The following is a 68,915-nucleotide window of genomic DNA, read 5'->3' as shown; positions in this document are numbered from 1 at the left end:
GTCAATTGAATTGGAAGTGTTCATTGTTTTGGCTAAAAATGCTGGTACAATGTAACATGTAGTTTTGTGATGAAACAATGTCGTAACATGCTCTGTGCTACACGAAGGCATTTGGCTCTCTTATCTTGAAACCCAGAATTTCTTCATATTTTTAATTTTTTAAGTATTACATTTACAGGTACCTCTAGCTCTATTCGGTGGTACTGGAAACTATGCTTCTGCTTTATACCTTTCAGCAGTCAAGGCCAATGCCTTGGACAAGGTTGAATCTGAGCTTCTTGACCTTGTTGAGGCTTCCAAGAGAAGTACTACCTTTGCACAATTTACTAAGGACTTGTCAGTGCCTAAAGATGTCAGAATGAAGGCCATCAATGCCATCTGCGATGAAGCTAAACTTTCGGACATCACAAGGAACTTCTTGGGTATGATACACTGCTTCGTTTTTATTGTTCAGCTTTTTGCTTGTCGATGACTATTGCTTGGGTGTTATTGTTGCATCTCAATTCTCAAATGCTAGCTGGTATATTCGCTTAGTTATCAGGCATACTCTTTTGATCCGCTTGATTTCTTTGTGAGCACAGAGCCAGAAAATATTTATGCTTAGTTTCTGATCTTTGTTTATCTTTCCAGTTGTATTGGCTGAGAATGGGAGGCTCAGAAACTTGGAGAGCATCGCCAAGAGGTTCATTGAGTTGACCATGGCACATAAAGGAGAAGTCAATGTCACCGTGACAAGTGTCATTGTGAGTTATTTCTCCTTGCTTGGGATGCTCCTGATTTTGGATGTAGAATAGCACATATGATTTTTACATTACTTATCCAAAATATATATATATATATATATATATATACATTTTATTCTAATGCTTCTAATAAAAAAATGACAAATAGATCGTGATTTGATGTATCCATGATATACTTGTTTGCATGTGAGTAGACCTTCATGGGTGTTCTGGTAGCTTTTTTTGGGTCCAAACAAGTTTTGATTTCTTGGTGTTTCTTTTTCTTTATAATAATAATAAATAAGACAAATTCATCAATATGGCACCAAGGACAAGACAAAAATTTACAAGTGAAGTTGAAGAGCATGACAGAGAATCTATCATGTCTAGGAAGGCACATGAGTTTCATCTATTACTATGCTGTACTAAAATTGTACATCGTTGATTCATCTTGATTTCTATAAAACTAGCATCATGAGATTCTACTCCCTTGAAAGAAATGTCTCTCAATGTTGCCCGAAACAAGTATATATTTCTTGTTTAGGAAGCACTGTAGTTTTTCTTTAATGACGGTCCTCTGAGGAAAGTCTTTGAACGAAGCCACTCATTCTTTTTCCGATTGTTCTTCTCTTTATAGCCCCTGCCACCTGAAGAGGAGAAAGAGCTGAAGGAGACACTCCAAGATATAATTGGAAAAGGGAAGAAAGTAAGGATCCAGCAGAAGGTATGCCCAACTAGCACTCGCTTTGTATCAGTTTCAGAAGATTCAGTTTTTCACCCTTTGTGAATGCCGGTTGATCTCTAATGGTCCCTATGTTTGACAGATTGATCCCAGCATCCTTGGTGGGCTTGTGGTAGAATTCTCGCAGAAGGTCTTTGATATGTCCATCAAGACACGGGCAAAGCAGATGGAGAGGTTCTTGAGGGAGCCCATCACCGATATCTTTTAATCTCGAGTTTGTCATTGTACTGAATCGACTCTCGCCAATCCTTTTTGAGAGGAACTCAGGCCTTGATTTCCTACGTTTGTTCGATCCCCACACCTGTTGTCGGGTGGAATATGTTCAATAAAAGGAGCTACTTTTTAATTGACATTTTTTGCTTCAAAAATAGATAGCTACTGTATTCAGGAGCTTTTGATCGATCCATGTGTTAACTCATGTCTGAAATTGATTTACATATTTGTCAAGTTCAATTCCCCCCCCCCTTCTTCTCGGGTAGGGCTGGCAATATTTCACACGACACGGAGTTAAACGGATTTGAGTTGTCCATTTTTATAATTAGTCTAAACTGGTCCAACCCGTTTAAACACAGTTAATAAGCGTGTATTATCGGATTGAATTCGTGTAATTCGATTATACACGATTAAACCTGTTTATTTAGACATGTTTAATCGTGTTACTATAATCATGTAACCCGTTAATCCGTTTATGTATTTGGATTTACCAAAATATCCTTATGTAATCATAACATTCTAAGTCCATAACTTAATTTCCTTTCTTTTCTTTCACCCAATCCAACACATGTCGTGTTAACTTGTAAACATGTCATGTTAACGTGTTCGGGTAAACGAGTTAATCGGATAAATATGTCGTGTTAATGTATCCAGGTAACTGAGTTGATCGGATAAACAAGTTGTGTTAACGTGTCCGGATAACGTTTATAATCGTGTCGTGCATACGTGTACCTATTATGATACGTTTCGATAAACGGGTTTAAACGTGTCTAAACGGATTGACACGGATATAAACGTGTCGTGTATGGGTTTCCAAAACCTGACCCGTTTAATAATCATGTCGTGTACGGATTATGACTTCGATAACACGAACCCGTTTAGACACGATACGTATAAACACGACACGACACGAATTGCCGCTCCTATTCTCGGGGCATTGGATTCTCACCAATGTTTGTGTTACTGAAGCCGACATTCTTGCTTCCACTTTCCACCACTGCTTTCGCGGGTGCGTCTCTCGGGAAATTAGAATAAAGGCATGGCCTAAGTAAATCAAGCAGTAGGCTTGGTCCTATTGAAAATAACAGTCAAGTGAAGATGCGGTTATAAATGATACGATTCATAGTTGAAATGCTGGTTCTAATTACAGTTGTTCTTTCTTTGATCTTCTCAAGAGCTTCACAAAGGTTATATAGAGGGTCATTTGGTATTTGGATATTCATTGTATCAATGATTGGTTATGAGATCGGGTAAGGGTAAATTATATGAAGAGATAACAAAAAAATTCATTCGAGCAAGAGCTTCACAAAGGTTATATAGAGGCAAATTTGGTATTTGGATATTCATTGTATCAATGATTGGTTATGAGATCGGGTAAGGGTAAAATATATGAAGAGATAACAAAAAAAATTCATTCGAGCAAGTCCTCCTCTCGTCGAAGGAATATCTGCGTATTTGCTCACACGTCAATAAATACTTTTCCAATTATTTATCAAACGGGGGTGATTTGTGAAAGGAACAGAAGTTTGAGGGTGAAAACAATTTATGAAAGAGTTGGAGATAATAAAATTGAAGACGGCAAAAATATGTATGGATAAGCAGCACGTGCGGTTTCGCGCCGGGAATATAAGACAAACAGAGCTCCCGGTCCCACAAGGGAAAAAAATTGTAAATGGACAATCCTGTCCTCAACAACTTCCTGATATGTTTTTTTAAGACTAAAATAAAGGGTATAATAGACTTCTCATGCAATTTATAACGATAAGGCGAAATCAAATTCTTCCTTTATATAGTAGTATAGATATGTATAGATATATATATATATATATATAGAGAGAGAGAGAGAGAGAGAGAGAGAGAGATGCACCTGCGCTATATACGCGGTATGACATTAAATTGTATTTGGAGATATCAAATAGGAGCTATGTGATATGATTTAGATCTTTTAAAATAACTACTACTACTACATTTGTATCTCCATGTTCTTACGCTACGTTTGAAAGTACGGTGACAGTTATATAAGTGTTTTTTTGAACTAATTTTTAACTGAAGTAGTGTTTGATGAATTATTTCAAAATCATGATCTATTCATAAAAATTAAGGATCATAAAAAAACAATATATAAGTTTGTAAAGATAAGATATTATTGGGTTCAAAGGAGGAGAGTTAAAGATTATACATGTGATAGAACATGCTTTAGTTGGTAAAATAAGAAAATAATTTTGTTGGTAAAGAGAATCATAAAATTAAGAATTAACTCAATATAGATTTGCTTAGAAAAGTGAATAGGAATATTTTAGTCAAGATATCAATAATATTTGTAGATAGCGTAAACAACTTTGATTGCCTCGTTTATATAGATTCCAAATATGTTCAGCATTTTCTATGATGGTATATCAACATCTTATATTTGCGCCTAATATATATATATATATAGCTAGATAGATAGATAGGCGTACGAAGAACAATTATCGATTGGTGCAGAATCATGGCTTTGAAGAGATCTCCTCTGCTGGCAATTCTGTGCTTTCTCTTCATTTGTGTCCTGAATATTCAAGCAAGGTCTCCCATCGAAGAAGATGAGGAAGTAAAAGTTTTGGAGCGACAACTTAGTTCTCTTAATAAACCTCCGATAATGAGTTTCAAGGTATTGTGTACGATGATAGCTACCAGTCGCTATGATACTAATTACTATGTACATCATTTATGTCTATTTGGAACTAATAACACATATACATGTCTTTCTAAGTTGATGGAAGAAATTTAATTTTCTGAAACTAATCAACCCTCGAGAGGATATATATATATCAGAGGGCTGGGCGTGTATAAGAGAGGTTGTTTTCCATTGCCATGCAATTCCAATATTAACTCATGCACTATCTGCTCTTGTAGACCGATTATGGGATGACTATCGACTGTATCGACATATACAAGCAGCCTGCGTTTGACAATCCTTTGCTGAAGAATCATACGATTCAGGTTTCATCTGATATCTTCCTAATAATTTTTAACCAGCTAGCTTTGAGACACGTTCATTTGATTTTGTTTAGTTATGTTCATGTGAAAATATTGATCATGGTAACATCGTGATGCAGTTGAGGCCGAGTCATTTACCAAGTGCTCTCAAGGAGAAAAAATCACCTGGCTTCGAGAAATTTATATATCCCAGTAGATCCAGATCAGCTGTCCTGATGGAACTGTCCCGATACGAAGGACAACAAAAGAAGATCTAGTTAGGTGGAAATCATCAGTACGACCTCAAGACTATGATCCTTTCCACCCTAAGGATCCAAAAACTCATGTAAGTAAATTTGTTTTATCCCATGAAAACAATGAAATGCGTAATTGTTTCTTTTCCATCTTCCTAATTTAATTATCATTAACTTATCAAAAGAGGATATAGCGTAAAGACACATACCCCGCCTCTTGACCTAAAGGTCGCGGGTTTGATATTTCGTAGGATTACACGTGCCCCTTTATTAGATATTTGTGATTTCTCTTTCATTAAACTAGGTATTGGGTCTCCTTTGTAACCAAAAAAGAAAAAAAATTAATTATCATTTGTGCTGCTGCCATAACTGAATATGTGATTATACAGTATGCAGTGGTGAAGTTCAAAAAACTGGACAAGCCGTATGTGTCCGCTCAAGGAACGTTTTCCACCCATCTACCGCCAGTAGATGCCGGTGAGATGAGCGGTGCTCGAGTTTGGATATACGGGGGAGGCGGCCCGGATGGCAATTCTATCAGTGCTGGGTGGACGGTAAAATCAATCAATTAATTAATCAACTCATAAGTTCTTGATATTAATTTCTACCTTGCTTATCATCTGAGAATTTTCTTTTTAGTTAAAAAAAATACAACATCTTTTGATATAATGGGTGAATTTTATCCTTCAATGAGCCAATACGGCCCGAGTTGGATTAGTCGTGGCCAATTGGACTTTTGGATATATGATTATTTATTTTTAATTAATAAACAAAGATAGAATATTTGGACTGATTATTCACACGGTACTTGACATATTACTTTTTTTTTTTTACATTTCATTAAAATTAATACACAGTGAGAAATTAATTAAATTCTATTGATGGTCTTGGTTATTAATTAATTAGGTGCATCCCGACTTGTATGGAGATTCTTTTTCACACCTAACTGCCTATTGGTCAGTACGTGCTTGCTTGCACCTCAATCAAAATTCACTTTAGTCGGTCGGGCCAAGCTAGGCCGCCATGCCGAGCTTTCGTTTAAGCCAGTATATATTAATAGATCCCTGAAATTTGATTTGTAATGACAGGGAGATGGCGGTGCTGGATGTGCTAATACGCAGTGTCCAGGTTTTGTGCAGACTAATCAGAATGATCTTCTTGGATATTTCATACGAAACATTTCGAGTCATCAGGAACTTTTCGCTATTAATGTGAAAAATTTTCAAGTAAGGGTTTGACCTTTGTTTATGATTTCATGATCGTCATTCATTCATCATGTTTTTTTGGTCATGACATAATATCGATCAAAATCATCAGGATGGTCAAACGGGGAATTGGTGGCTGGCGACAGAGCGTAACTTTGTGCCGATAGGATACTGGCCCAGGGAGTTGTTTCCCCAGCTCAGCGGGGGCGCGAGCAACATCGCCTATGGAGGCATCACAAAAGCCAGGCCAAACTATGAAAACCCTGCTATGGGTTCGGGATTAGCAGACTGCGACTTCTATCACACTGCTTATATCCACAACATAGGGCTCAAAGCCGGCTCGGATCAAGTTACGCCCAACTGGTCCCAGGCAGAAATCGACGTCGATTGTCCTAATGAATATACGGTGCAACATAATTGTGAGGAGCAACTGGATCCTCCGAATTTTTACTTCTTGTACGGAGGGGCCGCTGGAGTTTGTTAAATTATAATGAATCAAAGCCTCCCATTCTATGGTTGATTTCCAAGAATAAATAAAATTATTTGTAGATAAATACTATAAATATTTATCCATGATATATTTATAATCTCAAACAGGAAATTTTTGTTTGGTCTTCTTTCTTATGTATAATGCTGAATTGACGTTAATTTAAGGTTCGGCTTATAAGTACTCCGCCGAACCGAGCTGACTTTTATGTTTCGACTCATAATCGACCATAATTTAAGGTTCGACTCATAAGTATTCCGCCGAACCGAGCTGAACCCATTTACATTTATATTGGTTCTAATTTTGTTAAATATTGAGTTAACTGGATAATGGAAAAAAAAACTGGTTATATTTGTTTCTATTTTTTCTCATAAAGTGGCTATGTTTAGGATTTATACTCTCTAATCAAATTGAACAATACGGCCTTAGAAAGGTATACGGTTTTCCTAACCGAGCCGAACCATGCCCATCCCTTCCGCGATATTCTTTCTGGATGTCGAAGAAAAGATACTTCCCAAGAGAAACGAACTTGTTTTCTAATTCTCTGCCCCTTTTCTTTTTCTTTTTTCATTGAAAGTTATAATATAAGATGAATGCAGTAGCAATGGCTTAGCCGATTTTGCCGGCCGGTGCCCGAGTGATGATTAGTCGTCTTAGCTATATTTCTGTGCTAAATCTTACTGGAGTCTATTAATTAAGCCTCATCAGCTTGTACGTATAAAGCAATACTGCATGTGCTTGAGTTAATAAGTGAAGTGAAGCTGGAATTGATGCATTACAACGTAATCTCTTGGCTGTACTATATTATGTATTACAATGAAATTAAAATCCATGGCCGTTAATGAACTCTCTATAGTCGGGATTGACCCAGCTCGACTAGATTAGGAGTCCATTGGGCCTCCGAATAACCAAGGTTCCCGACGAAAAAAAAGAAGTACAAATTGCACCAAGTATTCCATGGTTTTGCAACTTTGTCAAATATATCCCATGATAAAACAAATTGCCTAAAAAAGAGTATGGTTCGCAAGTTGATTCAAATCTATCTTGCCCTAACTATTACCGTTAAATATCGATGGAAAAAGCCAATGTGGCCGTTTAAAGGGGTTAATTAATTTTAAAAACTACCCCAAATTTTTTCATATTTTGAAATTTGCCCCAAATCTCTCTCCCTCTCTTCTTCCTCCTCCCTTCTCTTCTTCTTCTTCAGCCGGACCCTAACTGTTGCCGCCTCCTCCTCCACCACATCATCCCCGATAGATGGCCTCCCAACAGTAAGATCACCACATGGCCGGGTTCCTCGACGAAGATGAGGACCTCGAAGTGTCTGACGATGACGTCCTCAACGAGGACGACGCCAACTCTGCCTCCACCTCCTTCTGCTCTACAATGGATAGAATCGGGGAGGAACTGAGGCTGGTTCGCTGCAAGAAAGAGGCTTGCACGAAGCTTTCGAGCTCCAATGGAAGGAAATGGAGGAGCATTTCGACTACATCACCAAAAACTTGGACGACAGGCTCGACATCCTCGAGGTGAAGGAGAAGGATATGGGTTCCATGGAGAGGAGGTTTGAGGAGTTGGGAATTGCATGCACGGAGAAGGAGAAGGAGTTGTCTTCGATGAAGACCTGACTCAAGGAGGTGGAGGCAATGTTGGCATCGTCATCGTTGTCTACTGGGGGCGATTTGGCAAAGGAGGAGGCAGCGACGATTAGGGTTAGGGTCCGACTGAAGAAGAAGAAGAAGAAGAAGAAGAAGAGAAGGGAGGAGGAAAGAGAGAGGGAGAGACATTTGGGGAAATTTTGAAATATGAAAAATTTTGGGGTACTTTTTAAATCAGTTAACCCCTTTAAACAACAACTTAAACTTTTCTTTCGATATTTAACGCAAATAGTAACGAAATGATAGATTTGAATCAATTTGCAAATTATAATCCTTTCAGTTAATTTTTTTACAATAGGATATATTTGACAAAGTTGCAAAATCATAAAATATATGGTACAATTTACCCACAAAAAAGAGTTCTTAGTCTTCCGTGGTCAAATCAAACCAGTAAATTAACCCGCTCTTTTCGCGCAATTGTTATTTGTGATAATTTTTAATTTATCATTTCATTTGATTAAAATTTATATTTTTTATTGATAACTTTTAAGTTAATATTGAATATAAAATTTGTTATATATAAACAGTAAACTAACTTCATTAAAATATTTAGATATCTAAATTTATATATTTTCTATATAAATTAATACAATCTAATTAATAACTTTATTTATATATAAATTAAGGTAAATAATTAGATTCGTACTTTCTAAAATAATTTTTAAAGTTTTAATATCAAAAATTTTAAAAGTCACTTTGATTTTTAGATCTCACATCTTCTAAATAATATTTAATGAATCTTAAAATTTTAAATTTTGAACTCAAATAATTTTAACTTAGGTAGAATTTTAACTAAAACAACTTACTTTCTTTAATAATGAGACAACTTAATTTCAAAATGTATTTGCTTTTTACATGAAAATTGAAAATGTTATTAATTTTCTAAAAAGCTCTTTACATTTTCAAGCAAATAATTACTTGTGTAAAATTCAATTTATTTCTACATAAGATAGTAAAATATATAACTTTAGATAATTTCAAAATTTATGATTTTGAGTAATTATAGTTCCCTCTAATTATAATATGAAAATTTATGTTTAATTTGAGTTTAAACTTAAGTTATAACTATTTCACTCTAATATATTAATTTAATGTATGATATATTTTTACGTACATAAGATAATACTAAGTTATATCATTTTATATTATTTCAAAACTCATAATTTTTTAGTTTTTAAATCATTTTACTATAATTGCAAATGTTTTTACATACATAAGATAGTAAAGTATATTACATTAAATTGCTTTGAAATCACGATTTTTGAATAATTAGCTTTTAATTATATTATTGAATGTTTTTACTTATTTTGTGTCTTAACTTAAATTTATTAATTATTTCAATTTAATACACCAAATTAGTATTTGATATATCATTTACATGCATAAAATAGTAAAGTAAAAGGCTTTAGCTTATTCAAAATTCACTATTTTTAAATAATTTAGTTATTTTCAATTATGATATTGAGTATTTCATGTTTATTCTGGACTTTAACTTAACTTTGTTAGCTTTAATATACTAAGTTAAAATTGAATTTTTTTTTACAAATATAAGATAATAAAGTTAAATTATTTCGAAATCAGGATTTTGGAATAATTAGTTTATTTTTAATTATAATATTAAATATTTGTATTTATTTTGGATTTTAACTTAAATTTGTAAATTATGTCACTCTACTATATTGAATAAAAATTCAATATATATTTTACACTTGTGGTCCAAAAAGTTTCACTAATGTATCAAGTTGGTCCAAAAAGTTTTTTTTGCTACTTGATGGTACAAAATATTTCAAAAGTGTAACATGATAGTACAAACCGTCAAATCACAACTGACGTTGTCAAGCGACGCTGACGTAGCGCAAACGTGTTAGGTACGTGGCCGAAACAGTAACCTCTCTCTCTCTCTCTCTCTCTCTCTCTCTCTCTCTCTCTCTCTCTCTCTCTCTCTCTCTCTCTCTCTCTCTCTCCTTCTTCTTCTTCGACAATTCTTTCATTTCTTCTTCTTCTCCTTCTTCTTCTTCGGGAACAGGGCGAGGGAAGGGAGGAGCGGGAGGAGCAGGACGAGAAGAAGAAGAAGAAGAAGAAGAAGAAAAAGAGAGAGAGAAAGAGAGGTTACTGTTTCGGCCACGTCGGCGTCGCTTGACGGCGTCAGTTGCGATTTGACGGTTTGTACTATCATGTTACACTTTAGCAAACATTTTGTACCATCAAGTAGTAAAAAAAACTTTTTGGACTAACTTGATACATTAGTGAAATTTTTTGGACCACCAGTGTAATTATCCCTTAAAATTATTTCAAAGTTCACAATATTTTTTGTAATTAGTTTCTTTTTTATTATTATATTGCATGTTTATGCCATTTGGAATGATCTAAGCTAACTGATTAATAACACTTCGCGCGCCATATGTTACTGCTTAATTAATTAGTCTTTCCTTTTTAATTCGATCATAGGGTAAATTGCACTGGTGGTCCAAAATGTTTTACAAAAGTTTCATTATGGTCCAAAAAGTTTTTTTCGCTACATGATGGTACAAAATGTTTCAAAATTGTTTCATGATAGTACAAACCGTCAATTGGCCCTGACGCCGTTAACATTTTGCTGACGTGGCGCGTCCTATGTGTCACTTTTGTTACGTGGAACCAATCATAGTGCGCCACGTCATTTAAGAGAAAATAAAATTTTTAAAAATCCAAAAAAATACAAAAAAAATTAAAAAAATACAAAAAAAGAGTAAAAATTTTCAAAAAAATTGAAAATTTTGAAAATTATTTTTAAAAAAAAATAAAAATACAAAAAAAGAGTAAAAATTTAGAAAAAATAAAAGAGGCTTTTAAAATTGAAAAATTTAAAATTATTTGTTAAAAAAAGGTAAAGGGGGTTTAAAAGATGTTTTAAAAGTTTAAAATTTTAAAATTTTTAAGGGAATTTTTTTTAAATTTTTTATTTTTATTTTATTTTTAAAAAATAATTTTATAAAAAAATTAAATATTTAATATTAAAATTATTTAAATTTAATATTAAAATTATTTTAAATTTTAAATTTAAATTTTAAATTAAAAGTTTAAAATTATTTTTAAAAGTTTTTAAAATTTTTCGGCCACGTCAGTAAGGAGATGACACGTAGTAGCCACGTCAGCGTCAGCTTGACGACGTCAAGGTCAAGTTGACGGTTTGTACCATCATGAAACAATTTTGAAACATTTTGTACCATCATGTAGCGAAAAAAACTTTTTGGATCATAATAAAACATTTGTAAAACATTTTGGACCACTAGTGCAATTTACCCTTCGATCATATGATTCTTTTTCTTTTTTATTATTCTTTTTATAATGTTCTAATATGGGCATAGTTGTCGATAGAAATTGTAGACCAAATAATTCTCCCCTTTTTTATTTTTATTTTCTAGTCTATCAATTTATGTCCTCCTCTCTTCGTAAAAAACTTCTATTTGTTGTATCTTATGAATTATACTATTTATATCATTTAGCAAAACATTAAATTTATTACGGAAATTTATTATTAACGTAATTTTTCCTTTCTATATTACGATTATAATTGGACAATTTCGCAGATTAATAACACTTCGCCATATGTTACTAATTAGTTGATTATACTTTCTTTTTTTGTTCGGCCATATAATTTTTTTCTTTTTATTTTCCCTTTTGTAGTGTTCTAATTTGGGCTCAATTGTCAGTAGAAATTGTTAACCAAATAATTCTCCGTTTATTATTTTTATTTTTATTTTTCAATCTATTCAATTTATGTCCTTTCTTAGTAAAATACATATATTGTTTGTATCTTATAAATTATAATAGCAGAAACAGTTAACTTATTACGGGGATTTACTGCCGACATAGTACTATTGAGCAACGTTTATGACGGTGAAATTAACTTTACATATATATGTAGATGTCGATATAAATAGGTAGATAGGTTTGCAATGGTCAAAATCATTTAAGAATTAGGCAATTAAATTTTCCAAAAATTACATAATTAGCAAATTAAAAGAGTCGAGAAAATTAAATTTGAAATTTGACCAGATAAATTTAATTATAGGGCAACAAAAAAGAGATTATGCATTTAAGAACCCCTTTAATATATGATTAGTAAATATTTCATTTACACTATATATAAGCATAGGTGAGAAATCCTGTCTATAATGTAAAGCAAGCTCTTAGGCATAGTTAAAAAGAACATCTTACCCCGGTTATTGCACAATCATGGCCTTGAAGATATCTACACTACTGGGAATTTTGTGCATTCTCATCGTTTGTGTTTCATACATTCAAGCAAGGTCGCTCACAGAAGAACTCGAAGAGAAGGATTTGGAGCGACGACTCAGCATTCTTAATAAAACTCCGGTTTTGAGCTTCAAGGTGTATATATATATATATATATATATATATATATCGTCAGAGCCAGTTTTAATTAATTATACAAATTACAAGCAAGTATACTGGATTCGGAATTAATTAACTAGATGTATACCCTTTCATAGGGCTGGGCATATGTCCAAGAAGTCATTTTCGTTGCCATGTGATTCCAATTTAGACTAATATATATATCTTATGCTCTTGTAGACTGAAGATGGGATTATCCACTGCATCGACATATACAAGCAGCCTGCATTTGATAATCCTTTACTGAATAATCATAAGATACAGGTTTATATATCTTCGCTTTCGACCAGTTCAGATGTATTCATTTAATTTGTTGACAGGCACACACACGTACATATGCTTCATGATTTAGATGAAACCGAGTCATGATTTACGAAGTCAAAGTGGAGAAAAAGTCCATCGACTCTGAGAATTCCCGTGGATCTGGTATCAGCTGTCCAGATGGAACCGTTCCGATACGAAGAACCACAAAAGAAGATCTAATAAGGCAAAAATCATCAGTACGCCCTCAAGATTACGATCCTTTTTCCTCTAAGGATCCGAACACTTACGTAAGTAATAGAACAATTATAAGTATATATGCGTGAATAACTGTAAGTGTTTTTTTTTTTGGGGGGGTGGGGGGGTGATTATAGATGTTTTTATTATTAATTCAATGAAAATGAATTTTTTAAAAAAACTTTAACTTCTATTTTTTCTGATTAGTTTTTGCAGTGGTAAGACTGATACCCCAATAATGTGATTATATACTGTACAGTATGCAGTTCTGAAGTTAAAAAAGCTTGACCGACCATATATTTTCGCTAAAGGATCTCTTAATTGCCAAAATCCAAAAGCTGATTCTGGGGAGGCAAGTGGTGCTCAGATTTGGGTATACGGCGGAGATGGCAATTACATCAGTGCTGGGTGGATGGTAAATTTACTTTAGTGAGTCAGTGATTTATTTAATTACTACATAATTATTTCTCTGTTACAATATATATATATTAAGTCCCTTTTTTTTCAATTGAAAAACATTTTCTTTTTTTTAATGATAAATAAATCTATATAACGTAGAGATTTATATATATATATATACACACATATATATTAGATTATATCTTTGTGCCACCTGAGTAATTAAATTTGATACCTCTAATGCTTCCAAAATTTGTTGTAATTAGGTGAACCTCGATTTGTACGGAGATTATCTCACGCGCTTCACTGCTTTTTGGAAGGTAAGTGCTTATATCCCAATGGAATTAAGTAAGGAATCATTAACTTAATTGCCAAGAAATTTTAGACTCGTGAGTAGTTTCCTTTGTAATAAAAAAAATCCGAAAAATTAATATTTTTCCCATTTTCGGGACCTTGAGTGTAACTCGAAATCAATTCTTGAAGTTTGATCTATAATGACAGGGAGATGGCGGGGCTGGATGTGCTAACATGCAGTGTCCAGGTTTTGTGCTGACTTATAAAGACGCTCGTCTTGGATTTCTGGTGGAGAATATTTCGAGTTACGGAGGACCCCTTTGAGACATCGATGCTTACATTTCTCAGGCAACCAGCTTTATTTTGTTATATTTTATTTTATTTTATGAGTATACATATATCTATATATATACACATATACCATTCATGTCTTTTGGATCTCAACATAGCATCAATTTAATCAAATCCATGTATCATCCATCCTATATGTATAGGATCAGGAAACGAAGAACTGGTGGTTAGCTACGGGAAAGGACTTGGTACCCATCGGGCACTGGCCTAAGGAGTTATTCTCCCATCTTGGCAATGGGGCCAGCTACATTGCCTATGGAGGCATCACAAAAGCCGTACCGACTCGTGTCACCCCGCCGATGGGATCGGGAATAGCAGATAGCAACTTCTATCACACCGCCTATTTCCAGCATATCCAATACAAAACCGACCCAAACATATTGGAAACACCTCTCTGGTCCCAGACGGAGATCCATGTTGATTGTCCCAATGTCTATACAGTGCAACATCCATGTAAGATTAAGCCCAAGGGTCCGAATTTCGCCTTCATGTACGGAGGCACCCCAGGAGTTTGTTGAATTGGTTAAAACCAAGTTTAGCTTTAGCGTGCAACAAATTAAAATATATGTGTTGAATTTTCTTTTTCCAAAATTTATCTGAACTTTTATTTTTGGTGAAATTGGATCAATCAATTTATTTTTTATTAGCCAAAATATGGCAAACTGCAAACGCTCGCCCGCACAATCATTCCTGACCATTGAAACTATGCTATATATATATTGCATTTAGGCAAGAACACGGTGGCTCGACTAGATATTTTTCAATTTTTCAATTTTTATAAAATAAGGGAAACAAAAGAAAATAATAAACGTTTATTTTGTAAATATGAGTAATACGAAAGGTGATTTAGTAAATTTACGGTTAATGGATTTTGAGATAAAATCCTAAAGTCTTCTCAAACCCTACAGGATTTTGACTTCAAATCCTTAAATCCTTCCTATGACCCAACAAGTAAAATCCGTTAAGCACCTATCAAGGTTTGGTGGTTGGGTTTCGATCAAAGCAAGAGACGTTACAGGTTGGTATTTAGATGATGCTGCGGCCCGAGGATATAACTGTTGAGTTTTAAACTCCAAACAAGCAATCAGCCTGTATGCCACAATGACATCCGCAATAAGATGGCCCGCTGACCAATCTCGTCCCAATGATTTTTGCCTGAAGACCCCTGAAGACAGAAGGCAGTCAATCCTGACTGTTAATCCCGAAAGCTCTGACTAGGTAGTAGGCAATTTTATAGGATAATTTGAGTAGAGCGAAAATGAACGAGAGGAAATGTAAATGACAGTATTAAAAGGTGCTGGAATTGAATTTTGATTAATGAAAAAGACCTGAAAGGTACGAAATGGATAAAATATGAACATTGAGACGCGGTGTTGTGCGTAAAGGGAGAGATTATTCGGTGATCCTACTTCGTCTGAGAAAGAACTAATTAAATTGCAATAAACTAAATAATAAGTGCTAATCACTCGATTAATTGTGATAAATTTTCTTAATTGAAACAATTTTATTAGTTTTTCCTCACCACATCATTATGAGGTAGGATCATTTAAAATTTCATCACGGCTTTCCCATCCTTCATTCTTGTTTTTTTATACACCAATCGGACAAGGACAAGACAAGCAAGTAATCCTAATATAATAATCCTAATATGGAATTCGTTGCGGTTTGATTTCCCGGGTTTTTGGTTATCTTGATTTGTTTGGGCAGCCCATCCTAATCCGCTATTATCTCATCTTTTTAGTGGTATTAATTACTTAATATTATATCCTACCCATATTGTAATCACAATTTCGAATCCGTCAGGCCTACCAAATATGGCCGTAGTGATAATTTGGTAGAAAGCACCGGCCGGCAGCTGCCACCAATGCCTGGTGAGGCCAAGGCTGGGTTCGGTGTGGTGGTTCTCAATGGAAAGCTTCTAGTAACCGCTGGCTATTCAGCAAGCACGTAATGGGAGGGGCCTTGCTTCAGATGAAGTTTACCAGTATGATTCTTGTCTCAACAGGTATCGTCATCCTCCATGATTGCCTCATGATTGCCTTTTTTGTGCATTTCCATTTCGTCCTTATTTCTCTTTTTTTCTTAATTATTAAAAACTAACGGTATCAAAGACACTTGGAATGTAGAAGATGGATTGAGCTCCAACGTATGGTAGCGGATGGTATATGCTTTGCTATGCAGCTGGAGAAAACTGGCAAATATGACTGTGGCCCGCTATGACTTTGCACGTGCAGCAGTCAATGGTAAGGTGTATGCTGTTGGCGGCTATGGCATTGGAAGGTGATAGCCTCTCCGGTGCCGAATTGTATGACCCGGACACTGACAAGTAGACCCTGATAGAGTCCCTTCGGCGCCCCAGGTGGGGCTGCTTCGCCTGCGGCATTGAGGGCAAGCTCTATGTAATAGGTGGGAGGTCGAGCTTCTCCATTGGGAACTCGAGGTTCGTGGACATTTACAACCCTGGAGAAGCACGCATGGGGCTAGATGACGAATGGGGTGTCATGGTCACTTGCCCACGCTGGGATTGGAAAGAAGCTCCTCTGCATGGAGTGGAAAAACCAGAGGAAGCTGGTGATATTCAATGCTGAGGATAGCTCGTGGAAGGTGGTGCCGGTCCCCTTAACTGGGAGCTCAAGTATAGGTTTTCGTTTTGGAATATTGGGTGGGAAGCTGCCGTTATTTTCACTCGAGGAGGATCCCGAGTATCGTACTCTGTTGTATGATCCCCGATGCAGCCCTGGGATCCGAGTGGCAGACCTCAGAGATAAAGCCATCTGGGATGCGCCTGTGCTGCGTGACCATAAAAGCGTAAAGGGCGGGACCATTTGAAGATATGGAGTTCCTCGGGAGGTCCTGTGGTTTGCATTCGATAGATAAATCATATCAGATTTGGCAGACATTTATATCTTTCGATTGCTTTTTGTTCTCTGGAGCAAACATTGATTTGGTTAGCTCTGTATCTGCACATGAATCTAGATTTATATGGCCCTTACAGAAATTCGAACGTGAGTTTATGTGCACTACTTCATTACTTAAAGATGCAGAAAGCCAAGACCAAGTCCGACAAAAAGACCGTAATGCCACAGGGATGTAGAAGCTGCCGCATTCTTTGCAGCAAATCTAATATCATCGCTGTCAGAAGAAAGAATTGTTTCTATGATTCTTTTGCTACTCATCCAGTCATCCCTCGCGAGGAAGGAGACAGATCTCAAGAACTCAGCTTATACACAACCATTTCTCGAACAAAATCAGACACTTTTTTTCCTGCATTAGTTGCGAGACAATAATATATACACAAATTTTACAACCCGAGCTTCTTGGGCCTTAAATAAGTCGAAGCCCCCTGCTTCAGTCCGGGCATGGAGACCCGTTGTTGCTGCTTTGCTCTCTTCTCCCTCTCCTTCTCCCTGCTCTCCTTCTCGGCCTCTGCTTGAGATTCCCTCAGGTTTTCCATTTCCTCTTCCATGGCCGTCTTCTCCTCCTTCCGCCTCTTCTTGTGCTCGAGGAGAGACGTGTCCGAGTCCTTTACCGAGAAGAACATGGGCCCCATCTCTGCTAGCCACTGGGGCTCCACTGCAGTTGCCGACTGCATGTACTCCTTACTAGTCAAGACTAGTTCGTGGTAGACAACATACTCGGGAGTGTGACCCATCCCGTAGAGGGCACTGCTCGGGTGCAAGTGACAGGGCATCCCACTCCTGCAATTCACGTACTCTCCCACACCCTTAAGTTTCGCAGCATTATGGAAATAAGCCGAGCAGATTGCCTTCCTCACCACGTCCAAATCAGGCCAGCTCGAAGTTAACGGGATCTTCAGGGTCTTAAGGATATCGAGAAGTTGTGACCTCACCTCTCTCGCTTTTTTCAACCCCTTCACATGCAGGTAGTGGTCGTTACACCAGTCCCCTCTATACTCATGGCTCTTCCACTGTTGGTAAACATTGTATAGAGTCAAGTGGTCAGACTCCGGCATGAAGAACTTTTCCCTTGCGGCGTCACTCTCCTCAGCCCTGTCCTTAGGTCGGAAAAACACCGAAGGGACTGAGAGCATGGAGACTATAGTCAAGACCTCATCCAAGCACTTGAGCCTCTCACCCATCAGGAGCATCTTTGCAAGGGGAGGATCCAACGGGAACTCTACCATTTTCCATCCGAGCTCAGTTAAGCCCCCCACATTGTTCAGCGCCCCCAATACCCATAGCTGGTACATTGAATTAAGGATATTTTCCTGTGGTGGCGGGTCCATGAAATCAAAATCGAGCAAGTTCTCGACCTTAAGTGACTTTAGCAACAAGACAACGTTCCCTAGGTTGGTCCTCTGAATCTCGGGCACAGGACTTGGAAGCATCTCATTCAGGTAAGCATTTTCTGTATAGAGGCGATAGCATGTGCCCGGGCCCGTCCGGCCTGCCCTGCCCGCCCGCTGATCAGCAGCAGCTCGGCTGCTTGGGAAGACCTGGAGAGCATCCATACCCATCTTAGGATTGTACACCTTCATCTTCCCGTATCCCGTGTCAATAACATAGAAGATCCCATCCACAGTCAATGAGGTCTCAGCAATGTTAGTGGCCACAACGCATTTTCGAGCCCCGCCCTCAGCTTTCTGGAATATCTTCGCCTGCAGATCGGCAGGGAGCTGTGAGTAGATAGGGAGGATCAGGAGCTTGTTCACGCCTTGCTTCGTGGAAGCGATGAGCTGCTCCATGCGCTCTGCTAGAACATAACACGCTGCTTCAATCTCGTCCTGCCCCGTCATGAAGATGAGGATGTCACCAGGCGGGTTGCTGATGTGGATCGACATTGCTTGTTTGACGGCCGCTTCAACGTAATCTTCGCAGGGAGTTTTGCTATACAAGGTATTGACTGGGAATGTCCTCCCAGGGATGTGAAAAATCGGTACACTGCAGAAAAAAAATATATATATTTAGTTGGCAACTTGCAATTTAAATGAGTGAGAAACTGAATTTTTCTAAAATAGTACCCTAATTCTTTTACTTACCTTCCAAAGAAGTTCGAGAATTTCTGAGCATTTAAGGTTGCAGATGTGACGATGAGCTTGAAATCACGGCGGCGGGCAACCACTTTCTTCAATATTCCGAAGAGCACATCAGTGCTCAGGGATCGCTCGTGTGCTTCGTCCATCACGATAACTCTGCAACAGACAAACCATGAACAAATTTGATCTATTTTAATTGCAATAAATATCCAAAAAAAAAAAAGAGGGAAGCAACGTATTTCCCATACCGGTATTTATCCAGGTCATCATCTTTCAGAGTTTCACGAAGCAGCACTCCATCGGTCATATACTGCAAAATTGGTAATCAGACTACTAATATAGTTCAAGATATGCTAACCAAAGCTTATGAACTTATTTTCTTGGAGTTGCGCAGGTAATTGACACGAAAAATTTTATTTAGCAGCTGGATTAATCACATACCTTTATTATAGTCTCAGGCCCAGTAACATCCTCAAAACGAATGGCATATCCCACTTTATTGCCAAGATCGGTTCCCATCTCTTCACTCACTCGCTTAGCCACACTCATAGCTGCAACACGCCTAGGCTGGGTACAACCCACTACACCATTCACTGTGTAGCCATCTTCATGCAAATACTGTCGAAAACATGGAGTTGTGTAAGTTGATGTGCTAATTTTATCAACCACAGGAACCTTAACAAACAAGGATCTAACCCAATGAGGATCAAGATACAAAGAGAGAAAATCACCTGTGTCAGCTGCGTCGTCTTTCCTGAACCTGTTTCTCCAACAACCACCACCACTTGATTCTCTCGGATAACCTGCGGGGATGTAAATTAACATTCATTATCACATGCTATTATGGGACATTGAGAAAGATGTGGACATGAAAATGGATGCAATTCAGAAAGCATGAAACTGTAGATACACCGGAGACGCCAATAATTGTCACTACATGACTGAAAGGTGATCTTTCTCCAGGAGAACATAAATTATTTTTCTCGAGAACAAGCATATAGTTTTAGTCAAAAGATGTGGTGGTGCAATGTGATAATTGAAGACCAACATATCAAACGTCTTCACAGTTGGTGCAGTTTCCAGTGTAAGACATTGCCTGGAAAGAGAGGTGTAAACAAAAAACGGGAACACTGACAACGGAACCTTTCACAGGAGGTCTTGAGTATCCTAAAAGTGAGAAATTATCAGAAGAAATCGGTTTCCAAGTCATGCCTGCTCATCAACTTATGATGCCCGGACCCCTCTTCTTTCTATACATATATAAGAGAAGACCATTTTCTCGATAAAGAGCAAAATCAAGGAGTTGTACAGACACACGGATCAGATTCTCATTCACAGACTTCTCACAATCAAATCTTTAATATGCGATATGAATTATTTTCCATCAGGAAAGGAAAAACTCACCTGGAGCAACTCATCCCGCACTGAATATATTGGGAGATACTGTCGCTGTTCAGCAAGAGTTTTTGTCATTGCAAAATCACTAACGGCATCGCCATTCTTCTTCATGTGCTGTGCAAACTTTGCCTCTTCCTTAAAATCTACTTCGCCATGTTCACCAACCACAGCTGTGTCTGCATCAATCTAGAATTATAAAAAATAACATAGTTGTCAACACAATAGAATGAGCAAAGCTCACGAACAAAAGTAAATAGATGAACTTTAATCTAAATTTTTAAGACAGTACCTGTTCTGCTGTTTTCTCGACACCAAGAATATCCCCGAGTTTTGAACCAGCAAGCTCCCAGAAACGTTGGCGTGACTTATTCATGCTCTGCTTCTCATGTATCTCCCTCACCAATGCAGATCCTTTCCGTGAGATAATAGCCATGTCTGAAGTGGGATCCTTGATTGGCATTACGGGCTCGGCTTGTTTGGTAAAAACGACTCTCCCATCCAAGAAAGGAGGTTTTGTATCTGCAACAATGAGAGGATTTTAGCATATAGGTACAGGAAGCAGATGTGGATCTAGCAGCAATTCATACAAGCGACCGACAAATTGTTATAGCTCTCTTACCGTGTACAAGAAGAATAACCTTGCATTCTTCATCATCATCAAAGTCAGTCTGCACCTCTGTGCCTCTAACAGCTCCTGAATTCAGGAGTTGGCGATCTTCCCACTGGGCATTATCTGCAGTTCGCTGTGACAACTTCTTGCTCTGAGCAAGTGTCATCTTTGTACCATCCCGTCGAACCTGTAATTAGAAATTCATAGTTTATAAATAACATGACCAAGTAAACTACTCCACATCCATACTTATCCAAAAAAAAAAAAAAGCACTCTGCAGCACTGCTCCAAATATAAGGTTGGACAGATAATTACCAGTTTCTTTGCTAGTTCTGCTTCTTTCTTTTGGAAAGAGGCCTCATCCCCAAAGAAAAACAATGAATTATCAGCATCAAACGCACTGCTACTTTCTTCCTGGTTATACCTGCATGTGAGACATTTCGTTGGTAAAAAACAACATACATCTCATGGAAAAGAAGTTACACAACTCAACTAACAGCTGAGCTAAGTCTAATGTTTAAGTGAAAAAACAACTAATTACATCGAAGAAACGATTTCATGAGTTTGTCTTATAATAATTGATCAATACAATAGCCCATCATAGAGGAAAATGTCACATACCATGCACGGTCACTTTCATACTCCAATTCTTGGCGCATGTCCTCAGACATCTCATGCTTCTGTTCATCTGCCAAGTCACTCCTATTGGCTTCTCCATCCTAAAACAGACAGAAGGTGCACAAATTAGAATAAACTCAGCAAATGTATTAAAAGATGGTATACCTAACTTAGATGCCTATGTAAACAGCAGAATTCTTCCAGTCCCTTTTTTTTATTTTTCTGAAAGGAAACTCACAACACCCTTTCAGTTTGGAAGTATAAGTGCTCACTGTCATGATGCTAAAAAGAACCTGAAAAGAATCCGATTTCCCACTAGAAAATGTTAATTGATGTGACCTTCCACTGTATCTGGAACACGAAGATTTAACTGATGCGCCAGATGCTCGAATAGGAACTGGTGAAGGAGAGACATAATCCCAAGGAGAAGCAGCATGCCCTACAAAGTCAAAACGAAGTTAGACTCATACAATTTACCTACCACATTGGTGAGACTTTCATATAATAAAATTTCACATCAGTAACAACGTACTCGAAGAGCGTGGTGTGCGACCATCCAACCACGGGGAAACCAATCTTGCATCAGGTGATGCCCCAACTAACATAGGCGATGGTGAAGGTAGATGCCGCCTTTTACTACTATAATGACCATCCCTGCGGGGTGTGTCCTGCCACTCCCATCTCCCATCATCCCACTCGGATCGACCTTCAAGATTGGAAATTTTCATTTTAGATGCGGAATGTAGTAGAGGACCCTAAATCAATTGCACAAGAAATCTACAGAATATCGAGCCCAATTGGACCTAAATAGGTGTGGAGCAGTTCCAGACATGCCTTGAAGGAATCTAATCAAAGGATGTTCCTATTAGATTATACATATCCTATATCTTGTTTGTGGAAATGGCAGCAAGTTTCATAGGAGAAAAGATGAAGTATCAGTCACCAGGAGTCTGACGTTCACCATCATATCTGCTCCGTTTATAGCTATATTCTCCACCATAACTTTGTTGATAGCGTTCCCGTTCTTTTCCATATCTTTCCCTGCTGTCCCTACCATATCTATCTCCAGATCTACGATTTCCATCATCCTCATAGTCAGAATCTCTTATTTCAAAGTGACAATCTATGTCATCACTTCGAATGCTACAGGATTTCATGCTCTGCGAAGTGATGAATGATCTTTCTGAAACCTTCAGATCAGACATAACATGAATGTCAATCAGCAATCTTGAATAATAAGGCATAATAGAAGAGCAAATTTACCGTCAAAGCACCCCCAAAATCAAGAAAGCATCATTAAAAACCATACATTTGCTGACTGGATGGACACTTCACCTTAGAGATCTTTGTTTCTATTCAGACTACATGTTAGTTCTTGCAGCATATTTTTTTTAAATGGAAGAATCCAATTGAATTTAACAGGTGGCAATAAAGAAGAGGCCTCGTGCACTTACTCCTAAATGCATTCCATCACTTGAACGATGACTTTGAGGTGTAGAGGCCCCATATTTCCCTCCAGTGATGTTGCTTTCTGCAGCAAATAATAGATGAATAAAAAAATTCAAGTTAAGAAAAGGAACTTCCACAGCTCTCAAAGTTTAATGATGGTAAGCATATTTATCCTTATATTCAATATTGACAACTCGAAAGACACCAAGATTTTACTGAAGAAATGAACTATCAAAAAAATAAATAAATACAAGAGGCATTGAGATCATAGGACCTTTTGAGTTAGGTTGAGCCAAAAACAACAATTGAGGAAATGCAGTTGTTCTTTCAAGGACAAATAATGACTATATTTATAAGAGAAGCACTAAAAAAGTGCTTAATAGCTCACCCCAGCTAATAATGCTCAGAACTCAATGACTCAAAAACCAGTCATGCTGACAATCACAGAAGAAAAGTCGCATGTTTAACGTAACTGGTACATGGTCTAGCATCTATCGGCATAAACCAATTACATCAAAGCTCACTAAACTGATGCGAGATAAGGCAAACCTGCATAATAGTCCTCCTTTCTAGCCACGTCACGATATCGCCTATTAGCAGTTCGTGCAACCTTAACCCCATTACTCCCTTCTTCACCTGTTACAATGGGTTCTGGGGTCTCCTCTTCTTCCATAGTAGAAGCAATTGAGGGAACCTTAAATCCAGAAGTGTTGCTCGAGGCTTCACGCTTGGACTTTGCTAGTGCATCTAACCCTGTCACATAAACTTAACATTATTTGAAAGTTTGGTGGCAAGAAAGTCATGCCGCCGTTAGTATCACATTAAGAAACAAATGTTTTTCAAAATATGAGGCGACAAAATATAACTGATCTCAAGTAGCAGTCTTCTTGAACGAGATTTCACTGACTAATTATGTGAGAGCTCATTAAGTAAGAGAAGTTTTTAGGTGAACTCCTAAGCAGGTGAACAACATTGAATGAGCTTAATTAATCCAGAATTGAAAACTTTTCATCATAAAGATTCAGTACAGAGCAAAAAAGTCTCAACTGAACAATACCAACTTTAATATTAACGAGACAAATTACAGTGATCAAGATGAATTAAGTCAATATTATCTTGCCACACAAAAAATTCCACACGAATCCAATGAAATTAATCATCAAGTATAAAGCTCACCTAATAAAGATTTCCTCCCGGAGGGTCTAAACAGAACCCGGTCCTTCCCAGGCACGTATAGCTCAGCACGATCAACATCATTCCTAGCACTATCCTCCATTGCCAATTGATTCAGTATCAGGTCCGCGCGCCTGTACATTATAAAATCCAGAATCACCATGAATTCAACACAGCGCAATGCTAAAAACAATCAATCATAGAAAATTTGTCCCGAAAAAAGTTGAAACTTTTCTCGAAAAATTGATTAGAAACAAATTAACCCACTCGCCAATTTTGGGCCAAGAAAATCTACAAAATCAAAAAATAAAAAATAAAAAAGACCCGCCACCTCTTTCACTTCGGCTGGCGAAAAGAAGAGCGGCTGAAACAAGCTGGCGTACTAAATCGAAATAAGGGGAAGACATAAGGGGAAAGACAGCAGCTTACTAAATCGAAATAAGCCAGCGGAGTTATATATTTCAGAACCCACCCCACAAACCAAACAGAGTTTATATATGTTCACACCATCTATTTTAGTGTTATGTTGCAACTTCGAAGAAGAAGAAATACCAGAAGAAGGAAGGTTGGAAAATATAGTCGTAGCAATTGAAATTGGAACAGGTAGCCCATATGTGATTAAGTTTACGGAAGAATGGAAGTTTACCTTGGTCAGCGAGCACGAGCACAATCGGTCGAACACGAGCAGGAGGCTGGAAGTGGAGGAAGAACGGAGATACAAGCAGGTGAAGGAGCGAGCAGCAAGCAAAGCAATACGGCTAGACTAGGGTTGATGGCATATGACTCACGGAAAAAGAAGGAAAACAACAGGGATCCGGATAGAGATGAAAAAGGACAGGAAACAATCGGTGACGGGAAACGATAGATGGAGTCGGAGAAGGGAAAATTAAGTTCTAACGCACATAATTTTTTTTTCTGTAACAATTTAGTACAAAACATTTCAAATTATTTTAATCAAGTTCAATCCGTCAATTTTCGATGCGTCAAGACCTTCTGACGTGGCAAGCGACCTGGCAACTCGTATAATACGTGTCTGGCAACTTAAAACAATCGTTCCTAAGGCGGGAAATAATCCAAGGGCTAAAAAAAGAAAAACACAAAATAAAAGATAAAAAGGATAACTTGAGAGAAAAGACAGAGGGTTGAGGGGAGACTGTGCCACTGGTTGTTTCATTGTTTCATTATCTCCTTCTACTTGCGATTAGGCTAGGGTTTTGTTGCAGACAGTAAGAGAAATCAGAGCACATGCAAGGTTTTGATTTGTCTACAATGCCTCACGATCTAAGCTCCTTGGACCCTGCTCCCGTGCATGGTAAGTAATCTATTATCTTACTGTGTTGATGATGTCTGTGGTTGAGATTTTACGTTTTGGGTGAAGTCGAAAGGTGTGTAAGGTTGGATTATCTGGTGTTGCTGTGTTTTGAATTTACTAATCCTCTTTTTTCTCCCGAAAAGAATAAAAAATGTTCGAACTTGCGACAATAATGGCGTTTTTTGTTCGGTGTTGGGTGCGGCTCGATTTCTTGTGAACCTGAAGCTTTCATCACCCTCTCCCTCCCCTTCCCTCTCTGTCTTCAACTTGCTTGATTTTGAAGGATTTTGCTGTGATTTGATTAGTTTACATCTCTCTATCTCTCCCGTCTTTCTCTCTCTCTCTCTCTCCCCTTGTCTCTGTCTCTCTCTAGTTGGTGCTGTTCGGTGAGTTTTTTCGTAAGACCCTGCATTGCTTCTGCATATATAACAGTCCATCTTTGTGATAACACAAAATTGATCAAAATACTGGAGTTCTAGCTTGATTAAAAGAAATAGAAAAGGGGCACTTAAGGTGCTTGGGTCATGGAGAAGCAATCAATATCACATAGATACAAAGTTACTCAGGTTTAGGCTACATTTAACGTATTCTTGCTCAATTGTTTTGGTATCACGAAGGTAAGACCATGAATCATGTTTCTTATTCTTACAAGTAGTTTCAGGATCATTATTTGGGTTTGGCCTTCTTGTCAGTCCAGAAAAGCAGACCAATGAACAGGAGTTGCCATATAGGATTACCATGAAACATAAAGCAAGTATCTATCTGCAGGTAACAGCACTTCTAACCACAAAAAGATAGCAACTATGCCGAAGTGAAAATCAGGACCACAGCAAAATACTGCTTCAAATGCAGAAGGCAGGGAAGTGTATAAGAACATGCTTAATGCTGATAACACTTTATCATGACATCAAAAAGATTCTAGGCTTAAAAAAACATATTTTGCTTGCTGACAGGTAATTTACCTTAGCATCTGGGTTAGAATATAACATAATGTAATTTGGATAAACCCTCAGGGTTGAAACAAGCTGCAAATAGGCAAAGTTTAAGACAATCAATACAGTTTAGAGTAATAATAAAATAATCCTACTAACAGGAACCAAGAAGTAACAAGACTTAAAAGCAAAATGTAGCAAAAGCAACCAAAATTAACACGCAGCTTAAATTAAATAGCATCAGTAGTTTTTTAAGCACTACAAAGCTTACCTGCAAGCGCAAAGCATCTATGAGGGCATACAGTGAACTTTCAGGCAATGGAGTGGAAACATAAAATCCTGTAGTTTTATCCAATCCAATTACGGTAGCACGGACAGTACACTGAGGATCAATCATTGAAAATTTAAAGTTAACACCATAATCAAATTTGCAAAATGCACACCAGGGAGCAAGTTAACATCTATAATTTACTTTATATGATTTTACATGCTCCTAAAGGTTCATTATTAAGTAAATTTTCTTATTGTGCTTTCTCCATATTTGAAACACATTTTTAGTGCCCTTGTAGTACTAAGCCCTCAATTTGGTCTGCGAATGATCTCATCTTATATTAATTTTTTGTCTTATATTGAGTTGGATTGAGTGGTCAACTGGGATCACAATTGTTATGTTTAAAAAGTCGAAGGCTTTTTGCTTTTTTAGGTCTTGTTAAACATTTATGATGTCCATAGAGGGGCTGTGGGAGATGCAAGAGACGCAAATGAGGGTGTTAGATATGAACGCTCCGTTTGTTTTCAAAGTCGTGATTTAAGATTTTAACTTTAACTTTAACTCAAAACACTACACAACAAAACACACATTTCAAAAGTCAAATTGGTGGGCCCCATATATTATTAAAATACAATCTCATTATAATTAATTATCTATACCTTCCATTCATTTCATATTTTAAAAGTCAAACTGGTGGGCCCCATATATTTTTGTCTTCTTCTACAATCACAATCACAATCACAAATTCGTGACTTTAACTCCGAAAACAAACGCATTGGAAGTGTACTGAGCTGGTGGAGCTTGACTCTGTCTGGCGCTTTCGGCAAGTTACCTCGCTATCGAATCTAAGCTTGATATAAATTACTGATAGATGGGCTTGACTGTCCATGGACTTTTGTTATTGGGTCCGGCCCATAGAGTCCTGTTAGGGTGGGGGCCCAAGAAAAGAACCGGGCCACGAAGAATGATAATAGTGTATTGAGCATTTACCGTTAGGCTCTCTATTCATGAACTCCAGGAGGGACTACTAGTGCGTGTAGTTTTAGAGTTAAAGTAACTTTGATTTTGATTGTGGAAAATGACAAATGATTATGTAGTGTGTTGAGTTAAAGTTAAAATTAAAATTTTTGACTTGGGAAATGTGTATTTTTGTTGTGCAGTATGTTGAGTTAAAATTAAAGTTAAATTTTTTGTGATTTTAATTGCGAAACCAAATGGAGCTGTAACGTGTTCCCGTCTATCACTGAGGCTTGGTCCCCTGTCTTCGATGTTCGATTGACGCATGTTAAATAGACTTGAACTTCTCATGGCACTAGGAGGTACCATTACCGTCAGCAAATCGGGAATGCATGACTCCGCCTCGTTGGACTTGAAGGTGAAGAGTCAAGCCACATCGGTCTTATTATTATCTCACGATATTGAAAAGCCGAATGAATCAAGATGGACCAACCAACATGAGAAAATGACATTCATTTATTCTATTGATTTATCGTGTACATATGTTTGTTGCAATGAGAAGGCACACCCAAATTAGTAAAGATGATAATATCTCAATATGATATTCACTACCAATAATTGGTTGTCCTTGACATATATAAATCATGGCCATTCCGATTCAAATCAGTATTGACAGATGCTGATATATTTTTTTTCCAATGTATATCATAGTATCCGAACCGAACCCGACTAACAGATGCTACCTGTTTGGATTCCGAATTTAATGATTTTAACTTTAACTTTAACTCAACACATTACACAACAAAATACACATTTCCCAATGCAAAAATTTTGACTTTAACTTTAACTCAACATACTGCACAACAAAAACACATGTTTCCCAAGTCAAATTTATAATCACATCTCATTTGTCTTTTTCCACAATTAAAATTAAAATCAAAATAAAAATCAAAATAACTTTAACTCTGAATCCAAACGGCCCCTTAAAATATTTTTTGATCATATTATTCAAACGGATCATCTGTTCATGGTCACTCGAAATCGAAGATTATACGAATCAGTGCTGATTTGATGGTAATATTTTTTATCCGATGATCCAAAGGGACCATCTGTTCTTGGTCCCTCGAAATCGTCGTGAATTAGTGCTGATTTGATGAACTTATGATATAAGAGATCGTTCGCGTCGTGATTTCTCTCAATGGCGTTAGATCGATACTATTGTTAGGTAACATTTTCCTATTCATTTTCACCATTTTCTACCATTTTCTCTCTCTCGTCAGTCATCTCTATCTCTCAGTAAAAAAACAGAGACATACACTGTCGGTGGGCTTCTTGTCCATGAAAGAGGGAGTAGTAGGAGGAGAGCTTTGGTTAGCTGTCCTGTCGCTTTCGTCCCTTCGAAGCCATTCCTTCTCTCTCTGTCTCTCTCTTTCTCTCTCTTTCTCTCTCTACTCTCCATTTCCAGCTAGCTGCCTGCCTCCTAGTGAGAGAAAGTCCACATCCCTCCTCTCCCTTCACCCACCGTATAAACAATTCCCATCACATTTCACTGTTAGTTTGCACTGATTAATCAATTTTCGTTAGCCTCCACTCCCTTCGTCAATCATTTTCCATATAATATATATATATATATATAAATATCTCCATTCTCATTGCTTTCCGGCAGCGTTACACTGATTGGGATAGCAGAGAGCAGACAGAGAGAGAGAGAGAGAGGGGGGGTCAATCGATTTCGATCCCTTGATCTGCGCATGAATTTGGGTTGTGGGCTCGATCCGCATTGTGATTTTCCGTCTCTCTGTCTTCGATCTTGAGCTGAATTGACTGTCACTCCTCGGTCGAGAGTCCACGGTCTCTGTCGGGTCAAGGTGAGATCAGCTGAAAACAATCCTTGCTTTTCTGTTTTGTTCATGAAATTTGATGCTTTTCCGAGAAGGGTGAGTGGAGGATCTCGACAGGACATGGACGTGACTGTGCTGATTGCGGTGTGCCGTCGTTGGTGTTTTAATTGCTGATTTGTTGCTTTCTGATTTGACCCTTTTGAGTAGCCGCTGTATGGTCGTCGAAGAAATCGAGGAAAAAATGGTTACTCCTTTGGTTTGGTTGTGCTTATCTAATGTCTTCGGGTTATGTTATTTCTCAGACGTCGATAAATCCAAGATCCAAATGTATTCATCTTTCATTTGTGGACAGAGATTTGCAAGTTAGTGAATTTCCTGCTTGCAGGAGACATTCTCAACCCGAGAACTGTGTTTCAGGTATTGGTGCGGAGAGGTCTTCCGAGGGAAAAAGAGAGTGCTTTTGGAGTGGGACATAGCATATAAAGCAGATTCCATTTGCTTTTGGCACGTTGAAGTTGTGGGGCTTTTAAGAATGTACAGATCTTGAGCAAAAGACAGATCTTTGGCTCTCATCTAAGCAAACAAGAGCACTTGCTATGGAGTCTGAAGGTGAAAGCGGGGTAAGACTTGGCCCCTCTCTCCTGCGTGAACTATAGCCAGCCTTGCAGTTCAGTTTTTTCGTTAGAACAATTCGGAATGCTGGAGTTTCTCTGATATCTTTTTATCCATGAAAATTGGTTGTCTTAATATCTGATCCTTCAGCTTATGAGCAAGAGAGACACTTGTTGCAAGTAACAGTGAAAAATTGACTATTGAATACATTGATTTCGATCATGTGACTGCAGCAGCAAGTTTAGTGCTCCAGTTACGGTGTTGTCATCGTTTTTGCTCTATTCTGGCACTCTTCACCATAAATTGTCAAGGCTCACTGTTTAGTCCAATGTCATGCAGGGAAAGCCCATGAAAAATCTGGGTGGTCAGGTGTGCCAGATCTGTGGTGATACTGTCGGAAAGACTGTTGATGGAGAGCAATTTATTGCATGCGATGTCTGTGCCTTTCCTGTCTGCAGACCGTGCTATGAGTACGAGAGGAAGGATGGGAACCAGTCCTGTCCTCAGTGCAAAACTAGATACAAGAGGCATAAAGGTAGTTAGATGTCGAACTTCTATAAACCTCTCAACCTTCGACAAAATTTCCAGTTTGTACTATTTTACGATCATTGCATTCCACAAAAACTTGCTTTCTTTGTCATTTAAACTTGACTTACTTGTAAATGACAGTAAGTTTGCAACGTTATTGTAGGAAGTCCTGCCATTCTAGGCGACAGTGATGCTGAAGACAGTGCCAGTGACTTCAATTACGCTGAAGAGCCTCAGGGCCAAAAGCAGAAGCCTGCAGAGCGCATGTTGAGTTGGCATATGACATATGGACGAGGCGAAGATGTTGCTCCTCCAAACTATGACAAAGAGGTTCCTCACAACATTCCTCTGCTTCCTGGTAGACAGGAGGTAAACTGACTTTCTCTGTCTGTTTGTTTCCCTTTCTATGTGGATTCTGTGAATGATTGTACAAACCCGGTGTGTGCGAACTGCTCAGGTTTCTGGAGAGTTATCTGCTGCTTCACCTGAACGTCTTTCAATGGCCTCTCCTGGAGCCGGTGGTGTGAAGCGTATCCATTCCCTCCCCTATGCATCTTCAGATGTTAATCAATCACGTACATTCCTCTCTCTCCCCCTCTGGTCTTGCATGAATTATCTGTATTTTGTTACAGGCTACAGTTTCATGATAATGTCTGTGGAATCTGGCTCTTTGTGTGCAGCTAACATCAGAGTTGTGGATCCAGCAAGGGAGTTTGGTTCACATGGACTCGGCAATGTAGCATGGAAAGAACGAGTTGATGGCTGGAAGATGAAGCAGGAGAAACCTGTTGCTCCTGCAATGAGCACTGGTCAGGCCACTTCTGAAAGGGGAGGTGATATAGATGCCAGCACTGACATCCTTGTTGATGACTCTTTACTGTAAGTTTCTGATTTTAAGTTACAAAACCTGCTCTTTAGCTACTGTTGTTAATGAATTTGCTTTACCTCTACTCTTCATTACAGTACTGGAATTACTGCCTCTGCGTTTTAGGACTAACTTCATATTATTGTGACAGGAATGATGAAGCTCGGCAGCCTCTGTCAAGGAAGGTTTCTATCCCATCATCTAGAATAAATCCTTACAGGCTGGTGATTGTTCTCCGGCTGGTTATTCTCTCCATTTTCTTACACTACCGGATCACAAATCCTGTGCCCAATGCATATGTACTCTGGTTAATTTCTGTGATCTGTGAGATATGGTTCGCAATATCTTGGATCTTGGATCAGTTCCCAAAATGGTTTCCTGTAAATCGTGAAACGTATCTCGACAGGCTTGCTATCAGGTTAGTTAAAACTCGTACCTTCAATTTTAATTATTTTGGTCTAGCTTCTAATCCCACTTTGAAATTCGACTAAGCACCGTGAGGAGTAAGAGTATTGTACATGGTTGGGATGCAGATATGACAGAGAGGGAGAGCCATCACAATTAGCTGCTGTTGACATCTTTGTCAGTACAGTGGACCCTCTAAAGGAGCCTCCTCTTGTGACAGCGAATACCGTGTTGTCCATTCTTGCTGTTGACTACCCAGTGGACAAGGTCTCTTGCTATGTCTCTGATGATGGTGCTGCAATGTTAACTTTTGAAGCACTTTCAGAGACATCAGAATTTGCCAGGAAATGGGTCCCTTTCTGCAAGAAATATATCATTGAGCCTCGGGCCCCAGAATGGTACTTCGCCAAGAAGATTGACTATTTGAAGGACAAAGTTCATCCATCATTTGTCAAAGATCGCAGAGCTATGAAGGCAAGAACTTTTGCAGATTATTGCATTTTCTAAGTTCCTCAACTTTGTTTTGTCCTGCTGATGACGCCACTGGCTTTTGATACAGAGGGAATATGAAGAATTTAAAGTCCGTATCAATGGGCTTGTCGCCAAGGCCCAGAAGGTTCCTGAGGAAGGATGGGTTATGCAAGATGGTACACCATGGCCTGGAAATAACATCAGAGATCATCCAGGAATGATTCAGGTACTGGATTCTTTCTTCTACGAAGCGTACAAAGTATTTCTTCATTTCATATAGAAATCTTCCAATCAATAAACATCAATGGAATTCACACCACCACCCCACCCCCCCAAACAACCCACAACAAAATGCACATGTTCCTTTTTCCTCTAGTATCTTGTTTTCATGATTAAATTTCCTCCACTGTCAATCGCTTTGTCGTTGCCTGTGTTACTTTGGTCATCTGTCCAGTAATATGTTGAGCCATCATGTTACATTATTCCACTCCTTGAAGTGACAATATCATCATTTGAGGTTAATTACGTTTCGGTGTTTGGCAGGTTTTCTTGGGGCAGAGTGGAGGGCTTGATGCTGAGGGTAATGAGCTGCCACGACTGGTCTATGTTTCTCGTGAAAAGCGACCAGGCTTCCAACATCACAAGAAAGCCGGTGCTATGAATGCTCTCGTGAGTATGACACTATAGTTCCTTAACTTAGAATCCATAATTAGGCTTCTCTCATCTATATCTGAAAACATATCTGTCTTGCAGGTTCGTGTATCTGCTGTGCTTACAAACGGACCTTTCTTGTTGAATCTTGATTGTGATCACTACATAAACAACAGCAAGGCCTTGAGAGAAGCTATGTGTTTCATGATGGACCCCAACCTCGGGAAACAAGTCTGCTACGTCCAGTTTCCTCAGAGGTTCGATGGTATTGATAGGAACGATCGATATGCCAATCGCAACACTGTATTCTTTGATGTAAGTTCATCTTCTGATCAGTGCCTTCCCATGTGACAATAAAGAGGTTCTGTAGGATATTTGTTGTAGTTGACTGGAGAAGATGGTAAGCTGTTCGTCAAATGAGATATAAGTTTGATTCTGTCATTAACTCTGATATTTTATACTTGACTGCAGATTAACTTAAGAGGCTTGGATGGCATTCAAGGTCCTGTTTATGTGGGTACTGGGTGTGTGTTCAACCGGACAGCCTTATACGGTTATGAACCTCCAGTAAAACCAAAACAGAAGAAATCTGGTTTCCTCTCTTTGTGTGGTGGATCAAGAAAGAAGAGTTCGAAATCGGGTAAAAAGGCTTCAGACAAGAAGAAATCTAGCAAGCATATGGACCCCACTGTTCCTATTTTCAGTCTGGAGGATATAGAAGAGGGGGTAGAAGGTATAATTCTTTCTTTCCTTCCAACTTTTAATCTCAGTAGAGCATATTTTGGCAATCTTTATTTGCTTATGTCTTGCATAATATTCTATATTATGTCAAATTTGTCAAAAGGTGCAGGATTTGACGATGAGAAGACATTACTGATGTCCCAAATGAGTCTTGAGAAGAGGTTTGGTCAGTCTGCTGTTTTTGTTGCCTCTACACTAATGGAGAATGGTGGTGTCCCTCAATCTGCAACTCCCGAAACTCTTCTTAAAGAGGCCATCCATGTCATCAGCTGCGGGTATGAAGATAAAACAGAATGGGGAAGTGAGGTATATAACTTCAACCTATCAACTAATTTGAACCTAGTCACTTGTTAATGTCAAAACCAGCATGAAGGTGTTCAAATTTTGCAGCGATAAATGCGATTAGGATCTTTAAAGGTCTTGCTTGGACTATACCTAGTATGCGTTGACATTCCCGCCAGCTTAAGCTTTTAAGAGAATCGATCAATTACTTGTACTGAATGGAGGTTGTGGTTTTGAGTAATAGTGTTATTTTATTTATTTTATTTTATTTCTGTTTGTTTTATGTTATTTTGCAGATTGGATGGATTTATGGATCCGTCACGGAAGATATTCTCACCGGATTCAAGATGCATGCCCGAGGTTGGCGATCAATATACTGCATGCCGAAACTCCCAGCTTTTAAAGGTTCTGCTCCCATCAATCTTTCTGATCGATTGAACCAAGTGCTTCGTTGGGCTCTTGGTTCGGTCGAAATTCTAGTGAGTCGACATTGCCCCATATGGTATGGGTACGGGGGGAGGCTAAAGTGGCTCGAGAGATTTGCATATGTTAACACCACAATATACCCAATCACCTCGATTCCCCTTCTGATGTATTGTACCTTACCTGCCGTCTGCCTGCTCACCAACAAGTTTATCATCCCACAGGTTTGTCGTGCATTTCATTACTAGTTTCATACAATAATCTTTAGTCTTCTCAGTTATGTATGATGACGTCATCTCTTTCATCCCATGTCTTAATCTTATTATACTCGGCATTTGAATTTATTCTGAAAACTTCAAACTTTACTTCATACAGATCAGCAACATTGCTAGCATATGGTTTATCTCCCTTTTCTTGTCCATTTTTGCTACTGGTATTCTGGAAATGAGGTGGAGCGGGGTTGGGATTGACGAGTGGTGGAGGAACGAGCAGTTTTGGGTTATTGGAGGCGTCTCCTCTCACTTCTTTGCAGTCGTCCAAGGTCTTCTCAAGGTCCTTGCCGGCATCGACACCAACTTCACTGTCACGTCAAAAGCCTCCGATGAGGATGGGGACTTTGCCGAGCTCTACATGTTCAAATGGACAACCCTCCTCATCCCTCCCACCACCCTCCTCATCATAAACATAGTTGGAGTTGTTGCTGGGATTTCTTACGCCATTAACAGCGGATACCAGTCGTGGGGCCCGCTCTTTGGTAAATTGTTCTTCGCGTTTTGGGTGATCGTCCATCTCTACCCCTTCCTTAAAGGTCTGATGGGAAGGCAGAACCGGACCCCCACGATTGTGGTCGTTTGGTCGATCCTTCTCGCATCGATCTTCTCCCTCTTGTGGGTAAGGGTTGATCCCTTCACGACCAGGGTGACTGGCCCTGACGTCGAGATGTGTGGGATCAACTGCTGATTGAAAGGCAATCTATGATAAGCTCGAAACATCAGATCTCTTATTTCATCTCCTCCTAATATTAAGAAACCGTATTGGCTTCATCGAAATTATTCGTTGGAATCGGTAGGCAAAGCATAGTTTTGTTTGGGGAAGTGTTTGTGTAATATTATTGGATCTTTTGCGTCTGTCCAGGAAACCGGGGACTGCCAGAGGATGTGTTATTCATTTGTATTTTTATGTATCTGATTCGATAAAGCAATTTGATTTGATTCGTTCCACATTTCCGGTCGCAAGTATCTTCTCCGTGCCTCGTGTATCTTATATTCCATTTGGACCCTCTGCTAAATTAAAGTTAGGGCTTTGTACGTGAACAAAACCGATGGACTAAGACACTAAAGCGAGTCGCTTCACTTAGTTATGATTTAGCCTCTAGAGATAACCAACCTTAGGGGCCAGTCCCGGCCATATGGCCATGAGTTTCCGTGAGTTTCCGCGTTTGTCCAGTACTATTGCATCGAAAGAATGATTTCCGGATAAATACCTCTAATGCTTCTTTGGGAAGCTCCTGAAATGTTCCATGTGAGAATTTCATGTTGAGAGGAAAAGTCCCGACGACATTAGTCGGAGCCCGATTATTTCCATGTGTTTCGCATGGCTTCCGTTTCAATCCCGGCAAGTGTTCTGACATAGTCTTAGAAAGACCTGTCTAGCATCTCAAATGTCCTTGATGACTCTCATCATGCTTGCTTCCGGCACTAGCATGGCAGAATCGGCATAAACTCTCTCCGTTAATGCTTAAACTAGGATTGGCACATGAATAGTACGAGCCAAGACTGAAGGGCCACTCAAATGTTTGCTGTGAAATTATTGTACAAAACATAGTAGCATTTGAAACAGAGATGGTGAACAGGCAGACAACGATCAATACATACACAGGTGAAGTAAACGTTGATGATACAGCAGAACGGATCATGTTCGTGAAACAGATTTGCACAGCAAAAAGCATAGGGACAGGATGGAGGAGGAAACGAGGAGGGAAGAAAGCAACTAGAGGGTGTACGCTGCCCGGAGACGTAAACTTCTGCAGTTATATGGAGTCTATGGTTAAAAGTAATCAGCTCTTGAGGAAACGCCAAGGACCGGTTCCGGTTCCCATCCTGCAGGTATGATCAAGACAGTTTAATTGGTTGGCTAAAAGTAATGGGATTACTCATACTAAAGGCCACCAGGCGTTTTCGGTAAATATTTCCGGATGTAATTATGGAACCAGTGAAGTGGAATTACCTCCAAAAACCGGCGAATGCGCGCAGGCCCATGTAGATGGTCAGTGCAACCCAGATACCGACAAAGCCGTTACTCTTGGACAGGAGGAACAAGGAAGCAATGCTGATAAAGGACACCAGAACCTAAACAAAACAAAAGCGGTTAATCTGATAAAGAGGTAATGCGAAGGTTATGAAAGGTTTTTGTGCTAAGGCTCGTGAGGTTCACCATGGAATAGGCAGTGTAGGCAAAATCGGATGCGCCGAAGTTCACTCCGTCGAGGACGAAAGCTAGAGAGTTGATTGGTTGTGTAGCTGCAACGAACTGATGATTGCCATATGAAAGATGAAACTAGTTAGAACTGGCCTTCTCCAGCAGAACTTTCGATCTGAAAAAAATGTCTCATCGACTCTCTGCTAATAAATTGGACATTACCGGGATTCCCACAAATATGATGTGCTGAACAGTCATGTCTTTTGAAAATACTCCAGATCCGAAGCGGAGGCCGACGCCGACTAACACTGCAAGCCCGAGGCCCAGGACAAAGCCCATCTGCATAAAAACAGAAAGACCATCAGCACTTAATCATGAATATAGACCCTAAAAAGAATGATGTATGTTCTCCGGCGGGGGATGTTTGTATACCTGCAAGACCCGGGTTGCAGCAGTCGTTGCCTTGCTATAATCCTTCTCAGCAAATGCACTTGCTAGGATCGCCTGGAGTCACCAAGAGAAAGAAAACTAAGCAAGCAAATTGGACGCAAATCATTTATTATATCCGTTTACTGTTCAAATATTTAGTCTAGAGTCTAGCAGTGCGTTTGATTTCAGAGTTAAAGTTTTAAATTTGTAACTTTGATTTTAATTGTCGAAAAAGAAAAAAAAATGTTGGACCTGTGGACCCCATCAGTTTTGTTGTATAGTGTATTAGGTAGTGTATGAGATTGTATATTGAATAATATATGAGACTCACCAGTTTGATTTTGGAAAAGTATGTTTTGTTCTATGGTGTATTGAGTTAAAATTAAAGTTAAAGTTAAAATTTTAAATCGCGACTCCGAAACCAAACGGAGCTTAGTAATCCTTGAAAACAAGCAAAACGATAATTGGTTATGGTGTTCGCAATTTTGAGCAACCAATATGTAATTAACCATGTGAATCTTTGTTCAGTGATATGTATTCCTGTCCACCTCTATGAATAATGCTGTCATTAACATATCACTTGGTACGAGCGGGCAACAGTTGGGCCATAATTTGTTCTCAATGGTCCATTTGCTTCGGAAAAGTAGAAAAGAGCTGGAAGAAGAAACTTTTTACCTGCCCAGCTACGGCCAAACCATCGGCAAGTAGCGAAGAGGTCATCCAAACCTGAAGGCAAATCTGGAATGCAGCCATAGGTGTCGACCCAAGCCTTGCTGCCATTGACGCAGCGAGGGTCACACAGAACGTGACAGCAATCACTCTCACCAACAGAAGGATCCCTGCCACGAATCATGGTATAACTTCACATGTGAATCCTAGCTGAGCTATGAGATTTTTATTGCTTCTGAAAAGGTCTCCAATGCACGGGACTGAAGTTAATGTGAGTTGAAGAGCTAACCGTTCTTAAAAAACCGATGGAATTGCAAGTCTTTGACGCTAGGGGGAAGGAGATCAACTTGTTTCATCAACCTCAGCAAGAGTATCAGTGATATCAGGTACCTGAAATGGTCGTAACAGAAGCCGACTGAGAAAAGGCACCTGACACATGAAGGAAGTGCTTGCCGAGTAGGAAAAGAAAAAATAAAGCAATTGACTACTCACTGCGAAAGGACATGAGCAATAGCTGCACCACTGACTCCCATATGGCAGACAAAGATTAGGATCGGGTCCAAGACGATGTTTGCAAGGTCTCCCACAACTGTCAGAAGCCATAGTCGTAAAGCAGGAAAATGGATAAGGTGACGCTCGGAAACCATTTAGAGAATAACAGAACAATTCTCGTGTCCTAGGCTAAAAAGATACCTGTCGCATATAGCGGGGTCGTAGTATCTTTAAAACCTCGAAAGACCCCTTGCATTGCCAAAGAGAGAAGAACTGCAGGAGCACCGAGTGCCCTTACGGTCAGGTACTTCTTGGCCGGGTTTAGCATCGGCGAACCCTATCGAACAGAATACACATGTGGCTCCATTAGGAAAACGAACTCTTTATTTATTTGCCGAAGATAAGATAGTGATCGATTCTGAAAGTGGAAACAATTCGAATCTTGTAAAGATTTATTTTGTAGAGACACTTACCGACTTCACACCCATGAAACTCAGTAGAATTTTGGCACCAAATATGAGGAATATAGTTTGCAGTATGCCTAGGACTGCACCAATAACGATAGCTGTTGATGCAGAGGGGATATGCCGCTTCTCTTTGATGATTTTCCCCTTGTTCGTGTTACTGCTGGCAGCTGCGGGAGCCAAAGATGTAGTCATGTTTGAATCTGATGACACAATGACTGAGTCAATACTATTGCGAGTTTCCGAGAGGTCTACTCATAAAACAGAACAGATGACCTCTTAGGTTCTATTGTCCGAAAGAAGGGTAGAAAGACTGATATAACAAGAAGGATTTTAAGGAAATTTCAGGACGAGAGGTCGGTACCATCTTCTGGCATCGGATCTTTTGTTTCCCCACTTACTCCTGAACCTTTTTCCAAGTTCTCGAGCCCAACATCATCCGGAGCCGCTTCCTGTGGTTCAATATTTTTCTTGGATTCTTTTTCTGGCAGTTCACTGCTCACTCTTCCAATTGTTTCTTCCTCCGCAACGAAAGAGGTGGTGATACTGACGAGCGGGAATATGGTGATCTTTGAAGCTTGATTGAATATGGCAATGGAGACCCCCACAGCAGCAAGTTCCACAGGACCTGTCAAGGTAATAGCACTATCAGATATATTACTAGAAAGGCCATTCCTGAAAAGAACAATGACGGGAAAACTTTTCCGGAGAAAGAAGCACAATCAAATAGCTTGCTTCAAGTACAAAATGTCATGCTCGGGACAGACCTATACGGCCTATAAATGCTGTGTCGATCAAGGAGGCGACAGGGTCGGCAGCTAAAGCCAACGCTGCCGGGAAGGCAATCCTCAGAATCTCCAAACCAAGTGCATCCATCTTGAAAACATTCCTGAGAATTATTTCATCACAATGCAAAATCCAGACACATCGAATGATCACTAATTAGAATCGGCCAGAAATGGTGAACATTCATTTTATTTGTCCTATCAGATAACACTATAATTACCTTGCATCTCTGAAGAACACGAAGATCGGCATCCTCGAGCAGCCCTTAGGAGAACGCAAGGTGGAGCCATCAGTAATACTCACTGGGAGGTTTGGGTTTCCGTTGTCAGTCATAGCAGGTGATGAAGGAAGTGTTGGTCTACCTCTCCCGAGCAGTCTCTAGTTCTATTGCAGAATTAATTAATCACTCAAGCTTTAGTCACTGGATTAGAATGTTCGAAAAACTAAGGCTACTAAGAGAGCCATTTGAATCCGGAAGTGAGCAACAACTATACGTAACTGTTAAAAATATCTATCATTTATGGATCGAAGGGTAGATCCCTACAATGCTAGCGGACTACCCTGCTGTAGAACGGGAATCGCCCTACCACATAAAGAGAGCTGGCAACTTATATTGAACAAGTACAGGAGAACCCGTAGTCGGTGTCCGTCTGTCATTGTTACGGACCACTAAATGGTTCGATTGCGATTCCTGCAATGGAAAAGGCATGTGGAGGCTGATAGGAGCGTTCTACATCCACGTTTTCCCGCATTTTCTCAGGAACCATACGCGTGGGGATTTCCATGGGAAAGCGGGGGGAAAAGTTCTGTTCTTAGTTTCTTGGCGGGTTGTCTGTTTTCCGTTAGGTTCGGGTCAGAGCATTTTGGCGGGGACCCAGCTCATGGCATGGGGGGTGGGGCCCACAGAGAAGAAATTGAGATGACCGACACGGCCCTAAGGTTATGAGTGATCTTAACTTGCCCCCTGTGTTTGTCTTATTTGCAGTATGCTCCCCATAGTTTCAGCTATCCTAATATGCTTGCTTCCTATGTTTCAGGAATTGTTGTGAGCATATGCCATAACGACAACGTGGAAAGAAAGTTAGTAACATGCATGGTGGGTTATGTGATCATATACAGATGAGATCAAAATGTGAAGTTCGAGTCAGAAACAGCGTCTCTTCGAACTATATATAAACATAACTTTGAAAAGGACCCCAGTGGCAACATCCTTGATATCCGAAATTCATTATGCAACACAAAAAGTTATATGTATATGCATATCCCTTTTTTTTATCTGCAAATTAAAGTTTGCATTCAAGAAGGTGAGCCCGATAGGGAACCTCGAGACAGTATGAAAGTAAGACATCAATCCCAGAGTTCAGACGTATGCGTATGTCTGTTCATTCATTTGATCGTGAAGATCCAACGTGATCTAATGAGAATACCACATGCGATCCCATGCGTAAATATAGTAGGAGATCAAGTGAGCACTCATGACATGTGAATGCATGAATGCAAGTATGAAGCAAACAACCTTAGCTGAGACAAGAAGGAAACATACTTGTGTTGTTACAGTAGCGAGGAAGCAACTCTTCGATTTGCAACTCTCTTTCCAATTTGGCTTACAACTTTTTGCAAATGTCCACCATCACTCTAGCTTGCTCCTTAACTTCCCTTTCCTCTCCCAATGTGTCCAAACCCTAAAAGCCTTCAGTCAAACATTGATAATATAAATATTAAATCCAGTAAAATAGAATAAAATGAGACAGGAAGTGGGGGAGGCAGGGACGGAGGGAAGTTTCTCCGAGGGAGGGCACCCTTTCTAATGCTCCGTTGGACGTATACATAAAAAAAAAATTTGTTGTGTTAATTAACATAGATCAAATATGTAATTTTCTCCCTAATAACTGCCTAATTACTTCTCTTAGGTGAAGAGAATATAGAAACACGGTGTCTTCTCTCTATTATAAGTTCAATATTTCATTAAGTGACTATCATAAACGTGCCTAAATTAACGAAAGTTGTATTGCTCGAAAGCCAAACGCTACCGCTAATGTCTAGGAAATATGGTTTGAGAGTGAAGACTCGTGACATTTGAATGCATGCATTCTATGCCAATGCTAGTATGAAGCAAACAAAACAACCTTAACTGGGACAAGAAGGAAAGGTAGATAGGAAAGGGAAAATGGAAACACAGACCTTGTGTTGTTACAGACAGTGAAGAAGCACTCTTCGATTTCCGCCAACTTTCTTTTCTTTCCAAATTGGCTTACAACTTTGTGCAAATTTCCATCATCACTCTTCCTCCTTAAGTACCCTTTCCTCTCCTAATGTGTCCAAACCATAAACCTCCAATCACACATTAATGAATAAAATAAAAATCCATGGACAAAAGTGGGGGAGGTCCTTTCTTTTCTTGTTGCATCATGCTAAAAGGAGAAGAGAGGAACCTTAAACGACATGATATATGATTATATATATAATATTAACCTGTTGTTATATATATGTGATCATACTAGACTCCATTATCTCCAGTTGTAATAGGAGATCGAAGATCCCATGTATACTGTGCTTTTGCCATGCGTAATTAATAAGGTGAGCCTAGTACGTGCTCGTCGTTCGTGTGGCACAACACAAGCCAATCTGTCGCAGTTCAGAACGTAATGTGCGAGGGAATGGCTAGACGAAAGCTACTCAACGCGGTGAGCCAAAATGAGTCAGTATGAATTATTAGTTCCCAGCTTCAACCCTAGGTCTATACGATCACGGCGTTCATCATCATTTCTATAATACAGCAAGAGCAACGAATTATATTATATATCATTTCGAGGCATATTTACGTACGTATATATGTCGCATTAGAAACGCACAAGTTCAACCTGAACAGCTATAACTCGTGTGTTTGTCGATATATATCTGTATAAAATCATTTTATCTATTAGAACTCTGAGACCACCTAGTATTTTTCTAAACAATCAATGCCTCAAAGACATGAAAACCAATTTCCTAAAGATGGGTAAAGGATTTCATCATGACCCCAAAAGACGGGTAAAGGAAATGTGGAGTACTTGAAATGCCACTCTCCTCTGTATGAGAAAGTTTTATATGTGGCGGGTATCACGAGTCATGTGTTCAAATTCAGTACCGGCACTCTTTTAGGAAATCGAACACCTTCACATATTGATTAGTTAAATATCGAGGTTCAATAGAGTCTCGGACTTCGTTGCTTGGTTGTAGAGCTACTCTTCTTTTTTCCTTGCACTTGCTTCCTGTTGTTATTTTTTGAGTGTCATCGTCGAGATCGATCTCTTTTTATACTCTGCAGCTTTTTTACAATCGGGACTTCCTATGAATTATTTAAAAAAAAATTCAAGTGACATGCTCTACAAGTCAATAGTTATTTGGCATATCTGTACATATAATTACAAATAGTGATATAATGCTATCAATAATAATTAAAAAAACCATTATGTTAAGTATTATGACTCAATATCACGTGGTATACTTGTCACTCTAGAAGGAAAGCTGGAATATTCTATCACCGACATCGTGAGCTATATAATAATCATCATAAACCAATAGGGTCTGCGCAAGTGGACGAATGGTGCGACTCTCTTATGGAAAACTCAAAGCTCAAGATACAGTGAAATTACAAAGAGTAACCCTTCCTAACCAGGGTGGCCTATGCAGTGTGTGTCATGCTGTGCTTTATGAGCATGTTGGGCGTCTGTACGTACAGGTCACGGGATTAATTGGGTGAAACCCACTATTTGTTATGAAAAAGAAAAGAAAAATCAAAAGAGGAACATATCATATTGTCTTTGCTTAGTGCTATATCAATTTGAAGTGCTTTTAGTTTGGTGGGTAGCCCTTGCTATCAGAACTTTCTGTAAATGGGGCCACGTAGGATTCCCAACACCTCATTTCCCCTCGCCCCCTTGCACGCTATATACGTATACTACACCACCATGACCTAATTTTTGCCGGTAAAATTAGAATCGAATTGCTACTCGATTGGTTAATTGTTATACAATGTCTTGATGTTTCACATCATTTATAATTTGGAAGTTAATGTGACAGGGATGATCAAATCTATATATATCATTATTCACTAGGAGTACGGTGTCGAGCTATTTCGAATTGTTTGAGGCATTAATTTGAGATTGCTCAGCTTCTAAGCAAAGAATCTATGCAAAAACTTTTATATGTTTTTTCGATTACAAAGAAGGTCCAATTCATAGTACAATGAAAGAGAAATCTTAAATAATTAATAAAGGGGTATGAGTGGTCCCATTACGTATCGAACATGTAACCTCTAAATCAACAAGCGAGGATGTGCGTTATTATACTATAACCTTTTTCGATAAAAGTCTGATCATTATTTGGTTTATTAATGGATCAACACTCGTGTACGGCATTGTAAGTAAAACTGCCAAAACATTTGTGCGTTTAATATTGAGAAGGTAGTTCTAATGCGATTGATGATAGTCCAATATATATAGTTAGTATTTTTATGGACGAGTGTTGCTATATTCTCCTAAAGATCAATGTAAATATTCTCCTAATTTAAAATCTCACACGCAATGGCATGAGTTATAATTTTACAATATTCAAGTGCTATTCAATAGATGTTAGTGGGATTCATTAAGAAGATTTTTAAGCACATTCTTAGGAAGATTTATACTGCGTTTGGTTTCAAAGTATGATTTTAAATCAGATTTTGATTTTGAAAAAGAGTGGTATAAATGGGGCCTACCCTTTGACTTTGTATGAGTTATTTTGTTTTGTTGTGAAAAAAAAAGTGGTACAAATGGGGTCCACCTTTTGATTTTGTATGAGTTATTTTGTTTTATTGTGGGTAGAATTAAGTTAAAGTGTGATTTTAAAATCACATTGTGAAATCAAACAAAGCATTAGTATTTTTGCTTCTGAACCTCAAGGGGTTGGCTTAGTGATAAGAAGGAACATCAATATCCACCTGATCTTGGGTCGATCCCTCTTGAGGTTAGTAGCTGTACCATTTGTGGGGCGTTTAGCCAAATAGAGCGTCGCTACGAGTTCCCAAGTCTTGGAGATTAATCAGACGAAATTTGAAACCCCGATCATTAAAAAAAATCGTTATTATTCTGTGAAAATACAAGGCTAAAATCCAAAAGAAAAACAAAGAAGTTAAAAAAAAAACATAAAATGGGATTTGAAAGCCTGAGAAATCTTTCTTGAAGGACTAATCTCAGTTGAAGCAGATGCCAAAGTTGGATAGTTCAATATTAGCAAGCTCGTCAGAGCACATATTTCTCTCTCGGTAACTTGTACATTCTACCCATGTACCCTACAAAATTCGGGTTTCCGGGGATCTTTCCGGCCAATGGTTCAAATGAACATATCCCACACAAATAGCTTGGCGAAAATTTATCATGGTAGAGTTGGAAATATTGTTTGTAGGTGCTTCTCAAATTTCGATATGATGCATGCATGAAATATAGTAGTATCTAATTGCGTCTTATATAAGTCGTAAACCACATACAGATTTGTATATGTATATATATGTTCATTTCTTTTCATGGAAAATGTACAGGAAATGTTTTTATATGAGAAAAAAAGACTCCGGAATCTAGTATTTGGAGAGCACAAATAGTTTAGTTATGACAAGAAGATTGTACGGCACAATATGCTCGAATCTATGCTCTATCAAGCATAAAATACACATAAAATATATATAATTGTAAGACGAAATAAAGTGGAGGCCCACGACCATCATCTTTGGGAGTTGGTGTGTGATAGAGTTAATTCATTTTGTAGTATTTGAATATATATGATAAATACATATTTTTCTTTCCATGGTTATATATATGTATATATATTATTTTATTATATTATCAGAAAAAATGTCGCTTTTTTGTTCTATTCATTTAAATTAAATAAAACCACACGAATAATCTCCCGCACTTTAATTTCCATTAGGGTATGTTGAATATTTTGTGCTTTTCCCTGGTAATATGTATAGGTCTTACTACGGGAAGATTTTCTTCTTTAGAGAAAATCATGTACATTATCTCATGTAATATAATTAGCTAGCCTAATCTAGGCCATATATTTTTTGTTTCTATTTCGAGAGATCTTTCCTTAATTTGGTGAAGACCATACTATGTATATATACACTCTTAGCTTCTTACGTTCAATGAAAGTCAAAGCTTTTGGCTCAATCAATTTTGATAGGTCATGATGAAAATTATTGAGAGATTACATTGAAGAGGATAATGAAAGCGATATATGTAATATCGATGTTTTGCGGATGTTTAAAAGGGATGAACAATGATGGGCGAAAGCGATTCTGGCTAATATTACATCGATAGATTCAGTATATAGCATTGCGATTGCTACGGAAAGGATCAGTAGCAGTATTAAATTAAAGTTCCTCCGTGGGCGCGAACTATAGCGAATAATCAAGCTTATCTTACTCTTGTTTAACATATGAAATCTTTGGTTTCCAATGGGCTTTCATTGAGAAATTGAAATGTAAAGGGAAGAGACACCACTTTACATGTTTTGGGGGGAGTACAAAAGAAAAGCATGTAGTACAAAAAATATTCGCACGTTTGAAAGTGGTCTTTGGGAGATTCTATTGGTTTTGCGTCTTATGACACATAATAAAGCGAATACGTCAATTTTTCTTAAATTTAATGAAGATTTTACCAAAGAAACATTAGTTAGTGTACACACCACACCCCACCACGTACGCCACCCGATTGTGATTAGAAACACGCAAAAAAAGAATGGGGATTCCACTTTCGTGTGGAAGACACGGTACAAACACTCCCATGCTCCTCCATTTCGACATGTATACTTTGTTGAAAGTACTATTCTATGCAGGGGCGGAGCCAGCTCATTAGCAGGGGGGAATTGCCCCCCTGAACTTTGGATTTCTTTGAAATTTTGTCCCAAAACTATGTAAAATTAGTATTTTACCCCTTCTAAAAAAATCATTTATATACTATTTATATCGAAATAACATTTTTGCCTCCCCTGGACGAAAATCCTGGTTCCGCCCCTGATTGTATGTCATTTAATAGTGCACCTTAGGTTCATTATTGTGCCTTTTTCCTTCTTCTTTTGGTGATTCATTTTCGGTGGCATTTCCTTTTCTTTTTCTTAAGTCAATCTTAGAGGGGATAAACAAAGTATTCTCAGTCTTTTGATTAAAAAAAAAAATCCCAAATGGAATATTGATTATATTCTGCAATATTATCCATGAAGAGCTTTTAGTGAATTGGTCTGTCTTTTTAAAGAGAGAGGGAGAGAGGTCTCTTCACTGGTCTCCGGTTGCCCCCACCAAACGAGGTTGTTGGAGGTCCACGTGTGCAGATATGGCCAATTTTGAAGGCCAATTCAGCTGTTCATCCACATTTTTAACCTATGTTAAATGACGTGCTAGATTTGAAATAGAAATTATGATGTGTAATTAAGTTAAAAAAGCACGCTAACAGGTAAAAATAGCGAAAAAACTGTGCTAACTTTTGTAATTGTCTCTAATTTAAATTTAAATTTTCTGAGATAAAGTTTTGAATATACATACACGCATATATATGTGGTGATACATTTATCTATCATTTGAAAAGCAAATGGCACCATTTTGATGATATGGTAATTCAAGAATTCCATTATCAAGCCCTCAGTCTATAATCATATGGTTTTCAGACGGATAACCCTATGTATATCTGCTTTATTTTACATCCGAAAAAACTTTTTTACATATCCGTTAATGTTCTCTAAGAAATGTTTTAGTTTTAGTTTTAGTTTTTTTAATGTCTAGCCTATAATCTATTAAATTTATTTTCTTTATCGGTCATAAGAAAAAATTCATAGACCTGATTTAGATAAAAATCTAATTAAATAGATGAATACATGTAATTTCTCTTGTGAGAATTGAATCTAAAATATTTTGATTTGTTGGTGATCAGTGTATGCTATGGAATGCACCAACCCCCTTTCTCCAATTTGTTAAACTTATTAAACATTGTGATGTCAAAGCACTATCACAAAATTTAAGGAAGTTTCCGTATACGGAAAAGTAATGCTCGGAGCCCGGAGGTGTCATAATCTTTTGTTTTGATAAGTACTTAATGCATGTTTTGTGAAATATCATTATTTTGCTTAGTGCAGCAAAAGATTTATAAATCTATAATGAGTGCTATATGGTATATTTTTAAAACTAGTGCTTAGACCACCATTATCGTCCGCTTGCAAGTTTAATTATCCTATAAACCATTAATTTATTCTTTTTAACGTTCATGGATATTTATATTTTACTTTTTTTATTATAAAAATGTAGTAATTAATTAATAACTAACGTTAAGGTATATCAAGCAAGATTAGATATTCTATGTTGCATATATATATATATATGTGTGTGTGCGCGCGCGCGCGTGCGCTCAAGATGAGATGCCACTTGGCATCGATAAGTAGATGATAGTTGCAGTGCATGCATCAGATCCTGAAAAAAAATATTCGTTGAAGTATAATTAATTAACGTGTTTTGCTATTTTATGCCCCAAGGGTATAGGATAAGCCAACCAATATTACCATATCAAAACAGTATCTCATCAATGCAATGATTTTAATTGTTTAGTGCCTACCCTTAAACCTCTCTTACTAAATAAATCTCATGACATTAAATTCACATTAAAATAAGAATGCAGTCATAGTGATTAAGTAAGCCATTTTTCTTTTCCTAGTACAATGAAAGAGAATTCCTAAATAACTAATAAAATGACATGAGTAGTTCCACTATATATTAAACATATGAACTCTAAATCAACAAGTGAAAACATGCGTCATTACACTATATTCTCTTTTGATTACAAATGCCTTTTCTAGCTGTAAAGTTCCCAGCACTTCTTATCTCAACAAATATAGAAAATTGCCATACACACACGTCACTCCCTAAGCTAATCGAGAATATCTTGTGTGCAACGGTGATATCACGTGGGAAGACACCTAAAAAATATTTTTTTTTCTAACAATGAATTACTTTCGACAACAATAGATTTTTTTTATTTTTATTTACATACTAAAAACTAAAATGGCAAACCCTTATTAACTTGTGAGATTGTCACGTAGTACCACCGTTGCATACAACATTTTCTCAAGCTAATGCGAGTTTAGTTTCAATAAAGATGCAACAATTCTTTGTAAGAAGATTCTTTTTTTTTTTGGTAGACCTTGATAAGAAGAATTAATAGTTTCTTAATTGGTGACTTTGCAAAGTTCAAATAGAAATTTCTATCATCAATAAACAGTATCTTAGCTTATTGATCTTTATTACTATGACCCAAAACATAGTTTTTACAAGCAGCTACGAAATTTACTAATTTGTCTAATAAAAAAAATTGTCTAGCTAGAGAAATCAATTATAATATATAAAAGTCAAATAGCGATGTTGTAAGGGCTCTATTAGCAAACCCTCAGTTTATGGTTGATCGTCTTTTCGACTGTTCAGAGTATTTAATTCTAAATTAGAGATTCGTCTATATGTTCATTACATATGTAGAATATTGAGAAAACATTTTCTCAATTCAATGTACGTAGGATATCAAGAAGCTTTCTCGATTACTAATTAGAAACCCTTGAGATAGTGATTTTTTTTCCAAATTCAATGTTTCAAAAATTCTATAAATAGAAGATCTGAAAATTCAATTTACGCATCATATTTCGATTGAATATAGTTTTTTCTGACTCCCTAATTCTCACACGATATTTACCACTATTCGCATATATATATATATATATATATAAATATGTATGCTAGATGATTATTATCTCTTAATATATATATATATATATATGTTATTCGCATTTTCATTAGAGTAGAGTAATTATGTACTTATCAACATGATTTTCTCTTCTTCAACTCTCGATCACAATTTTAATGCTTGTAATATTTAGGAGTTATTACGCTAGATATCCCATGATATCACCCATTTCTCAGATCTATCACATACTTTAAAAATATCTAAAAAGGCCTATGATTTACATTTTATTCCAAATTTATTACGCAGTCAATTTATCCGTCAATGAAACGTAAGCAGACTCCAAATCAATCTCATGATTTTAATTTTTTCTCAAATCTATCTTATGGTTTTAATTTTTTTTTCAAATTTATCCCGGGAAAAGAGCTGTAGTGGCAAGAATGGGCCCACTTATGTTCCACGTCAGTAATATCGTTAAATGTTGACGGAAAATTTAACGCTATGATAGATTTAGAACCAGATGTAAATCATGGGCTTTTCAAGGTAATTTTCAAACTATGTGATAGATTTGAGAAACGGGTTATACCATGAGATATCTAGCGTAATAATCCCTAATATCTATTTGGTAGAATATATTTTGTTATGTTTTTTTTATAACTAATCGTACTTCTATATATGCTAATTTCCTATTCTCTGTTATAAAAAACAGTTAATGTCATTGTCAAGATCCAACGCACGGGTAAAATATTAGTTTATGACTTAATTTTGTCTTTGATTTTGCTAGTTTTTTATCATGTCATATATATAATTACATAACAATGATGACAGGTAGGAGTAACTCTACGACGTACGGTTATCGGGACTAGCTCGCATACTCCACAAATTAGAATTAGAAGTACACTACTAACTTCAATCTTCAAATCGTCATGATAATTTTATTACAGAAAACAAAAATGTTGACTTTAGAATTTACCGTTGATTATGTTCTGAATAGGAAAAATTACTTGAATAATACAAAACCTTTTAAGTTGTAACGCGGACGGTACAAAATCTTTTTTTTTGTAACAATTTGATTCAAAACGTATCAAATTGTTTCAATCAAGTACAATCCGTCAATTTCCGTCAACGCCGTTAAGAATTTCTGACGTGGCACATGACGTGGCAAGCCTTATGACACGTGACTGGATGCCGTTAAGAATATCTGACGTGGCACGTGACGTGGCAAGTCTTATGACACGTGGCTGAAAACTTTTAGCATGATATAATAAATAGATACAGAATCTTATTAAGATGTAACAAATTAATACAAAACTTTATTAAGATGTAACAAATGAGTACAAAACTTTTATTAAGATGTAACGAAATGGTACAAAACGTTTTGTATGATGTAACAAATTGATAAAAATAGTGGAACAAAGGACAACTACACCTAATTAAAATAATAGAAGGGGAGATCTGTATTGAATGGTGCTGCGAGATCTATGCATGGAGTCATATTACCATGAGTGAAAAAAATATTTGGTAGTATGAATTTGCATCATAAATTTTGGTCCATCTGGATTTCGAGAGAAGTACATAAGTTCAAAATGAAATATTAGAAGAGAAAATAAAGGGAAGATCTTTCATTCCAAAAATTTTTGACGTGATACGTAACGATCTCGTCGCTTGAGAATTTTGTCATTTTTCATGACAGGTCGAGTTAACCCAATTAACATCACAATTATGAACAAGACTGGGGGATGTCCCGTTCCTTGAAGAGATGGCTCACGAGGCAGGCTTTCTTGTTGGCACTCGGATAAAAAACTGGCCATGAGTCTAAGTGCGAGCCATCTATTCAAGGAACGGGACATCCTCCCAGTCTTGGCTATAATTGTGACGTTAATTGGGTTAACTGGATCTGTTATGAAAAAATGGCAAAATTTTCAAGCAATGAGATCGTTATGTGCCACGTTAGAAATTTTTGGAATTAAAGATATTCCCTTTATTTTCTCTTCCAAGTTTTCCTTTCGAACTTATGTACTTCTCTCAAAATCTAGAGGGACCAAAATTTATGATGCAAATTTATACTACCAAATATTTTTTTCGCTCATGGTAATATGACTCCATATTATTGTAATACAGGTCTTCCCATCGTTGGATATGCATAGATCCCGCAGCACCATTTAATACGGATCTCCCCTTTTATTATTTTAATTAGATATAGTTGTCCTTTATTCCGCTATTTGTATCAATTTATTACATCATACAAAACGTTTTGTACCATTTCATTACATCTTAATAAAGTTTTGTACCCATTTGTTACATCTTAGTAAAGTTTTGTACCAATTTGTTACATTTTAATAAGGTTCTGTACTCATTTGTTACATCATGCTAAAAGTTTTCAGCCACGTGTCATAAAACTTGCCATATCAGAAATTCTTCACGGCGTCGACGGAAATTGACAGATTGTACTTGATTGAAACAATTTGATACGTTTTGTATCAAATTGTTACAAAAAAAAGATTTTGTACCGTCCACGTTACAACTTAAAAGGTTTTGTATTATTCAAGTAATTTTCCGGTTCTGATTATGTATTCTCAATTTCCGAAACTAGGCAATGGTAAGTGATCCACGCTTAAAATATCTGGGAAAAAGGGTCTACCTAAAAATGTCTCTTTCTTAGAAGGGTCCTCTGAATTTTGTTTTTCTTGAGGATAACACGCATGATTAAATCTATACAACATGTAACCAATTGGATTAATTGGGGTTTTCCCAAATCTTTCAGTAAATTATTTAATCTTAGTGCTACTTATCTTTGAAATGTTCCACTTCTTTTCAACATTGGCCAATGATTTTACCTGTTAGGATTGTTGGGAGTTCATCTTTCCATACAATCCACTGTGCTGTTGGTCTTTGGTTTGGTTTCAATCATTTTTTGTCGTTCTTATTTTGCTGGAAATAGAAACTGATCGATGCACTTTGTCCAATGGAGCACAAAAATTCTACAATAAATTATTGTCTAGCCAATGAAAAAATAAAACAATAAATAAACAAACTATCAACTTATCAAAAAAACAAACAAACTATCTAAGCTATATAATTCTTTCAATACTCAAGCCATAGTTAGTAGATCTTACTAGGTTACTGATCTTAGACTACTGCGAGAGCATTACTCATATGGACATGATAGAACAAGGTCAGTGTTCTCGGATAATGTACTAACCTACTATTGTGCCATACGTGTAACAATTGCTTTGCTATATGCAATACATGGCTCAAGATGAAAATATGTTATTAACCCAGAAGGAGGAGCTCTTTTATTATCATATCACGAAAGGCAAATTATTACACAGGACGTGCCACCAGCTTGTGATCTCAGAATTGTTTTTTCGAATGCTTTCCGTCAGCAGTTTGTCTCAGTAGCAATCGGCTCAGGATGATCCATGATGCTATAAATAAATTGGACCCCCTCTACGTCGCAAGACACACTTTTGATACGATTTCTTGAAATAATTAGGGGGTCACATAAAACTCACGATTAAATTTTCCAAAAGAGAGCTAACAATGTATAAGAACAGATTGAGTCGGTCTCATGTATTAATTTCTTGCTCTGCAGGGTGGCTCAACATCGGATGCGGTGTGAATATGGGAAAACGCTTTCTATGTGCAACCATAAACAAAATCCATATTTCACATTGTTCACACAAGTAGTATGTTTTCTTTCTGGATTAATTAATTAGTCCAGTAGTGTAACCTTCCCAGAAGGAAAACACAGGAACAATGTCCAATATATGCCATCAACATAATAAACCGCACATCATTAGATCCCTCGAATCAATTAATTGATCCTAGTATAAAAACATACGTACACCAACAAAAACTATTCGAGAAGGCCCTTTATATATCGAAGTAACCCGAACAAATCCATTTCCACTGATCGAGCAATGTAGGGTAGGAAATCTTGGTGGGTTCCCTATGTCCCGCGTGTATCTGATACATATAAACTTGGCACGTACAGAATAGCATATGGGGTGGAAGGGGCTATAGTACAGAGCAGGAGCTGTTGAACGTGTGGGTACGGTGGGTCTTGTCATACGGCCCGCCGAGGAGTAACATCGAGCACTCTGAGTGGTGACGGAATTTGGGAGAGATGAGGCCCCCAGCAATATGGTAGGATGCCCTCAGCACCATACGGACCACCAGCGGGAGGCCGTGATCAGACTCCACCATGTCCTGCATCAGCCGTCCTGCGCCATACATGGGCTTGTTCCTCGTACCGACATGTAGATCAAACACCGCGGGCCCATGGCTCGGTACGTATAGCTCTCCTTTTCCCTATATATCCCCAGCAAGTCACGAGAAAAATAATATAACTAAGATTACATTTTCCCAAAAGAGAGAGTGTAGAAAATATTACTGAAAATATGTCATTACACAGCATTAGAGGATACAAATTACAGTGAAACATGAATGCATAGAATATCTACTATTATTATCAAAGAGGGTATATTACGGTGCCTCTTTATTGCAGTAGTGTACACTTTTACTTGATAAATCAAAATGTTTCAAATTTGATACTCACGTGCTTTTTGATTAGTTATTAGGATTTCTATTGTATCATGGCCATGGGCTTTTTAGGTAACCAGAAAATATATATATATATATATATATATGTATATAACATATAGTTGGTTTATGATCTATCGAGTTGAAATGCGGATGCTCTACATGTGTTTATGAGCAGACTCACAATAAAATTTAAACAACAAATTAATAATCAAGCATTTGTGAGAAAGAGGATGTAGTGCATTGATGTATCTCCTCGAATATCAATTAAGAGATTGTAAATTCGTTTCTCGTGTTAGGGCTGCCAATGCTGATTTATTAACTATTAAAATTTCTATTCCATTAACTAAACTATGGGCCTCCCTGGTAAAAAAAAAAAATCCAATGTTGTAAACGTTGGAGCATGTCCGATGTTTGTAACATTTTACATCATCGTCCAATCAATATAAGCCCAATACATACAATCTCAAGGTTGGATTTACCTTAGGATAATTTCCTTACTTTTGGGGCGGGCATGGCCTACCGGGCCTCGACTGTCAATCCTATCATCGGTGATATTTAAGGAAATTGGCCCATTTAGTTAATTCATATGGGCCGTCACAAATTGTGATAATTGGTTAATTGCCTATAATAAACTATTGTCAATGTCCATACTTGTGCTTTACGTCGGCTCCAAATTGAGTCCAAAAAATTGTCAAAATAATCCACATGTTTCAGGGGGCCAAAAGAAAAATTTTAGAAAGGGGGAAAATTGCATTTTTGGAACATGTATATGAACCAATATAAGATACCGTTGAACATATAGCTCGGGTTGGAGTTCTAGTATGCTTACACGGGAAGTAGCGAGCGGGAGCCGACCGAAAAATAACTGCGAGACTGGGGGTTGAATGTGGAGCCCAAACAACTTGGACTTGTTGTCTATCATAAGTTGCACTGTAAAGTTGCATGTCAGGAGTTTAGTTGTCACCCCTGTGCTATCCACTCCCTCCCCAAGCCCAAATTCTGGAATTCTTGCCACCTGATAATAAATCCGCAACCAATTACTTATCCCCTTCAAATTTATCATTTATATAAATAAATCTTTATTTGTTCCCCTATTGGCTGAGACTAGTTGGACGTCGGCTTGTCCTCATGACCACGAAGTGTTAATCTAATACAAGTATCTATTACACATATATACTCGGAGTTCATGCCGAATTAAGAGAGCAGTCGAGATCTTACCTTAAGGGATATATTGGGCGTTGGAGGCTTAGCGACTAAGTAGAAAACAAGCATTGCAATTCCAAAGCTCACCACAAACCTCCAACTGACTTGCAGCAATATCCAAGAACTCGAACTAGAATAGCTGAACGAGAAGAACCTCCACCACCCTCGTCTCGAACTCGGCCGGCCGTAGTCCTCATCGTTATCGCGCTCGTCGTCCTCATTAATGCACCCATCAATGATGATTAACCGCTTCTCGCCATTCTCCGTGGCCGTGTCGTGGCTCTGTAGGTCATCAAAGGCCACGACCTTGGCTGAGGACTTCTCATGGTGGAGGAAGGAGCCAGAGTGGTTGGACCCACGGGAAGAGGAGTAGCGGGAGAGGGTGGCAAACCGGGAGGCGAGCAGGGAGGCCTTGTCACCGTGCGGGTTGCCCCTGTTGGGGTTCGAGAAGAGCGGGAACTCCGAGGAGACAGCGGTGTTACGGGTGACATCAACGCTGTTTGCATGAGAGATGGTGGTAGCCGGGCTTTGGACGTAGTATGAAGGGTAAAGGGCTTCTGGGTCTTCCATGTCCATTGATGTCTTTTGGTTGGACATTATAGATTAGATGGAATTAGAGAGATAGAGAGAAAGAGAGATCTCTTTCATGTAGCTTACTTGGGAGAAAGGAACATTTTATATATGGGGGGCTTTTAAATAGCTTGACAAGCATATTAATCGGGCTGGTCAATCGATACTGCAAATCATAGAGAAAGGAATTTTGCTACATTTACATTCTTTTTCAACCTGAAATCAAGGGGTTAAAGGTTGAATATTAATTACCAAATCAATAGACCTATTTTATAATCGGATAAAAGAAAAAAAAATTACCAGGTGATCTACACAGTGGTTCCCTTGCGTAATGAGCCGGTAATATTTCTAGCCACTCGTAAAAACTAAAAAGTGATTTTCAATGCGTGTGAGCTCGTGAATCTTTATAATATTTATGAAGTGTGGTGATTTAATTAAAGCACCATGGAATTGTGACGATTAATATATTTATTAATCGTACACCGTGCATGATTATTTACTCCTTTATAGCTGGAAGAATTCTTGATCTTTGCAAAATGTTTTTAGTGCTAATGGATATACTCTCTGTCATTGATTTTAATAAGCTGCGAAGCCAATAGCAAGTCATCCTTTCAATAATATAGTATTGAACAGGAAAAAGCTTTTTGGTTAATTTCGTTAAAGAGGCACGTTTAAGCTTTCTTTCTATTTGTTAAGTGTAGTCTTGTTGGCCAGGAAAACAAAAACAATCCAATAGTATCCCTTTTCTAATTTTCCAAGAAAAAAGTGACTTCTAATTATTTTACTGAAAAGAATTCTTTCGGCCAAGTTTTTTCGTCTTAAAGAGTTAAAAGCCTAATTGGTGGAGATACGAGAATTTTCTATATACAATAATGATCGAATATATAACATCTTAGTTCAGGATTCTCGTGTGAAACTGAAAAATTTTACACTCAATATGATGCTTTTTCTAAAGAAATGACAGCACAATATATTATTTATAGTTTATACCCTATATCTCTATCTCTTCATAGGGTTTTGGCTCTCTTGTGTACATAAAAAAAAAAAAACAGGGGGTGATAATTTCAATAAAAAGCAGTGGTAATTTATTTTTTCTTAGTCAGGAGTTTCCTGACCCGACAAACAAAGATCCAAAAACAACAAATCGGCGCGTCCGAGGATTACGGAAATGCTTCAATTGAATTATTTTTCCCCCGTTTTCTTGTTAATCTATATGGTCCTCGATTGACCCTAAATTAGGAACCTAGCCGATAGACTTTGCTTTACACCGAAATGTTCCTTCTTTACATATCAAGAATCATTAGCAAAAGCATACACGCTTTAAATAGCAATTTTTATCTTATTATTCTTGTCTTATTATTTTTCTCGATTAAAAAGAAGGCCAGTGACCTAATAGAATAAAAGATATTTTTAAATAATTAATAAATGAGTACTTGTAGTCCTATTATGTATCGAATTTACGACTTCTAAATTAATAGACGAGTATATGCGCTATTATGCTATATTCTTTTTTAATCTTGTCTTGTTATTTTCATTAATTGATTGAAGGACCATCCACTATTGTAAGTGGGGCAGATCGTTTTGTTCCTATCCGAAATTTTGACCAACAAAATGCTAAAAGACCACAGTAGAAATTCCGTATGTCTTTTTTTGGTAAGCAAGTAGAAGTTTCTTATGGAATTCTGCATGAAGTGATCTCCTTGATCCTCTTCAGAGTAGAAAGAGTGCACTAACACTTTGGTCCTCTAATTTTTCAATTGTCAGTACTTGACCATTTGAATTTTTGAAAGAGTCACGTATAGTTTTGGTCCCTGAAAGATCCTATAACCCTGGGTTTGGTCCCTCACAAATTTTTTGCCAGTGTTTTTGTCTCTCAATCTCCATTCCGTCTGATATTTTAGTCCTACCATCATCTTGTGCGTGTCAACCATGACGGAAATCTCACGTGGCGGATGAGCTGGATCTAACTCCGTTAACCACCCCCAAATTGTCAAAAACGACGTCGTTGTCTTCCTCGATCGAATCCAGCGGTTAATATCGCTTACCAGGAAATGACAAATACATCCAACGGTTGAATTCCACCCATCAAGTCAAACTGCTAGGCAAATCACAGCCGTCAATTTGTACAACGTCTCTTTCGCTACATATTTCCACATCTGAACCTTCTCCTTCCAGGGTTGTTCATCGTCTCCTTCATTCTTCCATTTCCAGGGCTGTTCATCAATGGAGTCCGAAGACCATCGCCACTCTCCCAGGTCCCCTCACACCCTAACCTCCGCCGATGACTGCATTGACACCACCGGCGCCTCCCACTCCCATGGTTTGTGCTAAGTGTGGCGGTCCCACCACTAACTCGTCCGCGCCGCCGAGCTTCCCTGGCATCTCCCCGCCGCCGACCTACCACCCCATTCGTGCCCTGGCCATCAACCTCTCCTCGGAGTCACTCCAATCCCAGCAACAGGCCATCTTGCTCGCGCTCGTCCCTCAGCCCTAGAAAGTAACCCTAGTCTCCCCTCCTTATGATTTCCAGGTTCCCACCAAATGGATCCACTCCCTCGATAACATCAAGAGGTTCCACTCCTCAAAGTCCACCAAGAACTTCCTCGACTTCGTGGCGGCTCTCTCCGAGTCAATCCACGGCCACAAGATCTCCGACATTTGTCATTAGTCCCAGGCGGTTAACTCAATCGTCTCGATCCTTGAAACCCTGATCCGCTGGGTCGATGAGATCCCTCCGGCTCCTTAGTTAGTTCGGTATGGTAATGTAGCCTATTGAACTTTTCACGATCGTTTGCTTGAACAGAGTGAGCCCTTAATGCTAACATTTTTACCTAACGAGCTCAAGTCTTCGACGATCGAGATCGTCCTTATTTCACGGATAGTTTCGGGAGTTCGAGCAGAATCGATTTCGGCACTAGTCACGAGACCAATTTTGCTGCGTGGTTGTATTGCTTAGCTAGGATGGGGATCATTAAGGAAGAGGGGAGGTTAACGGAGTTAGGTCCAGCTCATTTGCCACGTGAGATTTCCGTCATGGTTGGCACGCGCAAGATGATGGCAGGACTAAAACATCAGATGGAATGGAGATTGAGGGACGAAAACACTAGCAAAAATTATTGAGGGACCAAACCTAGGGTTCTGGGATCTTTCGAGGACCAAACCATACCCGACTCTTTTCAAAATCGAAAATTTGGTCCCTGAATTTTCAAAAACCATAACAAAATGGTCAAGTTTTGAAAATTCAGGGAGCAAATTCTCAATTATGAAAATTCAAGTAGTCGAGTGCTGGAAATTGAAAAATTGAAAAACCAAAGTGTTAGTGAACTCGAGTTTAAACAATTAAATCATACCGACAAAAAATTTTCATAGACAACCAACGTCAGTTGGTTCAAGCGGTTCGGTACTAGTTCTGCTTAAGTAAGGTCTCAAGTTTGAGTCCTTGTGAATGCAAAAAATCCATTTTGAGAGAGCTTTACTTTTAATGAGCCGACTAGGCTCGACTAGATTAGTTGAATCTAAATTGGACTTTCAGATATCATAGTACATAACGAATTTCTTTTTCATATACAACATCCCTTAGATGCAATAAAAGATCAGTATCTGTAGCATGATATATCCAAATGAACAAAAAGCCGGTGCTACGTACAATTCTTGTGAATTTTTTTTAAGTATTGTGGATGTTCGATCAATCGATCATGAATTATTCAATAATAAGATATCGCATACTTATTTGTTAATTTACTTATTATCATGAATTATTCAATAATAAGATAATGCATGCTTATTTATTAATTTACCACAATGTCAGAACAAACGATGGGGTTTAATTAAATAAATTCGATATGTATTTATGAGGAAAAGAAAGAGAAACTTTGGATGCATATTTAATTGAATATTGCTTGCTTTATAAGAGAAGAACCAATGAGGATAGGAGATACCATGTCTGGCCATGATGAGGGTAATAGAGTGACGAGCATTGATTACCAGAGAAATATATGTATAATATTCCAATTGATGAAAAGCAAAGGTAAGGCTTTTCCGCTAAGAGGACATTATGAATACCACTTCTATTCGCTATCCATCATCACTTCCCCTTCCCTTTTCCCCTTAACAAAAGCTGATCATCAGTTCCTATATCATACATATACTTCTATATTATATTGTCAATTTAACATATTAAATAAAAATTAGGAAATATTGTTCATCCAAATCTTTATATCTAATGTGAGCCTCTAATACTCTTCTACCCATCCATACTATTATGAGATCTACCCAACAACATATTTAATCAGATTATATTAATGAGATATTGTTCATTATTTGGTTGAAGTCCATGATTGATGTCGTGATATATACTTAAGAGAAAACTATCATTGTCATCCCTTAATTTTCACCTTGCCACCACTTAAGTCCCTCATCAATTTTTGCCATTAATTTGGCTTAAACGTTGGGGTTCTGTTGATCAATTTGGTCACTGCCGTCAATGCCACTAACGGATGTCTGACGTGGCTTCCTTGTTGGACAAAACGGTGTCAAAAAAATAATTTTTTAATTTGACTTTCCAAAACTATCACTGTCATTCTTTTACTTTCCTCAAACCACCACTTTAGTCCCTCCTCAATTTTTGCCACCAATTCGGCCTAAACATTGGGGCTTCGTCTATTAATTTCGTCCTCGCTATCAATGTCGCTAACGGATGTCTGACTTATCTGCCTTGTTGGAGAAAATGACGTCAAAATATTATTTTTAATCAGAGTTTCTAAGACAAAGTCGCTTTTGGCAATTTTTTGAAAATTTATTTATTTATCTATCTATTACTTTAACGGATGAAGGGGTAGACTAGCGAGACCCCCCAGACTAAGGGGGTAGCGGTCGGCCAGGGAGGCCCCAGTCAGTCTCCCCCCATTTCTGAATCCCTCTGTTTTACTCTTTCAGTGAGGGTCATGCTGCTGATCGAAGGAAGAGATGCATTAGTTCGTTGGAGAGGAGGGAGGTTGCTCGGAAGGGCCTGTGATTGAACTGCTACGATGGAAGAACACTGGAAAGGGACTAAAGAGGCTACCTGAAATTCGCTATAGCTTTTAGGTAAGGGAAATTGAGGTTAGTCGTTAGAGCTGAACATGAGGCTGAACTAGGAATGACTTCGGAGCTCCCGATACTACTAATTGGATAAGGAGACAGATTAGTAGTGTCAGGAGCTCCAGAGTCATTTTTAGTTCAGCCTCGTGTCCAACTCTAACGACCAGCCTCAATTTCCCTTTCCTAAGAACTATAGCGAGCTTCATGTCGCCTCTTCAGTCTCTTTCAGGTGTTTCTCCATCGTAGCAGCTCAACTGCAAGCCCCTTCGAGCAGCCTCCTTTTCTCTAATGAGCTTATGCATCTTTTCTTTCGATCAGCAGCATTACCTTTACCGAAAGAGTTACACAGAGGGATTCGGGAAGGAGGGGAGACCAATCGGGGCCTCCCCGGTCGACCATTGCCCCTTGGTTTGGGGAGGTCCTGGTGAGCCTACCCCTTCATCCGTTAAAATAAATAAATAATTTTTCAAAAAAATTACCAAAAGCGACTTCGTTTTGGAAACTCTGATTAAAAATAATTTTGACCTCATTTTTCTAACAAGGTAGCTACGTTAGACATCTGTTAGCGACATTGACGACGAGGACGAAATTAATAGATGAAACCCCAACGTTTGGGCCAAATTGGTGGCAAAAATTGAGGATGGACTAAGGTGATAGTTTGAGGAAAGTAAAATGATCACAGTGACAGTTTTAGAAAGTCAGATTAGAAAATTATTTTTTTGACACCGTTTTGTCCAACAAGGCAGCCACGTCAGACATCCGTTAGTGACATTGACGGCTGGGACTAAATTGATCGACAGAACCCCAACGTTTAAGCCAAATTGATAGCAAAAATTGATGAGGGACTTAAGTGGTTGCAAGGTGAAAGTAAAGGGATGACAGTGATAGTTTTCTCTATACTTAATTGATAGTTCCGTAATTAACCAAACAATCTTTGAGGTATCAAAAGGTGGACTGGATTGATCTTAATTAATCGTAAGACTCAATGTATATAGTTCCTAGATAGCCAGATATAATATGCAGATAATTAAGTACTGATGGACACACATATGATCCTCAAGTTATCCGGCATTGAATTTGGCATGTGCATAAAGTTAGGTGATCTGAAATATATATTGATTAAGTTCAATTAATTAAGCCCACAAATGAGGGCACACATTTCTTTTGTTATTTATATGCTAAGCTTGAGCATAAGTAATAGATGAATAATGGACATATGTTTGGTCAGGTCCTCATACAAGAACCATTTTATATCAGAAAAACGAGGGATGAACTGAGTTTATCCTAGTCGCCTAATGATTTTTTTTTTAATTATTAAGTTTCTTATAAGCTTTCCAATATTTCCGGGGAATTCGACTTATTTGACCTCCTTCTCGTGAAGGTTGATGCCCTGGGTACTGGGGAATTTGATCTCATTTGGAGAAGTGCGACGGGTATCATTGTTCTAATGCCGATTATAGGTTGATTGAGGAAGCTTTGCCAGGAGATGGGCAGCGAAGGTTGTGAAAAGGGAAGCAGACTTGATTATTTCTTCTTTTCGGTAAGGAGCAAACTTGATAATTAAAGATGGAGCTTCGAACGGTATACGGTTATGGTGTCTTCTACTGTGCCCCCTGCCCATGGAGACGCCTGTCGTGTACTCTGGCATATGTTGGCGAACCTGACTTCTCGGTTTATCCGGACTTGATGTACACTTTTGTTCGTTTTACGTTATAAGTAGTGGACCCTTTCTACAAAAGAGAATAAAAGGTCAGAATGTTCAATCATTCTTGAATCTTGACAAAGTTTTCAAAGGTGTCGCTACATGCCCACAAGATGATATAGCTCCTGAATATACACACTGCGTATATGTATAGATTCATCAACAACAACAGGAGGGAGAGGTCCATCTTTCTTGGAATGGTGGTATAGAGAGCAAATATTGTCAAGACGAGTGAAAAATTACAACGCAGGCCCTCGAACACGAGCAGAAAATCAAATGTTTGCTTGCTCTCGAAGTTGTTCCTGTTACAAAAGATAGTGTAGTTTCTCAGCAAACATAACCAGCAAATTAGGATAGATGAGGAATTAGGAGCTGACTGATTTGCCGGAAGTTTTCCCGGATGGGAGTTATGAGAGGAACAAGTTACGAGGCGGAGAGAGATGAAGATGGTCATGTAAAAATAGTGCAGAAATGATCATGTAAAACACAACACCGGAGCGGCAATGGAACTCATAGCAAACATATAATGAATCTGTTAAAGCTGTACAGACCTCGGTTAGAAACAACCCGTGGAACCCATATGGGACCCTGTTCGGCAAATCTACCACAGCAACAGGATCAGCAGACATCGTTTTTGCATCAGCCACATATACCGATGATTTTCTGCAGGGTCAAAAGGAGTTGGAAGACTCATTATATACTCTTTATCTGAAGGTGGACTGAATCTCTCGGTAACTTGGCTGTAAGAGGGGGAGAAATTTACCCAGTGTTCGCATCGTGCACAAGGAATATCAAGTATCCATCATCTTCTTCAGAAGCAACGTCATGTCCTCGAGGTACAAATACTGCTTCTGAACCGAATTTTCCTGGTCCCAATTTAAAGATTCCTTTAACGTTACCTCCAACTTCAACCTTCTCTTTTCCTGCCACTGGTTCAGCATGTAGATCAAATTTCGCGATCCCGTCAACCTTCGCAGCGCCGTCCAGGAGTGCTCCATAGACATATCTCTGTTTCCTGAGGATCAAAAGAATTCATACAAGCAGCTGATCGTAAGGACCCGAACATCTATGGGAGAAAATAATTTTCTATGAAGTAGGCATAGCATAAATTTCTCAATGTTCAATCTATCCACGAAGTAATGCTAAACTAGGGAAGCCTAGGCTAAAAATGATTATCGAACGCTAATAATAATGCCAAAATCCCTTCACTTGGAATAAGATTTGAACCGAAACTACCAAGAAAGAATGTTTCCTAGCTAGGGAGAAACTGCTATACATGCAGCAATTGATAATAGGGACCTATTGGAATGATGCTCAAGTCAGAGGTCAAATATATTAAGACTCGATCTGTAATTATTGTGGAACAGTGGATCGCTTATATTATAGGGGCTGAAACACACCTGCCGGTGTAGGTCTCGTTTATAGAGGGGAAATTGACGACGGATTCTGATAACTTCTTTTGTGAAGCTAGACCTGTTGTCAAGTTGAATCTCATCTCGTACCTGACAAAGTTTTAGAGAGCGTGATTAGTCTCCAGTACATAGAAAGGTTATAGCAGGGAAATGTTAATTCGAATGCTGGCGTACAATTCACATCGGAAACTTCTGGGGATGACTTCTTCTTTGACAGGTCCGTTAAACATTTCTAGGTCCAGATCCTCGCAACGACCAGTGATGAGAACAACTTCATCTCCCTCCTCCCACGCATTGGCTGGCAAAGCGGAGCAATTTTGACACACAAAAAAAAAAGATATATGAAGAGTAAAGAAAGAACTCTTATAAGAAGGTAATTAAGTTTTGGAAGTGATCCTTCTCAAGCCTTTCTATTTTCTTTTGATAAGAGTTTGAAGATGATGAACCATTGTGAAATATGAAGCAACTTGGAAGCTCGAACCATCGGATCTCATGCTCATTCTTTGCATAACGTGGGAGTACACCAAATCGTGCTTTCTTCATCGGGTCAAAGACATATGGAAGCTTATTTTCTTTAACCATTGCCTGAAATTGAAATTCATATTGTCTATTTCCCAAAGAAACCTAATTAATGCTCTGTGTATATCAATTGCTTGGACAATAAGTTACCCGTACCATTGGCCTGAAATAAAATGGAAGATCCATGAAAATGGCATATCTGTCAGTGATGGCGAAGTCGTGCATCAGAATGGGCGCTGGTATTGTAATTGGTACCGGATCATGCATGAAACCATCCTTGGAAATGACGCGGTATGTGACATATGGGGGCGTTAGTGAACAACCGAAAGTAAACATTTCACCTGCATTCAAACGGCCTTAACATCCAACCTTGTTCTACTGCTGACAAAACTATAAGTAGCCGCTCCGTTGCTCAATGCAACAGGCATTACCGGTGACTGGGTCGACTTTGGGATGTGCAGTGAAGGGATGTGCAAGCCTCTTTTCATAGTCCATTATCCCAAGAGTTAGCAGGTCTCCATCTTCCAAAACCTTAAGCACATCTTTGGCGATTGATGCCCATGATGGAGGAAGATCAATATTCGGCTTTTTGGCTAGGAACGAACTAATCTTTTAGCAGGATAATGTAACAGAATGGTAATGTAAGAGAAGGGAAGACCTTACAAGGTTTATCAAGCTCCTGCAGAGCGAGAAGCTTCCCATGGTGATATACGAGAGCAGTGTTACCTGTGAAAGGTGTATAATCTAGCCATTATTAGGTTTTGGCACATTCGTTCCATGCATAAAATTCTCGTATACATGTAAGTTAACATGAAATGGTATCTAAACCTACCGGTTCCAAATCCATAGGAAACATCTAAAGCCTTCTGGCTTGCTCTCAACATTTGCAGGAGGACCACAAGTAAGCCAAACACGCCCTTGAGGTCTCCTATCTGCAGAAGGGGCACGAATAAAAGGATTTATGAGGACCACGAATTAGAAAGTTAACTAAGAAAAACAAAGCTCTAAAACTATTCTTGATGCACGAAACATCGGAAAAAGAGTGCTTATATAGGAAAGAACTTCTTTACGAATCTACTAGTTCATGACACTCCTCTAGTAGGACTATGAATGAATGACATGGTTATTCATATATACTTTTCCATATTTGGCACATCCGAAAAACTCCTCCTGCATAAGTTTTGACGTCTTCACAAAACGGGAAACGTAAGTTGCCTTCCCATTTTTAATGCGCAGTCCATGAACCATTCTGCAATCAAGAAAATTCATTTTCGCTTCATTACTGGCAATGAGGAGAAATGTAAAAGCTTCTCAATGTAGTATCGAATAATGAAGCAGGGTAATGGTAATACAAACCCGTCTCCATCAAACCTGAATCAGGGAGCAGCAAAGGATCAGTAAAGAGTTAACTAGTATTCCATTCCATCAAATAGTAAGTATATAATATACATCGCAACCTTAACCACTACTATTCAATTCAATCAAAATTAAAATGCAAAACTCATGAAGTGGATACATAAGTCCGTCTAGTTCATCCTTTTTTTTTTTTTCCCTTCCAATGAGATAACGATGTATTCTCACTTTCTCAGATTACTAGCTGGGACTAGTCATGCTTGGATGTCGGTTTGGTTTACGAGGTAAGTATATCCGATTTGTGTAGTTCATGCTTACCAATGGTAACCTGCGATCGGGACAAACCTAGGGTTTGGACCCACCCTCATAAATTCTCCATTCAAGCAGTCCTGCAGCATAGCACCAGGTTTCCTCTTTGGCACCATTTCGGTGAAATTTCACAAAAACAAGGAAACCATATACCGCAAACGAAGGACTCACCGGAAGGTGGCCTCTCACGGGGAGGTCATTGACAGGAGGGGTCTCAGCAGAAACTGGGCCGAAGTTACCGGAGAGATAATGAAGAGGAGGCCGTGGGGAATGGCTGGATAGCCTGGATGTTAGCTTCACTATGAGGTTCTCAGCACAGTCTAAAATCTTAGAAGTGAGGCCTTTGCTTGGCTTGGGGTTCAACAACACTATCCCCGGAGGCCTGGCTCTTCCCTTGTAGCTCAGCTGCTGCTGCTTCTTCTCCTCAACCAACTTTTCCGCCATTGCTGCCCTCCCTCTTCCATAAAGCCACAGCGTCGCCATATTAAAAGAGAGTCCTGGAGACCATATATAGACGCCCGGGTTCTGATCTTAATTTGTAATCCTCATTGAGTTGCCGTTTTCTTTTTTTCCCCTTTCTTTCTGTTCGATTTATGGGTCAGAAGGTTTGTCGAGAGTTATAACTTGTCAAATAACAATAATATCATAACTTGAAAACTGGATTGGGATGGAAATAAAGTGAAGGATAGAAGGACACTGAGATTTAATGTGGTAGTAGAGAAAAAAAACCCCGAGGACCGATGGGAAAAAAAATCCACTATGTAGTCAGCTCGTCACTCTGGCAGCGATCTCTCTGTGAGCCGATAGTAATTGACCACGAACTTATTTGTCGAGAATTAACCGCTCTCTCTATCCAAAGACCAATATATTAATTGTCTGTGATTGATATATACCGTACACACCGAATTCTATCCCTTCAACGTGGAGTGCTCCACAATCTTTTATACCAACACTCCCCTCTCACGCACACTATCACAATCTCTTTCACTCTCAAATTGCTTGAGGTGTTCTGGCCCCTTGTCTGCGTCCTTTGTCCCAGAGATAAAGCTCTATATATAGAGCTCTATGCACCATACCCTGCCAAGTTACTAAAACGGTGCAATAAAAGGTAAGAAAAATGTTTATCACACTTTGTGTAGCTGCATTTATACACTTCGATGCATCTGCATCTTTATTCTTCAAATTAAGCTGCTGTGCGGTCGATTTCAGCTTGTCAGCAAGAAATATGAGATGTCATGAGATGCCGTGCGGGGCAGGAGCTTTGGGCTTATGAAAACCACCCCATAAGTCAGTCAACATAATTAAGAGAGATCTCATGAACCTAATGCAAGAATAGAGAAATTGAAAAAGTCTCACAATAATAAGAATCGAACTTGACAACTGTTTAATTCTAGGTCAGCGAGTTGTGCTAGTCCCATTGACCTAGAACTGATAGTACTTTTTTATTTTGGATGATTTCTTAGAAATTGATAATGATTTGTTTATGATTATTCTGCCTGGTCTGGTTAAATACTGAACTCTGATGTGATCGGATCGAGAATAATAAATAAGCACGAGATGTAGAAGATGATAATAATTTGTAAAAAAAAAAGGCCAGAGAAAAAAGTCAACGGATGAGAGGACACGAAATATTAAGGTCAGCCACTCTCCTCCGTCCGGGGCGAGCCTTGAACGCCTGTGTGACATTGTATATAATACTAGTGAGAAGGTCACTTTCGTTCCACGTGGCTCATATTTATTGGTTTAAGCATAACATATGTAAGCACCTTGTTCCAGTCTGGATTAGGATAACTAACCGGTAAGCATATTGATTAAGAGAGTGGGTAAAGCACTCGAGGAATGCACGTTAGAAGACGGATTTTCGAGAATAAATAGATAAACTTAATTTTGTTCAATCATGTTGTGTCACATTGCATCGTTAATTTCTGCTAGCTATTATCATTACAATTTAACTGAATAATTTATATTATACTAAATACGTAACTAAATATAAATATCGCGCTATATTTAGAAAAAAAATGTAAAGGTCGTGCCTTTATTTGTTACTATCTGAAAGATCGTGCTACATTTGGGAAAAATGTAAAGGTCGTTCCAATCTGTGTTATTTTTTAAAGGTGGTGTAATATTTTGGAAAAAGTGTAAAGATCGTACTTTTTTAGGTAATTAAACCTTATGAATATCAGTTTTATGTTTATTCATTCACTTACTTCGACAAACATGGATAGAGTGCATCAAGGAAACTGCTTGCCCCTCCTATAGTATTTCTCAAATAGCAATCCACATCCAAATTGCAAAATTGAACAAACTAAACATGAACTATTTGAGAGTTAATTTGGCATCAACGAAGTCGCAATCACATAGTTTAGTTGATGGGCCGATGCCACCGATGTCATTGGGCAAAACAAACGTAATGGTACGGCTTGGCGGTCAATAGGGTGGAAACACACTATATGGACATGCAGGCATGTAGGATGAATAGAGGAACAGATGGGATCAGTTACTACCGATAATGAGAACAGTGAA

At 38.3% G+C, this 68,915-nt stretch overlaps 8 protein-coding genes and 2 pseudogenes across 14 annotated transcripts in view; 6 read left to right on the top strand and 4 right to left on the bottom strand.

Annotated features, from left to right (window-relative positions):
* LOC116189630 (ATP synthase subunit O, mitochondrial-like) overlaps nt 1–1,891 on the top strand; it is a 3,163-nt gene extending 1,272 nt beyond the window's left edge. Inside the window, exons 3-6 of the mRNA XM_031519382.1 lie at nt 179–422; nt 631–743; nt 1,360–1,446; nt 1,547–1,891. Coding sequence (XP_031375242.1) covers nt 179–422; nt 631–743; nt 1,360–1,446; nt 1,547–1,672 — 570 coding nt within the window. The 3' untranslated portion in view covers nt 1,673–1,891. The remainder of the gene's footprint in view (nt 1–178; nt 423–630; nt 744–1,359; nt 1,447–1,546) is intronic.
* Nucleotides 1,892–4,165: 2,274 nt separating this feature from the next.
* LOC116187863 lies at nt 4,166–6,575 on the top strand. The gene is made up of 5 exons (XM_031516862.1): nt 4,166–4,324; nt 4,570–4,656; nt 5,276–5,440; nt 5,975–6,112; nt 6,204–6,575. The coding sequence occupies exons 1-5, from the start codon at nt 4,166–4,168 to the stop codon at nt 6,573–6,575; spliced, it is 921 nt and encodes a 306-aa protein (XP_031372722.1).
* A 6,424-nt stretch (nt 6,576–12,999) lies between these two features.
* Nucleotides 13,000–14,694, top strand: LOC116187859. The gene is made up of 4 exons (XM_031516856.1): nt 13,000–13,185; nt 13,392–13,547; nt 13,798–13,851; nt 14,320–14,694. Exons 1-4 carry the CDS (start codon nt 13,000–13,002, stop codon nt 14,692–14,694), a joined length of 771 nt encoding a protein of 256 aa, XP_031372716.1.
* Nucleotides 14,695–15,938: 1,244 nt separating this feature from the next.
* On the top strand, nt 15,939–17,153 carry LOC116187762 (annotated as a pseudogene).
* Nucleotides 17,154–17,182: 29 nt separating this feature from the next.
* Nucleotides 17,183–25,273, bottom strand: LOC116187761 (pre-mRNA-splicing factor ATP-dependent RNA helicase DEAH7-like). 3 transcript variants are annotated; one of them, XM_031516689.1, is made up of 17 exons: nt 25,067–25,273; nt 24,424–24,554; nt 23,797–24,000; nt 23,253–23,329; nt 22,742–22,988; nt 22,331–22,504; nt 22,071–22,237; nt 21,802–21,899; nt 21,496–21,604; nt 21,190–21,367; nt 20,860–21,089; nt 20,577–20,756; nt 19,904–19,975; nt 19,614–19,790; nt 19,421–19,482; nt 19,176–19,328; nt 17,183–19,077 (listed from the first exon to the last, which is right to left on the bottom strand). In XM_031516689.1, exons 2-17 carry the CDS (start codon nt 24,521–24,523, stop codon nt 17,478–17,480), a joined length of 3,828 nt encoding a protein of 1,275 aa, XP_031372549.1. In that variant the 5' UTR covers nt 24,524–24,554; nt 25,067–25,273; the 3' UTR covers nt 17,183–17,477. The 3 variants fall into 3 exon arrangements, with proteins under 3 accessions (XP_031372549.1, XP_031372550.1, XP_031372551.1); XM_031516690.1 differs by having other exon boundaries at nt 22,760–22,988; XM_031516691.1 differs by having other exon boundaries at nt 22,092–22,237; nt 25,067–25,272.
* Nucleotides 25,274–29,360: 4,087 nt separating this feature from the next.
* Nucleotides 29,361–35,933, top strand: LOC116187640 (cellulose synthase A catalytic subunit 3 [UDP-forming]). Of its 4 annotated transcripts, none has more exons than XM_031516500.1 (15): nt 29,362–29,760; nt 30,151–30,353; nt 30,685–30,880; nt 31,037–31,242; nt 31,331–31,448; nt 31,554–31,752; nt 31,890–32,156; nt 32,272–32,617; nt 32,703–32,840; nt 33,158–33,283; nt 33,368–33,580; nt 33,737–33,998; nt 34,116–34,312; nt 34,585–34,935; nt 35,087–35,671. In XM_031516500.1, exons 2-15 carry the CDS (start codon nt 30,330–30,332, stop codon nt 35,669–35,671), a joined length of 3,228 nt encoding a protein of 1,075 aa, XP_031372360.1. In that variant the 5' UTR covers nt 29,362–29,760; nt 30,151–30,329. The 4 variants fall into 4 exon arrangements, with proteins under 4 accessions (XP_031372358.1, XP_031372357.1, XP_031372360.1 ...); XM_031516499.1 differs by having other exon boundaries at nt 29,363–29,760; nt 34,110–34,312; XM_031516498.1 differs by having other exon boundaries at nt 29,361–29,760; nt 31,331–31,752; nt 34,110–34,312; nt 35,087–35,933.
* Nucleotides 35,934–36,471: 538 nt separating this feature from the next.
* Nucleotides 36,472–42,271, bottom strand: LOC116187136 (protein DETOXIFICATION 43). 2 transcript variants are annotated; one of them, XM_031515737.1, is made up of 15 exons: nt 42,151–42,271; nt 41,513–41,659; nt 40,190–40,353; nt 39,951–40,072; nt 39,548–39,811; nt 39,193–39,386; nt 38,921–39,056; nt 38,720–38,816; nt 38,517–38,617; nt 38,234–38,397; nt 37,562–37,633; nt 37,352–37,468; nt 37,145–37,240; nt 36,938–37,059; nt 36,472–36,810 (listed from the first exon to the last, which is right to left on the bottom strand). In XM_031515737.1, exons 3-15 carry the CDS (start codon nt 40,300–40,302, stop codon nt 36,768–36,770), a joined length of 1,641 nt encoding a protein of 546 aa, XP_031371597.1. In that variant the 5' UTR covers nt 40,303–40,353; nt 41,513–41,659; nt 42,151–42,271; the 3' UTR covers nt 36,472–36,767. The 2 variants fall into 2 exon arrangements, with proteins under 2 accessions (XP_031371597.1, XP_031371598.1); XM_031515738.1 differs by having other exon boundaries at nt 39,193–39,353.
* An 11,113-nt stretch (nt 42,272–53,384) lies between these two features.
* Nucleotides 53,385–56,118, bottom strand: LOC116187344. Its single transcript, XM_031516001.1, has 3 exons — nt 55,464–56,118; nt 55,075–55,260; nt 53,385–54,011 (listed from the first exon to the last, which is right to left on the bottom strand). Exons 1-3 carry the CDS (start codon nt 56,043–56,045, stop codon nt 53,718–53,720), a joined length of 1,062 nt encoding a protein of 353 aa, XP_031371861.1. The 5' UTR covers nt 56,046–56,118; the 3' UTR covers nt 53,385–53,717.
* A 2,181-nt stretch (nt 56,119–58,299) lies between these two features.
* LOC116187858 lies at nt 58,300–61,032 on the top strand (annotated as a pseudogene).
* A 1,479-nt stretch (nt 61,033–62,511) lies between these two features.
* On the bottom strand, nt 62,512–67,493 carry LOC116188600 (carotenoid 9,10(9',10')-cleavage dioxygenase 1-like). The gene is made up of 14 exons (XM_031518053.1): nt 66,564–67,493; nt 66,402–66,472; nt 66,087–66,101; nt 65,868–65,979; nt 65,563–65,662; nt 65,394–65,456; nt 65,162–65,272; nt 64,887–65,071; nt 64,658–64,796; nt 64,386–64,509; nt 64,200–64,301; nt 63,563–63,814; nt 63,351–63,462; nt 62,512–63,101 (listed from the first exon to the last, which is right to left on the bottom strand). The coding sequence occupies exons 1-14, from the start codon at nt 66,873–66,875 to the stop codon at nt 63,072–63,074; spliced, it is 1,728 nt and encodes a 575-aa protein (XP_031373913.1). The 5' UTR covers nt 66,876–67,493; the 3' UTR covers nt 62,512–63,071.
* Between the last annotated feature and the right edge of the window lie 1,422 nt (nt 67,494–68,915).

This window comes from Punica granatum, chromosome 8 (assembly GCF_007655135.1).
Source record: "Punica granatum isolate Tunisia-2019 chromosome 8, ASM765513v2, whole genome shotgun sequence".
NCBI lineage: Eukaryota > Viridiplantae > Streptophyta > Magnoliopsida > Myrtales > Lythraceae > Punica > Punica granatum.
The sequence above is the reverse complement of the archived record's forward strand: the minus strand, read 5'-3'. Positions and strand labels throughout refer to the sequence as shown.

Excerpts from the sequence above, each read along its gene's own strand:
- LOC116187863 (XM_031516862.1), top strand. The coding sequence starts at position 4,166 with ATGGCTTTGAAGAGATCTCCTCTGCTGGCAATTCTGTGCTTTCTCTTC. Across the intron at positions 4,657-5,275 it reads TGAAGAATCATACGATTCAG|TATGCAGTGGTGAAGTTCAA; the intron begins GTTTCATCTGAT and ends GTGATTATACAG. Across the intron at positions 6,113-6,203 it reads TTAATGTGAAAAATTTTCAA|GATGGTCAAACGGGGAATTG; the intron begins GTAAGGGTTTGA and ends CAAAATCATCAG.
- LOC116187859 (XM_031516856.1), top strand. The coding sequence starts at position 13,000 with ATGATTTACGAAGTCAAAGTGGAGAAAAAGTCCATCGACTCTGAGAAT. Across the intron at positions 13,186-13,391 it reads CTAAGGATCCGAACACTTAC|TATGCAGTTCTGAAGTTAAA; the intron begins GTAAGTAATAGA and ends TATACTGTACAG. Across the intron at positions 13,548-13,797 it reads ACATCAGTGCTGGGTGGATG|GTGAACCTCGATTTGTACGG; the intron begins GTAAATTTACTT and ends TGTTGTAATTAG.
- LOC116187761 (XM_031516689.1), bottom strand. The coding sequence starts at position 24,523 with ATGGAGGATAGTGCTAGGAATGATGTTGATCGTGCTGAGCTATACGTG. Across the intron at positions 22,505-22,741 it reads TGGTGAACGTCAGACTCCTG|GTCGATCCGAGTGGGATGAT; the intron begins GTGACTGATACT and ends CCAATCTTGAAG. Across the intron at positions 19,483-19,613 it reads GGCCTGAGACTATAATAAAG|TATATGACCGATGGAGTGCT; the intron begins GTATGTGATTAA and ends CCAATTTTGCAG.
- LOC116187640 (XM_031516498.1), top strand. The coding sequence starts at position 30,330 with ATGGAGTCTGAAGGTGAAAGCGGG. Across the intron at positions 32,618-32,702 it reads AAGATCGCAGAGCTATGAAG|AGGGAATATGAAGAATTTAA; the intron begins GCAAGAACTTTT and ends CTTTTGATACAG. Across the intron at positions 32,841-33,157 it reads ATCATCCAGGAATGATTCAG|GTTTTCTTGGGGCAGAGTGG; the intron begins GTACTGGATTCT and ends GGTGTTTGGCAG.
- LOC116187136 (XM_031515737.1), bottom strand. The coding sequence starts at position 40,302 with ATGACTGACAACGGAAACCCAAACCTCCCAGTGAGTATTACTGATGGC. Across the intron at positions 37,469-37,561 it reads CTGCAACCCGGGTCTTGCAG|ATGGGCTTTGTCCTGGGCCT; the intron begins GTATACAAACAT and ends GTTTTTATGCAG. Across the intron at positions 36,811-36,937 it reads GCATTCGCCGGTTTTTGGAG|GATGGGAACCGGAACCGGTC; the intron begins GTAATTCCACTT and ends TCATACCTGCAG.
- LOC116187344 (XM_031516001.1), bottom strand. The coding sequence starts at position 56,045 with ATGTCCAACCAAAAGACATCAATGGACATGGAAGACCCAGAAGCCCTT. Across the intron at positions 55,261-55,463 it reads CGCCCAATATATCCCTTAAG|GTGGCAAGAATTCCAGAATT; the intron begins GTAAGATCTCGA and ends ATTTATTATCAG. Across the intron at positions 54,012-55,074 it reads TCCCGCTCGCTACTTCCCGT|GGAAAAGGAGAGCTATACGT; the intron begins GTAAGCATACTA and ends GGGGATATATAG.
- LOC116188600 (XM_031518053.1), bottom strand. The coding sequence starts at position 66,875 with ATGGCGACGCTGTGGCTTTATGGAAGAGGGAGGGCAGCAATGGCGGAA. Across the intron at positions 65,072-65,161 it reads CAAAGTCGACCCAGTCACCG|GTGAAATGTTTACTTTCGGT; the intron begins GTAATGCCTGTT and ends GTTTGAATGCAG. Across the intron at positions 64,302-64,385 it reads AGAAGTTTCCGATGTGAATT|GTACGAGATGAGATTCAACT; the intron begins GTACGCCAGCAT and ends AAACTTTGTCAG.